General features: G+C 41.4%; 3 protein-coding genes across 4 annotated transcripts in view; 2 read left to right on the forward strand and 1 right to left on the reverse strand.

Annotated features, from left to right (window-relative positions):
• Window positions 1-1,358, forward strand: part of LOC146554189 (kinesin-associated protein 3-like) — an 18,818-nt gene extending 17,460 nt beyond the window's left edge. For both annotated transcript variants that reach the window (XM_085253784.1, XM_085253783.1), the window contains exons 19-20: window positions 1-17; window positions 199-1,358. The exon at window positions 1-17 is cut by the window's left edge and continues 68 nt beyond it. In XM_085253784.1, coding sequence (XP_085109910.1) covers window positions 1-17; window positions 199-301 — 120 coding nt within the window. In that variant the 3' untranslated portion in view covers window positions 302-1,358. The remainder of the gene's footprint in view (window positions 18-198) is intronic.
• Window positions 1,359-10,829: 9,471 nt separating this feature from the next.
• LOC146554190 (protein Niban 1-like) lies at window positions 10,830-34,992 on the reverse strand. The gene is made up of 14 exons (XM_085255297.1): window positions 34,840-34,992; window positions 32,483-32,613; window positions 32,208-32,345; window positions 31,988-32,105; window positions 30,658-30,819; window positions 26,673-26,788; window positions 26,177-26,281; window positions 25,251-25,413; window positions 24,913-25,094; window positions 23,369-23,515; window positions 23,154-23,264; window positions 22,509-22,616; window positions 22,297-22,408; window positions 10,830-12,327 (listed from the first exon to the last, which is right to left on the reverse strand). Exons 1-14 carry the CDS (start codon window positions 34,970-34,972, stop codon window positions 11,090-11,092), a joined length of 2,964 nt encoding a protein of 987 aa, XP_085111423.1. The 5' UTR covers window positions 34,973-34,992; the 3' UTR covers window positions 10,830-11,089.
• Window positions 34,993-36,815: 1,823 nt separating this feature from the next.
• Window positions 36,816-47,280, forward strand: olfml2bb (olfactomedin-like 2Bb). The gene is made up of 9 exons (XM_085255288.1): window positions 36,816-37,463; window positions 38,427-38,699; window positions 38,816-38,923; window positions 40,294-40,455; window positions 40,605-40,824; window positions 40,960-41,376; window positions 41,729-41,905; window positions 43,328-43,524; window positions 45,726-47,280. Exons 1-9 carry the CDS (start codon window positions 37,209-37,211, stop codon window positions 46,119-46,121), a joined length of 2,205 nt encoding a protein of 734 aa, XP_085111414.1. The 5' UTR covers window positions 36,816-37,208; the 3' UTR covers window positions 46,122-47,280.
• The last annotated feature ends 24,597 nt before the right edge of the window (window positions 47,281-71,877 follow it).

Genomic DNA, 71,877 nt, shown 5'->3' on the forward strand with positions numbered 1-71,877 from the left:
GACTCGCACCATGCAGGGTGAGTTAACAGGAGACAGAAACATTCTAGCCATTCTACAGCTTACTGAATTTTAAATTCAGGCAATCAAAGCCTCCACCTCTTTTGCCACACTATAAAATCCCAGTCCAGTGTTTCACATTTTTATTTTTCATACTGTTAAATTGGCTTTTTTTTTTTTTTTTGTAACTTTGTCTACCAGAGACATTGGCGATGTTTTCGACCAGACCAGCTCATCACCTGCACGACCAGCCACGGCCTATGGCTTCAGACCCGATGAGCAGCCCTTTTATCAGTACTCATAGACACTTTGAGTCTGCTTTGTTCACATCGTCTTTGTTTCATTCCTCTCCACCAAGTGCATATTCACACATTATCTACAACTCCACTCTCATTGTTTAATTTATTAAAGTGACAGCCCCTTGCAGTGTAGCATTTCATATGCCTCATCTTGACATGTTAAGAATAGTTGTAGTTATTCAGACAGTGCTTTCAAATGCTGAAATTAATAATACAGACCACACTAACACTGCAGATTGCATACAATTTTCACTTAGCTATTTCATCTATTTACAATCATCTCAAGCAGAACTAGTTACGTCTTTCTTTAAAATTTGCTTCTGTATGTTGGTAGGTTTTGCTTTTCTTTTTTTTTCTTATGTGATAATTAATATTTATACAAAAATATTCAGCGTCTTTATTGAACTGTTTGAGATCCTTCATTTTGGCTCCTTCAAAACCATGTCAACATGTGACATTTATTTAATGAGTTTACAGCATGTTTCTTTTATCTATGTCACTGTAAAATGGGAACATTGTTGTTACAGCCTAGGGTGCTTTCACACTGGCCACCTAGTCTGGATCTCCACAAAAAGACTTCCTCCTTGTGTATTAGTCGGGGATAGATTTCAGTTCATGTTAAATGTTGCATAAGTAAATTTGTGACTGTTAAAAGGTCCAAGTTGATGTAGGAGCTGAATGCTGACCAACAGATAAAAGCCTGGTGCCTACATTACCTGCAGGGCAGTGTAGTTGCTGACAGTTTGTTCAAATCATTCTGTGATCCGCTGGTATACCTTAAGTCTGCAGCAGAGAGGAGAGCAGGCTATAGTCTGCTGAGCCGCATTGACATTTTTTTTTAAACTGTGAAATTCTTCAGCTCCTTAAGTGAAATTCTATGTTAGCATTATTAGAAATTAGGAAACTGCAAAGGCTTTAAACACCTGTCCCCCTGCCCCCTTGTTTTTTTTTTTGTTGTTGTTGTTGTTGTTTTTTTATATTGATGTGCAATAGTGAAGTGCTGTCTGTTTCCATCTCTGTTACTACAAGCTGAAAAATAAAATTTCATCATGTCTTTCATGATCTCATTGGCTAATGATTTAAATTGTAAGAAACAGCAATGACTTCAAATACAATTCCCAAGAAGGAAAATTGGTAAACGATGCTTGTTTCTTATTTTTTGTAGCACTCCCAGGTGGTACTGTGCCATTAGTTCATTTTCTTAGTCTTTGCCATTGTCCTCTAGTTTTCTGCATGCATTTCAAAGTGTATGTACATCACATACAAATTAATATTTAAAAAATGCAAACCCAGTCTCAAAGCGCCCTAAGATTTATTGTAGTTTGAAATTTGGCTTATAACAGATGTCAAAACCACAGCAGTATTATGGGGAGCTCTTCTTCTAACCACTACATTTATGTGATGTTTCTGACCTGCTACCCCACAGACTTGCTAAATCGAAATCTGTCCTGTCAGACCACACTTAATGCAGTGTTCATAAAATGAGGCCAGAAATCCTTTCCTTGAGGAAAGATAGCTGTGAACTGAAAAAATGTGTTTCAAAAAGAAACACAAAAAAACCCATCCATGATCATCAGTCACCTAGCACATCATTTCTCATGGCTGTTTAAATAGAAACAAGAGTGTACGTTGGGTATTCCTCATAATGCTTCTGGGTGTTTTTTAACAGCAATGAGATCTCAAAAGAGTTGTCTCTGTGAACATGCACTTAAAAAATAAAACAAAAACAAACTCTAAAAAAAGAAGCTAAATATAACATGCCTACTTTGATAACATGGTTTAACATGTATATTTTAAATACATGGTGGCATATTAATATTAAATGGCACTGATTAAACCACATATGGAAAAGATGGTCTGTTTGAAGAAAACTTTTACATACAGTATTGGTTTTAGTCCTATTTGCACATATGTACTTGTTTTTGTTTACTTTACCATAAGTTTGTTTTTGTTTTTTCTCTTTCTCTCACCCTCTCTCTCGCACTTTTTTTCCCACTTCACTCAGCATGCGAGCCTTGTGCTTTACGCTGGGAAGCGGGGGGAGGGGCGGTAGCAGTAGCACTGGAACAGAGCAGGAGGGAGAGAGAGAGAAAGAGAGCCAGGGACAACAAGGTCACATTAGAAAGGTATAGTAATCATCCACAACTATTTTCAGTTGCAGATGATAAAGGATTCGGAAAGTTTATTCATGCAGGTCCATATGACAGAGAATATGCATCTTCTTTTTGTTTTCATATTATAATTTATATTTAATTGTGTTGTGGTTTGCAGTGTTTTGTGTTGTTTCACTTTAAATTTGTAAAAGGAAAAAGCTGAAAATTTAAGTAGTTAAAAGTTGAAATGTGAATAGTTGAGTTTTGTATTATGATTTATTTATTACATTTTATGTGGAGTGAATAAATAAAAGTATATTGACGATGGCCCCTACAGACAAAGCACATACAAACTTCAAATCACGTACGAACCCTGAAGCACGTACAAACTCCAAAACACGTAAAAACACGTACAAACTCCAAACACATAAAAACTCAGAAGCACATAAAAACTCAAAACACGTACAAAAGACAACAGAAGTACTCCAGGATGCTAGGGGCAGTGTTGAACTTTTGTTACCTAGTGGCTACACAACCCAGCAAGTACCAACAACCGGATTTGGTGTGTGGTAATAACAGGTAAACGAACATTTTTTTAATTTTTTTATTAAAATGGTAAATGGCCTGTATTTATATAGCGCTTTACTAGTCCCTAAGGACCCCAAAGCGCTTTACATATCCAGTCATCCACCCATTCACACACTGGTGATGGTAAGCTACATTGTAGCCACAGCCACCCTGGGGCGCACTGACAGAGGCGAGGCTGCCAGACACTGGCGCCACCGGGCCCTCTGACCACCACCAGTAGGCAACGGGTGAAGTGTCTTGCCCAAGGACACAACGACCGAGACTGTCCAAGCCGGGGCTCGAACCGGCAACCTTCCGATTACAAGGCGAACTCCCAACTCTTGAGCCACGATCACCCATATATATTTGACTATATATATGAATGCTTGTGTATAAATACACAAACAATACACATATGCTTTCAATTGTGTAATTTAAGTGATCTAAGTAGCTCTGGTTTGGAAGTTCAGAGCTACCTAGATCACTTATGCTAGAAATGTGTTTTGGAGTTTGTACGTGTTTTGTCTCTAGGGGCCACCGCATATATTTATATATAAACATATATAAATAAAACCACTTTTTTTTTTTTACATTAGTAATTTCTTTTGTGCATAATTTTATATTATTGTTAATAATAAATTAATTAAAGCAACAAAACAACCTGAAGAGCCGGTTCGGAGCCGAAAGAGCCGGCTCTTTTTAGTGAGCCGAACTGAAAGAGCCGATTCTCTAAAAAGAGCCGGAAATCCCATCACTAGTTGTTAGAATTTATTTAATATTACTTTCTAGACCAGGAGCCTTTTCTACGCAGCTGATGGCTGGTAACTGTGCAGGGGCGGATCTAGCAAAGTTTAGCCAGGGGGGCCAATAGGGGATGAACAGGGAAAAGGGGGCACAAAGACATACTTTTCATTCTTATTCTCATTTAAAATATCTAGCTTTTAATAAATAATTATCTGAATCTGATGTAAAATGTATAGAAGTCCATTACTGTATATAGTAACTATTAAGTCTAATATACCCTAGTAAGCTAGTATTTTTTCCTTTGGGAAGGTACCATCTGTGCAGTCTGCAATTCTTTTGAAGAAAGATGTTGAATCTATTTAATTATTCTTGAAAAATAATTGATTTCTGTGCATTTTTTTCACCCTGCATCAAATTAAAGTTGATTACGTCGATTAAGCATCATGAGGTGGGGGGTGGGTCCGTATTTTATTTTTTTTTGCTGGGAGTTTGCAACCCTATTAGTTAGGTTGCTTACTCTTTAAAATACCAGAATAGGGAGGATGGAGTAGGTTTAAGTTTATTAGATTGATTAGTATTGAACTATGAAATGTTTTGGGTGCAGTGTACTTTTTTGCATACAGGTATAACAGAATAGCTTTAGTGTTGTTGTTTATTTAAACTTGAGTATGAACTTATACAAAATTCAGCAAGATATTAAAAAAACAGTTTTATTGATTAAAAAACACTATATCGGATTCATATCGGTATCGGCCAATATCCAAATTTATGATATCAGTATCGGACATAAAAAAAAGTGGTATCTAGTATCTTGCCCAAGGATATTTGGCACACAAACTTGAGGAGCCAGGGATCGAACCACCAACCTTCCAGTCAGCAGCTGACCTGCTGTACTACTGCTCCTTAGCTACAGCTAACCCAATACTTCTGAAAGTACTTTTATTGCACCATGTTCATTCACTCATGAGCTGCTCTAACATGAATCAAATGGCTGAATTGCTGCCTTATTATGCAGTCAAGTTCTTTAAAATCTAGCTAAAGACCTACTAATTTTGTTCAGGTGTGTCACAGCAAGGACACATTTAAAAGTTTCAGGACATTGGCCCTCAAGGACTGGAGTTTGACATCCACGATCTACACTAAACCTGTCATATTTAGTTTAAATCTATTTTCACAGTTACAGGAAAATCAATTCTGCATCTATCTATAATTATCAGACATTAACTTGTTTTTGTAAAACACTTTTAAACAAGAATAACAAAGAAATGTTGTAAATGACAATGCAATGAAATAATAAATCGAGGTCAGGTAGCTTTTTTTTTTAAAATGTTTTAATGGAATGATTTTTATGAAATAGGTCTAGAGAGGAACATTTTTATCCTTTATAAATTAAAAATAGATCACACACCTCCTAGGAGAGGTAGTATCTTCTCTTGCTGATATATGGTATAGCAAACACACGTATATCTGTCTGAGTGTAAGGGCCTTTTGTTCAGATACGCTAGACTCCTGGCACCAGCTTTGGGGAGTCTTCACGGGGTCACATCTTGACCCCCCGCCCACACACACACACAGACACACACACACACACATACTTACACGACACACACACACACAAGGTATTCTTTGTCCACATGTATACCTATATGAAATGTCATATGTTAATGTACCTATGCATATTCATGTAACCACAATAAAAGGAGTGCTATGGGGAACCTGGCTGAGAGTCTGATGGAGGTCAAATGGGTGGAACGACACTTGGCTCCAGGCAGGTCTCCCTCATGAGTAACACAAAGAACTTTGCCTACTTGTGTCTTGCTTTTTGCTGTGTAGTAAATTGTCTTGAACGTTCCAGCAAATAGGTGTATGCTACAAACCTATCAGCTGGCTTCTCCCTTAGAGACAAGGTGAGAGGTTCAGCCATCCGGGAGGGGCTGAACCAGGAGGGGAGAGTAGAGCCAATGCTCCTCCACATCAAAAGGAGCCAGTTGAGGTGGTTCAGGCATCTGACAATGATGCCTCCATGGGCATCTCCTGGGTGAGGTGTTCTGGGCATGTAACCACCAGGAGGAGGCCCCGGGAAGACCCAGGACACGATGGAGAGATTATATCTTGGTGTTCCCCTGGACAAGCTAGAGGAGGTGGCTGGGGAGAGGGAGGTCTGGGCTTCTCTGCTTAGGCTGCTGCCCCCCCAACCCGGCTCCAGATAAGCGGAAGAAGATGGATGGATGGACTTAATTAGCAAGATAAATTATAACAAGTTGTACAAGCAATCTTCCAGTAACAGTCATGTTCAGCATCCCAATATGTAAGCGTGAAAATACAAAAACTCTTTCCCTGTTTTGTCAACAGGAATGTCTGTTTGGGGCAGTGTGACTTTCCAGTGGCTAGACTTTAGAATATTCCTGTAGGTTTACAAAGTACCGAATGGTTTAGGCCCACAATATATTTCTGATATGTTATAAGCCTATTACTGTTAGTGTCAAACTACCTTGAGGCGACTGTTGTTGGTACTATATATTTATGAAATATAGTGCTCCTTTTTACACTTATATTTCAGAAAAATAAAATGAATACATACATACATTTAATTAGTTATTTATAAAATATAATTTAAAACTTAATTACCTTGCACAACGTTTCTGATTAAGTTAATTTTATTTTGTGTTAAACAAAAGTGTTTCATAAAAACAAATGTTGGTTGTCACATCGGTTGTAACTACAACATTAGAGGACACTGTGGGATATGGTTCATATCACACACTGGAACTGACAATCTGTTCATTGTCAGTTTTGTTCATGCAGTGGTTAGTTTGTGGAAAAAGCACAAGACTTTGAGGGCAGGAGGTATTTGGTAATTTTCACAGATGAGAGCAGGGCCAGTCTAGGTTCTTTAGGAGTTTTAGGAGTGCTCAGCTCCCACTCAGTTCCCGAGCACTTAGGTCTTCAGGTCAGAGGTTGCTTTTGGTCTCGTGTAATAGGTTCAAAACACGGGGATGGGGCTTTTCAGGCAGTGGCACCAAGATTGTGGAATTCTTGTCCATTGTCTTTACGCTGCACAGACTCCACTGACTCTTTTAAAAAGCAGCTGAAGATTTCAATACAGACAAGCTTTTAATTAATTTGTTTTATTTTTTCTATTTATTGTTTTTATTATTATTTTATTCTTATTTCTGATTTTATTTATCTATAAAAAGGGCTATATAAATAAATTTTACTTACTTACTTACATATAATCTAGTGCATACAATGTCTTGCAATTAATATAAAAGGAATATGCCACTAGTAGTCAACTCTGTTCACATTTGCAAACCTCATTTTAGCTGGTTACATACTATGTTACTACTTCTTAAATAGTTGGCTGACCTATTGCTGTCTAAGAATGGTTCAGAATGAATAATCACAGTTTTTATTACAATACACCAGTTTTGGGGTGAAGACCTTTGTTATCAAGGCTTTCGGTTTTTCAGCTGTATTTTTGCATCTTTGAGAATTACAAAGCAGCTGCTTTGTTTAATGGCTACAGTTAGTAATGTTTTCCTGTGGCATTGTGTGGCGCTTCATGGCTGAATGAGTCTTTTGCTGAGCACTAGGGTATTTGTAATCCTCCACCATCTCCAAACAAACAAAACAATTATGTATCATCTGATCGTATTACTAAAATACTGCAGGAAGAATGGTAAATGGACTGGTTCTTATATAGCGCTTTTCTACTCTTCTGAGCACTCAAAGCGCTTTACACAACTTGTGCATTCACCCATTCACACCCATTCGCACAAGCACATTTTTCTAAGTGCTTTCTAAGTAACTAACTCACACACACACTCATACTCCGATGGATGCATCGGAGAGAAATTTGGGGTTAGTATCTTGCCCAAGGATATTTGGCATGCAGACTAGGGGAAGCCAGGAATCGAACCACCAACCGATCAGTAGATGACCTGCTCTACCGCCTGAGCTACAGAAAAATTCATAAGAGATGCTGAATTAGATTAAGCTGCAAAAACCAATCTACCAGCATAAAATATAAGCTTTTTATTCAGAGTAGTCCAAGGATGTCACTTAACAATAGTGGTTATCAAAGTTTTCTTAAATGCTGGCCTTTATACATCTATTTCCTGCACAAGAATATGTGAAATACAACTTAAATTAAATGATTAATTAATTATTTAAACAGACTTTAAGTTATAATTCAAATTTAGATCAACAGGACATTTATTGTTTGCATTTTTATGATAAAAACAATAAAAATATGTATGCCTTTTGCATTCAATGTGATTAAAAGATGAAATGTACAATGCATCTGTTCAAATGTTCGTCAGGAAGAAAATAATTGATTGACTTATTCATTATGTCTCAGATTTAGGGTCTTCCACACATGACTTGGCCAATGTCTTGATTGCTCTATAAAGTATAAACAGTCTACTGGCAGTAGGCTGAGAAGGCAAAGTCATCTTAAAGTTAAAATAGTGTGTTTAAAATTTACTAGTTAAAGCAAATATGACTTTAAATCGTCAAAGGAGCTTGCAAAGAAAAGCGTCTGGACTTCTTTAAGTTGCTTGAAGACGTTTCACCTCTCATCCGAGAAGCTTCTTCAGTTCTAAGGTCAAATGGTGGAGAGTCCCAGATATAAACCTAGTGGGAGTAACCCCCCACAGAGGGACAAAAGGACCCCCTGATGATCCTCTAATCGCCTGAGCCAAGGTGTGAAACTGGGTGTGGGTCCCAATCAGCCAGAGTTTTGGGTGTGTTCATTGTGAAACCTGGGATGGGAGTCAAAGAGGAGGTACTGGTCCGTGTGTGTGGGCTTCCGGTAAACTTCGATGTTGAGTTTGCCGTTCTCTTCAATGTGCACAGCGCAGTCCAGGAACGGCAAACAGTTGTCCTTTGTGTCTTCCCTGGTGAACTTGATGTTTTTATCCACAGCGTTAATGTGCGCAGTGAAGTATTCCACTTCTTGTGTCTTGATTTTGACCCAGGTGTCGTCCAACATATCTGTACCAGTGGCTGGGTACTCTTCCTTTGAAAGAGCCAAGAGCCTTCCTTTCCACTTCCTCCATGTAAAGGTTGGCTACAATAGGTGACACGGGGGAGCCCATGGCACTCCCATCACCCTTTAGAACACAAACTTGGAGTAATTAGGACCCTAATTACTGGGGTGACCGTGGCTCAGGGGGTTGGGAAGCGTATCTGTAACCGGAAGGTCGCCGGTTCGATCCCCGGGCTCTCTGTCCTGATCGTTGTGTCCTTGGGCAAGACACTTCACCTACCGCCTACTGGTGTTGGCCAGAGGGGCCGATGGCGCGATATGGCAGCCTCGCTTCTGTCAGTCTGCCCCAGGGAAGCTGTAGCTACCTCCACCAGTGTGTGTGAATGCGAGAGTGAATGAATAGTGGCATTGTAAAGCGCTTTGGGTGCCTTGAAAAGCGCTATATAAATCCAATCCATTATTATTATTATTACACCACCGGGCAGAACATGTTCCCTCTAAGCCTGAAGGAAAAAAGAAGGAACACACACATGTAAAGGAAGCACTCAAAACGTGCGGCTATCCTAAATGGGCGTTCTTAAAGTCAGCAAAGAGGCACAGAAAAGAAGACCAGACACCAGCGAGGGAGGATAAGAAGGACAGACGCAACAACATTGTCATCCCCTATGTAGCCGGTGTATCAGAGAAACTCAGGAGAGTTTTCTCCAAGCATGACATCCCAGTGTATTTCAGACCCAGCAACACGCTCAGACAAAAACTGGTTCACCCGAAAGACAAAACGCCAAAACACAAACTTAACAATGTGGTGTATGCTGTACAGTGCAGCGAGGAATGCCCAGACCTCTACATTGGAGAGACCAAACAGCCACTTCACAAGCGCATGGCACAACACAGAAGAGCCACCTCCACAGGACAAGACTCAGCAGTCCATCTGCATCTTAAGGATAAAGGTCACTCTTTCGAGGATGCCAATGTTCACATTTTGGACAGAGAGGACAGAGGGTTTGAAAGAGGAGTGAAAGAAGCCATCTATGTCCACTGTGAGCGACCATCTTTGAACAGAGGCGGGGGTTTACGACACCAACTGTCTGCCATCTATAATCCAGTTTTAAGATCCCTTCCCAGACGCCTTAACGCCCACTCACATCCTGGGCCATCTGACCTCAGGAATTCGCATGATAAGGTGGGGCCAGGTTTCACAATGAACACACCCGAAACTCTGGCTGATTGGGACCCACAACCAGTTTCACACCTTGGCTCAGGCGATTAGAGGATCATCAGGGGGTCCTTTTGTCCCTCTGTGGGGGTTTACTCCCACTAGGTTTATATCTGGGACTCTCCACCATTTGGCCTTAGAACTGAAGAAGCTTCTCGGATGAGAGGTGAAACGTCTTCAAGCAACTTAAAGAAGTCCAGACGCTTTTCTTTGCAAGCTCCTTTGACTACGATGACCTGGATGACTGAGAACCTTCACAGACATGACTTTAAATCAAAACTTCAATCTTCATCTTAATCAATCTTGTTTTTTACAGTTCCTGGAGTGGCATGCAGGTAAGCCAACACTTAAAGGAGGCACAACTGTCATATTTGGAATATCAAACTATTCATGAACCAACTTTGCATTTAATTTGAAATTTCGTGTTTCAAATGTGTGTCACCTTGTGTGTTGACACACGAAATTCAAGGTGCTTGAAGACCAGTGTGAAGTTTAGGTAGTCTGTTTTGTGGTTTGCATGTCATCTTGCTAGCATTGGTGGGAGTTGGTCCACTGTGTTTTCTCGAATCTAAGGCCATCGCAGCTGTCCACCAGGAGATTATAGAGCTCTCCATGCTTCAGTCTACTGACAAGCTTTATAGAGATGCAGATTTCCTTTCCAGCAGGGCTTTCCACCTTCTCATAGTGCCAAAACTATTACCAAATGGTTTGCCGGTCATTTTATCATTGTGCTTGATTGACCATCCAACTGAATTGACCATCCAACTGAATATTCATCCTGGTACACCCCAGGAGTGGTTACATGCCTGCCACAACAGCTTTAGAAAGGTCTCAGAAAGATCTCCGTGCATTAGTTGGAGCTTATTGGTTAAAGAGGACCAAATCAAATGAATTATTAAAGCGACTTTTTAAAAAAAAAAATCACAAGTTTAACATCTTTATTTGGATGATTCAATGCAATTGTTATAGAAAATATAGAATCAAAAAAAGCAACAAAAGAGTTACAATAGAATGACAAACTATTCCATTTTTCAGTTTACTGTTGTATGAAAACACAGCACATTAATTAAATCAGCACAAATTTCTGTCTGGAATAATTAGAAAATGTAAGGCTTATTGAAGTGACTTTTATCTGGTTGGGAATCATTGGTCTGGAACTGCTCTTGCTGTTTTAATGCTTGTTTCAGAGATTGTTGCTACTGTCAGCAACAGGGGAGACTGTTGTTTCTATCTCAATAATCTCAACCACAAGTTCTCTGATGCAAGCCACGCTGTCCGAAGGTAGCTCATTAGCACTCTCTACTGGTGTATCCTCTTCTTTTTTTTCTTCTGTAGAATCTCCTTTCTCTGTGACTGCTTCATCTTCATCCTTTTTATTTTCAATCCTGAGTTCACTGCTTGGCACTTCTTCCTCCATCATCTCTTTATTCTTTTTCTGCTCTGTGTTTAAGGCAGTGGTGGTCTCCACTGGTGATCCAGATGAGCTGTCATCAGCAGGCTCACCTCCTGTTTCTTCCTCTGTTACCTCTTCTTTCTCTCTCTGTTCTTCCCGTGCTTGAATTGTCTCACGCCCCTCAATTTCTGCTTCATCTTTGTGTTTCTCCTCTTTTACTCTCTCCACCTCCCAATTGTCTTTAAGTTCTCCTGTCAAATAGACTGCTCTGTCAGTGGTCTGCTGTCCCATCATTGGCATAACAGAAGGTTCTGAGGAACTGCAAGCAATTGCCTCACTTAGTGATCCGAGGCTGATTTGTACTGGACTATCTGCATCAGGTGGGTGTGATGGTAAGGCAGGCTGGATGGAAGAATCCTCTTCTGATGGCTGATTTGAGACTGAAAGGTCAGGCATAGCAGGTTCACTTTGAACTTGGATCTCTGTTGTCTGAGGTGAGACCAGAGGGGACGACTCCAGAGAGTCTGGGATGGTCGGTCCTTGTTCAGCAGATAACTTGGGTGCATTGACTTCATATGTAACATTTGCATCTGTGTCTGATCTGTTTGCTATTGTTGGCTCTGTTGCTGTAGAAGATGCATCAGTTGTGATCTGAACTTCTATGGTTTCCTTCAGGAACAGGTCCTCTTTGCTGCCAGTTTCATCCAACTGTTGTGTCACGATAATAACTGGAGAAAGAAGCACTGTGCTCTGGTCAGAGACATGTGTCTGGTCACATTCACTATCAGTGTTACCTTCTGTCTTCCTCTGGGGGCAAACATCAACTGTCTGACTTTTTTCTTCCACTGCAGAAATTGTTTCTTGATCATCAGTGGGCATGGCTGAGGAGGACCGTCGGGCATGAACAGATGGGCTGTCTGGTGCAGAGTTTGGAGGCGTCTGTCCCAGCAAACTGTACTGACTAATTGCAAGATCTGAAGTGTCCAACAGGAGATTGTTGCTTTTCTTACTAGCTGCATCCTGGACAGCTGATAATGAGGAAGAGACAAAATCATAATTTATGTTTGGACCAAACAGGAATGTTCCAGTTCATATTCAGTATTTGTCACAGGTTTCATTATAGGACAGAGCACTTCATTCTGTCAGCTGCCTAATGGATGTACAGGTTTTCAGAACCCATTTTTTTTTTACACGGGAATTTTCTACACGGAGTAGAAAATTCATTATTGTCAGGCTGTCCTAAAAACACCTTGAAAAGCCTTCAGTCAATCCAAAATGCTGCCGCAGGAGTACTGACAAGGGACTACAAATGTAGCGTGGTATAAGCCACCAAGTAACCACTGTGGGCCTCTCTTATGACTAGTACGAACTTTCAGACCAAAAACAACTCTCACAGGATCGAATCCAGAATAAACAGGACAAGAGGGTCAATATCAGTAAAAGATGTTCAACAATTTATTAACATGACAAGACACCAAAGTTTTGAGAAAAAGAAAAAAAACCTAAAACATCGCTACAACAAAAAAATAGTAGCGGTGCAACCTTGCCAGCAACGAAGCTATCACCTGAGGGTTTGTTCCTCCTTGGCGGTCCCGGGTGCTCGTCACTCTAAAAGAGACAAATCCACCTCAAACATAAAAAGGCCCAACCGAACACTTATAGCATGCACTAAGTGCTAGTTCAGGCAATAGACGGTGGTAATACAAAAGCACTCTTAATAAACCTTAATCACGGCAAATCCACACACAGAGCACCACTAAAAAATCCTCATTCCCCCGAGGTATGAGCCCCACTCAGGGATTGCACGTTGCCCGCTTAGTATTGCACCAACCCAATAAAAATAAACAAAACCCGAAATAAAACAACAAAAATAATTAAAAACGGTGACCTGCTAAAACCAACAAAACACAACCATACAGAGAAGGAGGAAAAAAACAGTGACAAGGTCGCATGTGCAGCCTGCCCTCGAGTAGGCAACTGTATTTGCTGCACACCTGATTTGTCTTGGCCTTTTCTTCCACAGAAATCACTACTTGAACCTCATCTATAGAGGTTTAAAACCACAGTTTGCGTCGTAGGCGATTAAACTTCTCGGCTCTTCACCTACTCACGCATCCATTACTCACAGCCGCTTGTCAGTGGGAATCGTCAGCACCTGTTACTACGCCCTCTTTTATGCCCTCCATTGAGTCCCCTGGGTCCTAAAGCCTTCCCCATTACAATTGCCCTCATTTTAAAAGGTCACCGTCCCGGCGACCACTTACTGCCAGGGCCTAAATACATTTTGGGGCAAACCATTATGGACAGGGGAACTTTGTGAATCACCGGTGAGAAAAACAACCGTCGAATTTACTGACGGAGGATAAAGGGGTTTGAATGTTTTCCTGCTGTACTTCTTTTAGGCCGCTCCTGAACTCTTCCCGGGTCCTGCTCTGGAACATTCTCCCTATTATCAATCCCACTTTCCCTTGGCTGTTCTGGAACTAGGGTTACAGGGTTCAGGTTGCTCAGGCCTAGACTCCTAGTTTCACCAACAGGCTCTGAAACCGATACCAAGGGTAGCTGATCTCTGGGTGGGTTTGGAGCCATGGCGAGTATAACTCCACCCACCTCACTGTCATCATCTGGTATATCCGATATTGATTGCTGGGGTGACTCAAGTACCAGCCCTGGGTCAGCGAGGGGATGTTGGTCTGGAGCAGGTGCCATAGTACCCAAAGGTATTACTCTCAACTCTGCCCGATTTAAGTTTTTGTCAGGGCCTGAATGATCTCTAGGGCGTATTTTATAAACCCTGCCTTCTTTGTCCATACTCTGCACAACAACATACACCGTAGAATCCCAGGCATCATGGATCTTATGGCGGCCTAAAGGGTGACTTTTCCGATAAACCAAAGTACCTGGGGGGAGAAGGGAAATAACTGTGGGCTGAAAATGTTTATTTCTCCTCTCTGCAGCTTGTTGGAGTTGTTCTCTCGCATGCACATAAACCGAGCTTAAACGTTGTTTATGCTCCTCCACCCACTCCTGCGCAGATCTAGACATTGATTCCGACTGGGAAGCCCCCAGTAGGAAATCAACAGGCAACTGGGGCTTCTGGCCAAACATAAGCTCATACGGTGAAAAACCAGTAGACTGATGTTCTGTGGTATTGTAAGCATACAATACCTGTGGCAAGTATTGCGGCCACTTTCTTTTCTTATCAGTAGGGAGTGTGCGCAACAGATCATGGAGTGTTCTGTTAAATCTCTCGCATTGTCCATTGCCTTCAGGGTGATATGGCGTGGTCCTGCTTTTGTCTATGCCATACAGGTGACACAGACGTTTCAACAAATCTCCCTCAAAGCTCTTTCCTTGATCACTATGGATACGCTTAGGGACCCCATAGATATAAAACCATTTTTCAGTTAACACCCGTGCCACTGTACTTGCCCGTTGATCTACTGTAGGGTATGCTTGAGAGAACTTCGAAAACACGTCAGTGACCACAAGTACATTCTCACGCCCATCACTAGACTTGTCCAAAACACTGAAATCAATGGCAATGACTTCCAGGGGTTTAGCGGCCACCAAACCCCCCCTAAATGTGCGAACCTTTGGTTGTACAGCCTTTGCCAAGACACAACGATCGCACTCCTGACAATATTTCTCAATGTCTCGTGCCATAAAAGGCCAAAAACACCTTTCTCTCACCAGGCTGGTAGTGCGTCCAATGCCTTGATGACCATGATCATCATGTAAACTTCTTAGAACCTCTATTTGCAAGCACTGGGGTAGCAACAGTTGAAGCAAAACTTTGCCATTACCAGGTGTCTGAACTTGACGATACAAGACACCTTCCTTCAACTTGATTCTGGGCCACTGTTGCAACAACTTTTTCACTCCCTTACTTACATTTCCCATTTCCTGTTTAGTAGGCAGCCTCCCACTTTCCCAATACTGTAAGAAAGGGCCAATTACCGGGTCGGCAGCTTGAAGGGATATTAAGTCAGCTTTAGGTCGGGATGGAAATGCACCTATGGCCCTACACGTAGCAGCAACAGCATCTCCCAGCTGCCCCACATCTGTCTGGTCTTGCACATCTGTCTGTGGGATCTTCACCCCTGGAAGCAGGCCAGATGAACTCTGTGGGTGTAGCTGCCGTGACAACGCATCAGCATTGCGGTTGCTGGGACCTGGCCTGTATTTAATCTCAAAATTAAACACAGCTAGCTCTGAGGCCCATCGCTGCTCTACAGCTCCCAATTTAGCAGTCTGCAAATAACTGAGAGGATTGTTATCTGTGAACACGACAAACTTATTTCCCAACAAATACTCCCGAAACTTTTGAGTGACAGCCCATTTTAGAGCCAAAAATTCCAACTTTCTAGAGTTATAATTGGACATATTCCTTTCACTAGGTCGCAGGCCCCGGCTAGCAAAAGCAACTGGCCGTCTCTTCCCTTCTTGCTCCTGGGATAGTACTGCCCCTAACCCTGCCTGACTGGCATCTATCTCAAGGACGAAAGGTTTAGCAAAGTCGGCATAGGCCAATACTGGGGCACTAACCAGCAACCTTTTTAATGTTTGGAATGCATTCTCACATTCCTCACTCCAAAGGTGACCCATTGGCCCATTGGCCCACTGGTACCACTTCTACGTTTCTTCTTGGTACCTCCCAGCTCGCCCACCAGCCGGTGAAGCGGGGCAGCATACTTGACAAACCGCCGGTAATATGAGGCAAATCCCAAAAATGACTGTAGCTCTATACAAGTAGTCGGTCGCGCCCACCCAGCCACTGCACTAATCTTAGAGGGGTCGGTCGCCACCCCAGAAGCCGATATCACATGCCCGAGGTATTGAACCTCTGGCTGGAAAAAGTGACACTTCTCCAGCTTCAACTTTAGATTGTGCTCTTTCAGCCGCGTTAAGACCAAGTCAAGACGCTCCAAATGCTGTTCAAAAGAGGATGAAAACACCACGATATCATCCAGGTACAATAAGAGGGACTGGAAACTTTGGTCCCCAAAAATCCGCTCCATTAGCCGCTGAAAGGTGCTAGGGGCATTACAAAGCCCAAATGGCATTCGATTGAATTCGAACAACCCAAAAGGGGTACAGAAAGCAGTCTTGGCTTTGTCCTTCTCGGCCACTGGTACTTGATTATACCCACTTGCAAGGTCCAATGTAGAGAACCACTGTGCTCCCGTCAGGGCATCTAATGACTCCTCAATACGGGGTAAGGGATAAGCATCTTTCCGTGTCTTGGCATTAAGCAAACGGTAATCAACACACAGCCTAATCTCCCCATTTTTCTTGAAAACCACCACAATTGGGGAAGAATAAGGGCTACTGCTTAAACGCACTACTCCCCGATCCAACAAATCTTTAATATGAGCTTTCACTTGTTCATACTGAGAAGGTGGGAGCCTACGATACCGCTGTCGCACTGGGGCATCGTCCATTAAAGGGATCTCATGTTCCACCAATGTGGTACATCCTAAATCTCCCTCCCCATGACTAAAAACTGAACAATGCTTCTGCAAAAGTGACACTCCTTGTTGGACCTGTTCATTGGACAAAGTAGGCCATGAGAGTTCAGAAACATCAAAGTGCGAATGCGCCTGTACGGTCACTTCGTGCATCGTTATCGGCAGCGTGGAGTCCTCAGACTCTGCGATAACGACAGGGTTCCCAGATGATGGGGGGTCAACCAGATGCAACTCGCCTAGTTGTGTACAAGGCGGTAACCAAACATCCTCAGTTCCCACATTAACCACCGGAATGTCAACCACACCTTGTTCAACAGAAATGAGGGCCGGAGAAACCAAGATGCCCCCCGGCAGGGGATTACCCGTCGCTATAGGCTCCAGGAGCACTGATGGGAAATTAATATTAGCAGCAGAGGGGCAACTAGTGCGTATCCATTTCAACGACCCAGCAGGGACACAAACAGCTCGACCATAGACTTTTGCTTTACCTAAATACCCGGATGTATTCAAAGCCTCAATGCGCTGACACTTATGAAGTGTCTCTTTCCACGTCTTACTGGCATTTTCAAGGGCAGGGGATTCAAACAGACGAGGGCCGAACTGTTCCGAGAGTAGGTGGTAACAACGGCTAATGATATTCATCCCCAAGAGACCAGGCACACTCTGTGGCTGCTGAACGCTACCATCTCGAGGGTCCTCCACCACTAACACGCCCATTTTTGTCAGGATGCCGCCAAAAACAGTCACATCAAGCTCCATGTAGCCTATATAGGGGATTTTCGACCCATTAGCTGCCCTGAGGCGTAACCATTGGCATTTCTTTAAGTGCCCCACCCCCTGCGGCCTAAAGTGCTTCTCAAAGAAACTCTCTCGAATAGTGGTGACCATGGACCCAGTATCCAAAAGACAGGGAACTATAACACCCCCCATTTCTATTTCCACCACTGGACAATTTCCAATTAAGCGAGAGGGATCTCCCATAACAACTTCAGCTGAGCCTACAAACCCTGTTCCCGATGCCTGGCTCTCTGCACCAGAGGGACCTAGTTTCCCGACAGCTGAGACTCAGGGCCTTGTTCCACAACCTGACTGTGTGCATGTGCGTCAGCATGAGACCCACCACTGTTCTTCGTGGCTAGATGTTTGACCCTACAGAACCTGGCAATGTGACCAGCCCTACCACACCGATGGCAAATTGGCTTTCCATCTGCCTGGAAACGAAAGGGCCCAGTGGTGGGAGAGATCGAGGGGATGTTAGTCTGAGACGGCTGTGAGAAATGGACCGACATCTGCTTCATAAGCGTATCCAATTGAACCTGTTGTTTACGAAGGCACTCTTTTATCTGTAGAATGTCATCATTAGACCCGAGGGTGACTGCATGCATCTCTGCATTAACTCCCTCTACTACCTGGCAATTCGTATCACAGGAATAGGCTCGGGGCCTAGTTTTCCCTCCCTGCCTCCCTACATCAGCCCACTTAAGGGCAATACTGCGTAGGGCAAGAAAGGACAGGTCTGGTGTTTGGAGGACCCGCTGTTTCAGCTCTCTACGCAGCATATCATCATGGACATGTTCAATAAACTGATCTCTTAACAATATGTCAGAATTTGGAATACCACCTGGTGTCTTACAGCTTACAATGTCCATTAGAGATTTAAGAGCATGAGAGTAATCTCGCAGAGATTCCCCTTCTCGCTGGGTGCGCTGGAAGAACTGTAGCTGGGCAGCTACATATGACTGAGTGCAGCTATAGTTCTCGACCAAAATATCAAAGATCTTGTCAGGAGTGTCTCTGCTGATACTCGAATGAAAACAGACGTCCGATTTGGCACTGCCATCAAGATGGTCCATCACAAACATCACTTGTGCTGCTCTTGACATAGGATGAATCTCCAAGCACCTATGTACTTCTTCCACCCACTGGTCAACCGTTAACAAGTCCACTGACAGTTTACCGGTGAACCTTGGGCATTTACGCTCCCGAGGTGCATAAACGTAACACACATTGGAAGCTTCATTTATTGAATTCATATTTGAGGGCACAGTAGATGGACCTGGCACTGGGCCTGGCACTTGGCCAGTCACAGGAGAACGTTCCTGTAATTGGTCCCTCAACTGTTCATTTGCTGCTTTTAGCTGTTGCAGCTGCTCCAAAAGGGCCTGTACGTCATCCATAAGGTCGGCGACGGAGGTCTATTATCCCCACAGCAGTCCAAGCGTTGGCTTCCCCTCCGTAGAAAATGTCACTGTTTTTTTTTCTTTCCCTCCTCTCCTTTAATATTCTTCCTAAAATAAGCAGGGCCACCGTCAAAATAAAAACCAAACACCGTAACTGATATGACCTAGATTCTGTCGACAACGCCAATTAATGTAGCGTGGTATAAGCCACCAAGTAACCACTGTGGGCCTCTCTTATGACTAGTACGAACTTTCAGACCAAAAAAAACTCTCACAGGATCGAATCCAGAATAAACAGGACAAGAGGGTCAATATCAGTAAAAGATGTTCAACAATTTATTAACATGACAAGACACCAAAGTTTTGAGAAAAAGAAAAAAAAACCTAAAACATCGCTACAACAAAAAAATAGTAGCGGTGCAACCTTGCCAGCAACGAAGCTATCACCTGAGGGTTTGTTCCTCCTTGGCGGTCCCAGGTGCTCGTCACTCTAAAAGAGACAAATCCACCTCAAACATAAAAAGGCCCAACCGAACACTTATAGCATGCACTAAGTGCTAGTTCAGGCAATAGACGGTGGTAATACAAAAGCACTCTTAATAAACCTTAATCACGGCAAATCCACACACAGAGCACCACTAAAAAATCCTCATTCCCCCGAGGTATGAGCCCCACTCAGGGATTGCACATTGCCCGCTTAGTATTGCACCAACCCAATAAAAATAAACAAAACCCGAAATAAAACAACAAAAATAATTAAAAACGGTGACCTGCTAAAACCAACAAAACACAACCATACAGAGAAGGAGGAAAAAAACAGTGACAAGGTCGCATGTGCAGCCTGCCCTCGAGTAGGCAACTGTATTTGCTGCACACCTGATTTGTCTTGGCCTTTTCTTCCACAGAAATCACTACTTGAACCTCATCTATAGAGGTTTAAAACCACAGTTTGCGTCGTAGGCGATTAAACTTCTCGGCTCTTCACCTACTCACGCATCCATTACTCACAGCCGCTTGTCAGTGGGAATCGTCAGCACCTGTTACTACGCCCTCTTTTATGCCCTCCATTGAGTCCCCTGGGTCCTAAAGCCTTCCCCATTACACAAAGAAAGAGCATATTTTTCTCATCCTGGATTCTGTTCAATGCCTCCCTGTTAAATCCAGAATTGAATTTAAAAACCTTTTTATCACGTAAAAGGTCTTGAAGAACTGGCCCCATCTTATCTTAAAAACCTCATAGTTATCGTATCACACCAACAGAGCACTTTGTTCTCAGACTGCTGGCTTAATTGTGATTCCTAGGGTGTTTAAAAGTAGAATGGGAGGGAGAGCCTTCTTTTGGGCCCCTCTTCTATGGAACCAGCTTCCAGTTTGGATTGGAGAGACAGACACCCTCTTGTAAAGATCAGGCTTAGGTCTAAGCTGCGGGAGGGGGCTTCCCTTGATGCACTGGGGAGAGTGTTTATTCTTCACTAACCTTTTTCTCACTATGTCTTTATACAGGTTTCTGCATTCAAATATTAGTCATAATTAATCTCTGGCTCTCTTCCTGTCTTCCTCCCCACACCCCCACCCGGTCGCAGCAAATGGCTGCTCCTCAATGAGTTTGATTCTGCTGTTTTTCCTTCCCACTGTCACCAAAGCGCTTGTTCATAGGGGGGGTAATATGATTTTTGTTGGGATTCTCTGTATTATTAAGTCTTTACTTTACTTTACTTTACTATACAATATAAAGCACCTTGAGGCAACTGTTGTTGTGATTCAGTGCTATAGAAATAAAACTGAACTAAATTGAATGGAATTAGATATGAAGCACGTTTTTCCAAACCACTCAAATTGTAAGATATATATAAACAATAATAAATACAGAGAAAAACCCAACAATCATATGACCCCCTATGAGCAAGCACTTGGGCGACAGTGGGAAGGTAAACTCCCTTTAAACAGGAAGAAACCTCCGGCAGAACCAGGCTCAGGGAGGGGCGGGGCCATCTGCTGTGATTGGTTGGGGTGAGAGAAGGAAGACAGGATAAAAGACATGCTGTGAAGAGAGCCAGAGATTAATAACAAGTATGACTCAATACAGAGAGGTCTATTAACACATAGTGAGTGAAAAAGAAATATTCAGTGCATCATGGGAATCCCCCAGCAGCCTACATCTATTGCAGCATAACTAAGGGAGGATTCAGGGTCACCTGATTACTGTCTAACTATACGCTTTAGAAAAAGGAAAGTGTGGCAGGCGTGGTTGTGGCACAGCTGGAGGAGAAGCCAACGCACTGGAGCTGCATCGGGTCATCACACCACCCTGCTTAAATACTACTGGGTCCTGAGTGTGGTTCTTGTTGTTGTCGGTATGTTAAGCTGGCTGTGGTGTGAATAGCAACGTGTGAGAGTTAATAAAGGATGCTTAAGAGCATAAAAATGTCACCAGGTCTGCTGTGTCTGCCGTGGTTTGTTACAGAAGGTTTTAAGCCTAATCATACAAGTACGATGTACTACTTTTTTACTATTTTTAAATCCTCTTGGAACCATAAGTAAGTTTGCAGTGCAAGAGCGAAGTACTCTAAAAGGGTGATATGGTCATTAAGATAAGATGGGGCCTTGTATGTGAGGAGCAGGATTTCAAATTTAATTCTGGATTTAACAGGGAGCCAATGAAGCGAAGCCAATATCTGAGAAATCTGCTCTCTCTTTCTAGTCCCTGTCAGGACTCTTGCTGCAGCATTTTGGATCGACTGAAGGCTTTTTAGGGAGTTTTTAGGACATCCTCATAATAATGAATTACAGTAGTCCAACCTAGAAGTAATAAATGCATGAACTAGTTTTTCAGCGTCACTCTGAGACTTGTGGAGATATTGAGCAAATGGAAGAAAGCAGTCCTACATATTTGTTTAATATGTGCATTGAAGGACATATCCTGGTCAACAATGACTCCAAGGTTCCTCACAGCGTTACTGGAGGCCAAGGTAATGCCATCCAGAGCAAGAATCTGATTAGATACCATATTTCTAAGGTTTTCTGGGCTGTGTACAATAACCTCAGTTTCAATTTAGAAGCAGAAAATGAGTGTTCTCTGTGCCTGATGAATGGGCTTGGATGCACTGTCATCCAAGAATAGGTTGAAGATGCTTCATGACAGGGTAAAAGTGACCAAATCCTTACAATTTATAGATTCACAATGATGCTTCTCTCTGAGGTAAAACCATGTAAATAAAATGAGTCCAGGATTTTCGTTTAATTTGTAACCTGTCTCCTTGTAGCCTAGGAGAGAATACCAGAAAAAAGAAGAAACAAAATCTATACCAATGCACAAACAAAGATCAATATCAAGATCAATATTTACCTGTCTCTATCTGCTTGCTGAGAATGGTTTTCAGAACATCATCGTAAATGTTATGAACCAGGATAAAACTGCTGTAGTCAGCGAAAATGTACTGCTCAAACTGTTGCAGCTCCTAGACACAGAAAACCAGACAGTCCATGCTTTGTAGAATATAAAATATCAATAACACACGATAGAGTCAGACAGAGTGAAGTAGCAGCAGGTTGACCTACAGTTTTCCACTTGCTGTCCATCTTCCTGGTGAGAGTAGGCAGAGTGATCTCCAGCAGGGCTTCCTCGTACAGCCTCCTCTGGACTACCCTGCTGTCATAGTCCAGCTGCTACTCACACACACAAGCAAGATTTTTTGTAATACTCACTTTTGAGCAAAGATTGTATTGTATTTGTGGGGCACACTAGAAAACAGGAACAAGTTACTTATCACTGTGACAGGTTAGTTTACTTTGCTGTCTGAATCCGCAATTGAACTTGTAGTGTGTCAATTTGCAACTGACCCACATAAAAACACAAGTTGTCAGTGACACAAATACTTTTTCTTTGTAGATTTCAAATAGTCTCTCAGGGCTTTCCAGGTTTAACAAGCTGCGCACTACACCTGTTACAAAGACATGTTTTTAGGGTTTGGGACCAGAGTCCAGGGTTCCCACTAGAATGCACACATCATTTTGTTTCAGTGTGTAACATTTTAATGGTGTATCTAAGCATATTTATTCCTTATTTTATGAAAATCACATATCTTTCATTTATTTGGATTTCTAAAATACACGGTCTATACAGTTCCTTCAGAAATCTTCTGATCACACATGATAGATTTTTTATTAAATAAAAATTTAATTCAAAATAATTAACTTATTTACCTTCAGCACTCTTTCTGTAGCCCTGTTCAGCTTAACAGGAACCTGAGTGGGCTGCAGTCTGGCTGATGACTGGAGGAACTGTTCCAAGGTGTAGACAGCACTGTCCAGCAACTGTAACACACACACAGCAAACACTAAAAAACGGCTCACGTCAATCTTTTCTACTTTTAGGCTCCTTGAGAGGCCATGTCTATACTGAAGATTGTGCTTCATACCAGCTCCATCTCCAGACTTGCATAGTGAACCAGTCTATGAATGCTGCTCAATCCAAATCGCTCTTTTAAGGCTTCGAGTTTCTCTGTCAGGTTCTCCACCAGCTTGTAGCACTGATCTAGACGCATTGATCGTAGACTGGACAAGGCCTAAAAGAAATAGAGCAAATGCTTTCTGTCAGCACTTTTGAAAATTTGGGCAAGCAAAAACTTCAGACATCTTCAACTTCAAACATCTTGTGTTTCTTGATTTCAAATGAGACCCTCTTCAAGATGGCACAAAAGCGGCACAATGGGTGCCTTCCAAAAGTCTAACCTTAATGAAAATGTCCCAGCTGTGTTGAAACTACAATATGAGGAAGATGGAGTACAAAATGCCACACTGTGTTCTGTTTTATGGAGATTAAGTAAATGAGAACAGCCTGTGAAAAATATCCCTTCATTACAAAGGCTGGCACTTTAAAGAAGAAGGAACATTTATGGCCAGATTTACTAACATCCATCCATCCATCCATCTTCATCCGCTTTATCTGAGGCCGGGTCGCGGGGGCAGCAGCCTAAGCAAAGAGGCCCAGACCTCCCTCTCCCCAGCCGCCTCCTCCAGCTTATCCGGGGGAATACCAAGGCGTTCCCAGGTCAGCCGAGAGATATAATCTCTCCAGCGTGTCCTGGGTCTGCCCCGGGGCCTCCTCCCGGTGGGACATGCCTGGAACACCTCACCCAGGAGGCGCCCAGGGGGCATCCTTGTCAGATGCCCGAACCACCTCAGCTGGCTCCTTTCGATGTGGAGCAGCAGCTGCTCTACTCTGAGCCCCTCCCGGATGGCCGAACTTCTCACCCTATCTCTAAGGGAGAGGCCAGCCACCCTTCGGAGGAAGCTCATTTCTGCCGCTTGTATCCGGGATCTCGTTCTTTCGGTCACTACCCACAGCTCGTGGCCATAGGTTTACTAACATTTACTAACATCTTGCATGAAATCAAATGCAAAAAAACCCAAAACAAACAAACCATAAAATCATGTCTTATGCCCATTGTGGTTGTGATAGTTGCTACTAGGAGAGTTTACTTTTAGAAGGGGTGATGTTATCAGAATGAATTCGTAATCTGCACTTTGCATGGATGGCTCAAAGTTGCTATTGCTCTTGTTACTGCTAAAACCTCAAACTCTTCACTCAGTCTTCACATTGAGTGTTTAGAGGCTCCTGGTGATATTCAGCTCTGAGCTTAACAAACTGTTGGTAAAAATTGTAAATATATCAAGAGGTTTGGAATGAAATGGAAAATGCAGCTACTGTACAAATAACATTTACATGATCTGCTCCACTTATGTCGACTGTGTTCATAATTGTCAGATAGTCCATTGTAGTAAATTATGGGAGTGTTTTCACCTCCGTTTTCATAAAGGATGGTGCACTGTATCCTATGTTAAAGGAAACGATAAAGGCAGCATTCAAACTTCTTTCTTCAGTATTTGGAGAATTGGAACAGCTCTTATTTTGGCTGCCACACAAATACTTTAGGGTAACTAAAAACAAGTCCTCTCTCACCTTCTTTGTCTCCTGTGTCCCTTCGTTTTTGTGTAAAAAGGCCGAATCCATCTGTGTTTTCAGCGTGCGCTGCATCCCAAGAATACCTCCGCTTATGTTCTCGGTAAGTGCTTCAAGGATGGAGGACATGTAGGGTGCTACAGACTCACTGCACACTTTCTCTGCCTCTTCACATACACATGCTGAAACAGATACAGATTCACAAAATGTGCACAAAAGCTGAACCATGGCTAGACGCTCAGTTTGTAGCTTAATATGGATTTAGCTGAGTTTAGCCATTAAAAACAGTCACTCATTTTCTAGGCATTTTCAGATGAGATTAGTCAAACAATGTGTACCTCTGACTTTTTGCTCCAGGAACAAGTGAGAGGACATTATCTGGTCCAGATTGGATCTGATGAGTGCCTGATTGTCTGATGCTGTCTCACGGCACTCCTTCTTCAGAGCCTCCAGACCTGCAGTCAGCTTTTCCAGCACCAACGTGTGGGTTGCTTGCACTGTCTATACATACAAACAAATTAATACACTGTGCAACAGAGAGATTAAAAACTGATGCTAAAACTGCCACACACAATTTGTTGGAACACGGGGTAAAAGATAATAGTGTTGTAGTTCAAAGATACTTGCTGTCAGATAATTCCCTTAATTCTGATAAGTTAGGTAGCATTCTGAGAAGATCAGATTGGTATGGTATCAGATTATATCATTTCTAAAGAAAGAAAAAGTCTTGAAGTTCACTTTAAAAAATGCTATTTTTTGACCACGTGGGGGCAGCATAACAAGGAACTTTTGCTTAAGATCCCCAGTTGATTACAATAGGGACTTTTGTAATACAAGGTTTATATTTAAATATGCCAATGACACATTACATTATCTTTAGACAGCTATCTAAATATTTGTTTACATTTTTGAACATTGTTCTAATTTGCATAAATGGCCATGGAGAAAAAGTGTAGTAAAAGAAATACCCCTATGTATTGCTAAATATAAATATATTGTTAAACACATCTTACAAAGCAGCTCATTACCTCATATGTTCGCAAGCTGCTCAGAACTGCTTGATTAGATGATAATTCCTGTGAATGTTGCTTAATGCTTTGATCATCTTTTACCGTACCATTCAGTAGTGTTAGTTAGAATATTGCTAAATGCTACACATACATGCTAAACGAGTGACATAGTACTAAAACAATCCTGAACAGGAACATTTCATAAATAGATAGACTCAGAATTTGCAGAGACTTGGTGTCATATTTTTACTTACTGCGAGCCATTGCCGTATCTTTTCAGTCTTCTTGCCTTTTATCCTGGACTGAAGCTGACTGTGTAACCATGGCAACACTTCCTCCATCACCTGGGAGGCAAGCACCTACATACACAAGCACACTGTTTATGGCTTTGTCTTTACAACACTTTGCATTTAATCATAAATTATTGCTAATCTCTGTCTTTTTTCCACAGTTTGTCTTTTCTGCTGTCTCCCTTCCCTACACTCTAACTGGTTGCAGCACAAGGAGGTTTTCCCTCCTTGTGCCTGGTTCAGGGAGTTTTTCCTTCTAACTGTCACCAAATGCTTGCTCGTAGTGGGACATCTGATTATTGGAGTTTTCTAATTCTTGCATGTTATTGTAGGGTCTTTAGAAAAAAAAGTGCCATGAGATAACTATTAATGTGATTTAGCACTATAAAAATAAATTGAACTAAAGTGAAATGAAGAACACAGACAGGCTTAAAGTTTTAATGTGTGTGTGTGTACAAACTTGTTCCTCAGTGCCCAGCAGCATTTCCCAGGATTCATAGCATCCTTTGTCTTGTCGGTAGAGTCGGAGGGCTCGTGCATATGCTTGATTCTCATATGATGAATTACACCACGGGTCTGCAGGAAGTAGGGATTTTGTTATTATTCTGAAAGAATCTGGTGGCATGCTCATCCTGTCCCTTTATTTTTGAAAGTTGAAATCAGTATCCCATTCTTATTAGAACACCCGTGGCTTAAAATGATCTACAAGTGTGGTAAGTATTAAAATACTTAATTCTTAGTATTTTGTCATTAGTCATTTTAGTTTGGTAGAAATTGTGCTGATCCTGTATCCTCGGTGGATCCCTGACATCAATATTCCATTCTCATTACAACACATCTGACCATTTTCACATCTCTAATTTTTTTGTTCTTTTTTTCTTTTTTTTCTTTTGCTAATTCACTAAAAAACATGTCTTGTAGTGTAGTTTCCCTTGAGCTGTTTCAGATTTTTTTTTCTGCAGAAGTTTAAGGAACAGAAAGTCATGAATCATATCCTGCTAAAAATTAAAAATAAATAAATTTAAAAAAAAAAACAGCATGCGGCCATTTCCTATTTGACTTTTGGTCAGCCTCAAAGCGATTCTGGTAAACCATCAGATATTTCAGGAGAGGAAGAGACATTTTACACATGGGATGCTGCTGACATCGACTGAAGATATAGTTTTGATTAGATAGCATAGATTTTACTTAAAAACATATAGACAACATCTTATCTCAAAGTATAGTCTTCACATACTTTATACAATATCCATTCTCTGTTGATTGATCTGCTAATTATATTGACAGTATTCACTAAATGTGTCTCTAGGGATTCGCTTAGATTAGCTCATAGCAGACTCTCTAGCAGCATGGTCTTTTCACCTGTTCCTCCTGCACTTTCCTGCTCATTGTGTCAGATGTTTACTTACTCCTTGGCCTACTTTAGTAACAATGATACTTGTAATTAAATGCCTATTTGCAGCTCTGGAGGCCAGGATCACTGAATTGGAGACCCCGTTTAGCCCCCTGTTTGAAAACCCTGACTGTCTGAGTCTGAGTGGTGTTCAAAAACTCTTCCACTCCAACTTGTTAATTAACCAAACACCCAGACAGAGTTTTAATTAATTTGAAAGCCTGGTTCTTAGCCTTAGCTGGAAATAGCAAAAAACAGTTTTACTTGTTGTTATCTGTCATCCACCTGGGCCTTACTAAGTTTCTGAACGATTTCTCAGACTTTTTATCTAAATTATGTGCTCAGCTCAGATAAAATAATTGTTGTGGGTGATTTTAACATCCATGTAGATACTAAAAATTACAGCGTCAATTGGCTTCTTTTAAAATATAAAACAACCCACCCACCACTTTAATGACATTCTAGATCTTGTTCTGACATATGGCATAGAAACTGAACATTTAACAGTTTGTTCCGAAAACCCTGTCTGGCTCTTTTCCACAGCTTGTCTTTGTCCTGTCTTCCCCTCTACACCCCCAGCCAGCCACCGCTCTCCGAGTCTGGTTCCGCTGGAGGTTTCTTTCTGTTCCAAGAGTTTTTTCTTCCCACTGTTGCTGAAGCACTTGCTCATTAGGGATCGTATGATTCTTGTTGGGTTTTTCTGTTGTGATTTGGAACTATATAGATTGAATTGAATTGAATTGAATTGAATATGATGCATGTTTTTTTTATACTCCTCAACCCACTGAGTGATTTTTTGCACCTATTGTTGTGATTTGTTTAAATTGAAATCAAATTAAATCTAATTGAATTGAAGACAGAGGTGAGCATAAAAGCAAAGCCATCAATCCTACGCTCCAGCCTTCACCTATGGTCACGAGCTCTGGATAGTGACTGAAAGAATGAGGTTAAATATACAAGTGGCAGAAATGAGTTTTCTTCAATGAGTGGAAGACTCGACCAGGGACTTGAAGTAGAGCCACTGCTCGTCCACATCAGAAAGAGCCATTTGAGGTGGTTCGAGCATGTGACTAGAATGCCTCCCGGACACCTCCTAGGTGAGGTATTCCGGAAATGTCCTACCGCAAGGAGGTAGACCCAAGGACTCGCTCAGTTGGTTTGGATGGATGGATGGATGGATGGATGGATGGATAGAAATAGTTCTGTGTTTCAAATGATAGGTAGTCCCATCACTACCTATCACCCCTGAATTTGCTCTGACTAACATACCAAGTCTGCATCTGTGTCATTGCTAAATTCACAAAACAGTGTGCATTTTTTCTCACTGCAGCTACTGACAGGTTTCCTAATTTTAGAAAAGACTATGTAAAACCTAGTTTGTATGCACAAACACTAAAAATAATAGCTATCCAAACAATCTTCAATAATGATTGCAAAATTTCTTTCTAAAGTCCAATATTTAGACATCTGTAAATACCCTCCACATGATACTTTTAAACTCTCTTAATTTAATTTGCAAACCTGGCCAAAAATATTCTCCATTCCTTTAAAAGCCTTATCCTAGCTACCATGATGTGAAGGGCAGGGTAAAAACTGGACAGACTATTGTTTAATATTGTCACCATACCAATTTAAATTAAGTCTTCTAATTCTGCCAAGATGAGTGGTCAAATATCCAACCACAATTTGCCAGAAGCCTGTCAACAACTACCTGTTCAAGTTGTGTTTTATTTATAAGGATATGAGTGCATATATGTGTGTTTCAGCCTGTATGATCCTGTGTGGATTAGAGAAAATACAAATTCGTAACTCAAATGAAAAAAAAAAAATTAAAACCCCCTAAATTAACAAGATATTCATGCCTATTCATGGCATTCATGAGTTTATGTAAACATCTGACCACAACTGGCAGATTGCAATAATCTAAAATTAACATTATGTGTTATATATCATACAAGTGTACAGTGGGGGCAGAAGTACTTCAGGTAGGCTAGCTTTTTTTTTTGAAGGGACACCAGAACATCATCAAATGTTTAAAAAAGTCAAAGACTTAAAATTCCAAGGAAGTGTTTAAATGAAGAGATATGGTTATTGGAAGAAGAGGTTGATATATCACTTTGAGATGAATAAAATCAACATCACTGTAAGTGCTGTGGCTTTACACATCTAAAGTGAAATAGACAGTGGCGGCCATCTGTGTGCTATTTCCTGCTGAGGATATCTTTGTGCAGATATGATGTGCTGTGTTTTTGCAACCTTATTGCTTAAAGTTGAAGGGGTTTGTTTTTTGGTTTGTATCCTAGCTAACCACACAGGAAGTCAGCAGCATTAATATTTATATCTGTCACCCGGGCAACTGTCACAACATGAATGACAAACTAAAGACGAGCCAACCAGAAGCAGGACTCTGCTACAACAATTTGAAATATTTTACACTCACATCTGATATTAGACAACTGTAAAAAGTATTTGGATTTAATCAACAGCATGTAGCGCTGCACACCATGACAAAATATTGAAAATCCTTTTGAGCTCTTAGCTCAAAAATATTAGCAAGGACTACCAGCTTAGGAGAGAGTTAGAAAAATTCAGAGCTACTGAGCAAGAAATGGACCCAAACTTGTTGTTGACCTTGTAGTAGTTAGAATGATGCATACTTTGTAAAACTGTTTTCATTTGATATGAAAACACATAATTCTGAACTAGGACATCCTCAGAAATTAGAAGTCATGCACATAGACAAATTGCACTTGGTCATACCAACATATAAAGACCTTTTAAAGACCTTTGGGGAGAAAAAGTGAGGTAACTGATGGGTCTGGTCATTTTTTTTTAAAAAAATTGGATATTTCAAATAATTTGAAAGCGAGCGATTCATCTTTTAAAATTATCTACACGTGTGATGGCTTTGACTGCTTAGGGAATTTCTTAGCTTGCAGTGATTGTGCAAGCAGGCATTTGACATTGTTTTGTCTTTATTTTGTGTTATTACCCTGCACATCTGAAGCAAGGCTAAGTGGGCCACGGCAAAAGCATACATATGAGTGTTTACCAAGGTTGCGATGTCTAATACAGGTCTTCAGGCCAGACAGGAAGTGATCTCGCTCCTCCTCTTGTTGAAACAGGAAGCAGGTGTGGCCTGTGTAAGCCAAGTGGAGATGCACAGCAAATGCATCTGGATTAACGACTGCAGAAGAAGAGTCCTCCTTTCCTCCTGGAAACACAAATAAAACAAAATTACTGATGTGGGTTTGACTGTATTCTCTATTAATTTGTGTCCAACAAAGAAGCTTTTGTTTATGTTACACTCATAAGCCTCTGACTGTTTAGTAAATTATCTATCATGTAATTAAGTGACTAAAATCGAATCTATCAGATACTGGACATCTTCAAAGATACTGGTGACCTTTTTTACTTAATAATGATGAATCATGGTATTTGATTTGACAGATTGTTATGAAATCAAATTCCAACCCAGCCTGAACATGTGAATTTGAGGTTCATTAGAGATTCTGTTGAGCTTGATCATCTTTAGCAACTTTCCACATTTTCTTCTATTCTGATCAAATTGTCCTGTTATGTGAGAGGAGTAGTACACACTCTTCTATAAAATCTTGTGTTTGACACTTAAACGGGTCAACACAATCTGATTTTTCAGACACCTCATTATTGTAAATTTCATTTACAATATTATAACCCTTTTTTTATTTAAATGTTCTTAAAAAAACACAAAAAAACCAAGGACATTTACAAGTGGTTTCGAACAGTTGATAGATAGCGTGTATCACTGTATAATCTTACTTTCCTCGATGTTTCCTGTTTCCATTTTCAAAATATCTCTCTCCCTCTAGAAGAATTTAGTACAATCTAGGCTCTAATACAAATGACGGACTGCACTGGTGGATCCTTTATGAAAGGAAAGAAGAAAATGCTATACCATAAGTCAATGTGGCACAGTGTTAGACATTCACAAACACAAGCAGTCAGCATCACTGATTGGTAATCATCCTAATGGCTGCGGTGTTTTCCGCCTTTTATCACAGCTTGCTAAACTTCAAATATGTTTTGAACGGTCAGGAATTTGTTAAATCCAGCGGAAAACCTTGAAGGTTACACTTCTTTATTAAAACCTGCTTGTTATCAAGTTGTTGCCTTGTGTGAGGTGTTCTACATATATAAATAATTATCTGTACTAAAATGATTAAGTTTGTAGTGTTACTCAGTTTGCTGTACTCATACCCTCATCATGGAGCATTTCCCTACTGACAGTCGTTTCATTTTCATTAACTGACTTCAGAGATGCTGAGTTAAAGCAGATCATATCTTCATTGGGAAGACAAACTATGAGTAGTATCAGTCATGCTGTTGCACATCTAAAATACCATTCAGTATTCCGGCACAGGTTTTCTCAAGGTGAGCTCTTGATTCGTCATCTTTGGTGAAAACAATTGCCCCCGTCAGCTGGAGGACCATCTTAGCCACACATCCACGGTTGAAAGTCTAAAAATTGGAATCACAGATAGCAATGTTCATCACAGGATGCAAATCATTTAGACTGCAAATTTCACGTGCTGTGTGTGAGCGTATTAATCTGTGTGTTACCTCCATGCTATCATGTATCTCTGCTTTGTAGTCTCTTCGCAGAATTATGTATCTCTCTCTGCATTTCTTTAGCTGCTCATCCCAGTTGGAGAACTTAATGCTCCCTTCATACAGCACCTCCTCAGGAGCATACTGAGGCTGTACAGTGCACAAACACACAAGCACACACTGGTTAAACTTTAACATAATTAGAAATTTAGACCAATTTTCCAGCTGCATCAACATGCATAAATATATATGTAGTCGAATTGAGTTTGAAAAGATTTAACTCTTACCCTCCGTGTAAGCAATAACCCCCTCCCCTCTCTCTTAGGCTCCACCTCCTGGTGTAAGTGTCCAAGGTAGGCTACAGAGTACTGCTGACGGTAAAAGTCACTGAAGCTCTGGAATGTACCATCAACCAGTCCTGGATGCATACAGAAACACAGCTTGTTGTTGGGATTATTATAATGTTTGATGTTACTCAAACTTGTTTAGAACAATTTTTTTCATAATGACACATATTTACATGTGTATTCTTTTATAACAGTAATCAGCATAGTTTTCCTCTCTGTGTGCATTGTTACACAGATATTAAAAACTCCATGATATTAAAAACTAATTTCAAAACGAGTGTTTGAACTTATACATACCCTTCACTGAAGGAAACCATTGCAAGTGCAGAGTAACTGGGAATGGTAAATTTAGTTTTAAGGATGGAAATGTACATATTAAAGCTGCACTTGTCAATATTTTTATACTGACAAATGTTTAAATTGCTAGGCCAATGTCTTTCATAGCCTGCTTCAGATATGGGCTACATAACTTAGCTAGCTTGTTCAGCATGTTAAAGTCTGTCTGACATTCAGGCATGGACCAAATGTAAGTGTTATTTTAAATTTCATTAAGAGTTAGCGAGACACCACACTGTTATATACATATTGTTGAAAATAATCCTGATGTTATTGAGCTGAGCATAAAATGCACAAGATACATGTGGAATTATAATGTTGTGCATGCTCGTTTATTAATATAACTACGTGAGTTAAAGGGTCACAGGTGAGAATGTCATTGTAGTTAGATAGCACTTAAAGGCATAGAACACAGCACTGCATGAATGGCTGTAAATGGTTACAAGGTGATTCACCATTCAAATCCAGCCCAGCAAGTCTCTCATTGTGACTTTTATGGGAAAGCAGTGTGACCACTAAGACATCAGGCTGACATAACTCCAATATCTCTGTCAGCTCACTGTTTTGATAGTCATCCCTAACCTTTTTTTAATGTTTTGAGCAAAAAACTTACAACCGTAAGGTAAGGTATAGAAATTGCCCTAGCACTGGACTCCAGGGAGATTTTTTTTAAATTTAACGCAGTTAACAAAACACTTAAAGCTGCACAATAATATTCAATATTTAGTATTTACTGTTATATACTCATAGATTATCGATCTATCTACCTATATATATATATATATATATATAATACCAATGGCCGTATTGGTCCATGGTCCACTTGGTATAGTAAATCCGTTGGGCATCTTTCTTGGCCTTCAGACAATAATTCTGATGGCAAAAGAACCAAACGGGACAGGCGGCGGGAAAAAAAAAAACTAATAAATGGTAAGTAAAAAGTAATCTTGGAGAGGTAAAACAAGACAGGCATATTTGAAGAAATAATGTACATGTCTGAAAAGGGTGAGAGGATATATCAACTACCTCACACATATACAAAGGCCAAATATAAACAATACCACAGTGTGCAGGTGTGAAGTAATTTGTCATGTGGCCGAATTTAACAAAAGTCCTGCTTGTGTACGCTGGTGTGTAAGTGGGTTTTGACTGTGGTTCCGGGTTTTTAATCCGGTGTCTTCAGTGTAGATTGATCATAATCATTTGTTTACAGTATGAGACCACTATCCAGCCTGACTTTCATCTTACATACTGACACACATAGATAGACAGAGATCTGACAACCCATAATAATATAATAGTTGGAAATAGCTGTAATTACATTTGAGTTTGCAAGGGAGATTAGTGACAGGATGTGACTGTGCTGATAACATGTATAGGAATGTACACATGGAGAAATAAGCAAAAACATTTACAGAGCACATCAGTTTTGTTACTTTTTTCTATTAAAGTTAAAATATTCATTAAAATAGATATAATTTAATTAGACTTTAAAGCATAATGTCCTTTGCTTGGTTACTGTCACACTCTTAGCTTGGTGGTCAAGGCTGGTACCCAGCCCAAAATAACCGCAATTTCCCCAGTCAACCCATTATTCCGGGGACCCTTGTAACACACCGCACCTCTAACCAGGTTTCCTGTCAGCCTTTTGCTAAAAGTTAGCAACTAGAAGACTAATAAAAATATATTTATGCTGTCTAAAAGCAATCGAACAAAAGTAGCAGTTTGGTTTATTTTTAAATTTACTACTACATTGATACAGCTGCAATAACCACATCTATTGCTTTTATTACTGCTACTACTTTGACTACTACAAAGCCAAAGTAGCTGCTATCATTGTGCCCGTACATTTATAGGTTCTGTTTCACTTTTACTCTCTCCCTTCTATTTCTTAGGATTAGAAAACTGACATTCAAGTTTTTCTGAGCTGCTCTGAAAAAGAAAAGTGATTTCTTAGTTACCTTTGATGTAGCTGATTTTGGCCTCATCCAGCAAGCCAGAGGAAGATGCTCCCATGATGTCTACTTTCTTTCTTTTGAAGGTTGTTAAGAACAGGTGACTGGGGTTATTTAAGGATCTGCGCACAACACACATAGGAAACACATGTCAACTGAATGAGCTGCTCTGATGTGTCAAGAGGCTTTTGCTCAACTCATTTCCTCTGTGCTCTGTGAGTCAGTGTGTGGTGAGGTGGGGCGGGGCCAGCAAAATGTGAGGTGGAATCTGTCACTGCGGCCCCTACCAACTTTAACATTGTACCCAAGTGTCACAGCCATCCTTGCAAGGCCATCTGCTGGTATGCACAAGAGTGACATGTTTAACATAATACCCTTACCTAACAACATAAGTATTTTTTTATGTGATGCATTTATTGAACAAGTTAGAAAAGATAACAAGCATTTAGTCCCTCATCTTTGGGTTATCTGTGGCAGTTCACGGAGAGATCGTTATTAATCAGTCTATGTTCCTGCCCCCACCTCTGAGCTAGAACTGTGGGTAGTGACCAAAAGAACAAGACGGCAAATGGAAAAATGAACTTATTTAAGTAATAATTATTTGAACCTTTCTCAACTCTGCTGAATCTGTAAAACTTTGAAGTCAACCTTATATACTAAGATGAAAAAAGTACCTTTGTAGCAACCAATGAAAGTCTAGACCCTAACCTTCTACATTTCAAAATATACAGTTTCCAGATAATAGCAAATTTAACTAAATCTCTTAAAGATTATATTTTGTATTATGTTTATTTAAAGTTCAATTTGGCTTTATTCTTGGACAGTGAAGGAGTAGCTTTTAAAAAATAAACTTCTTCATCTTTTACTGGCTTTGTTGCAGAGTGTCTGAAACAAGCTGTTTTAAGCCCCTCCTCTTTTAAATCAAATAGGTGGGGCTTCTATGCTCAGCCAGGGTGGGGCTTCTATGCTCAGCCAGAGCTAGGCTATTCACACTCTGACAAGGAGTAAACACAGGACCAGTTTAATCAATTCCAATACCGTCAACCTATGAAGGCAGCTTATGTAGGCGACAACATGATTTTTTAGATAAATCATCATCAATTTGCAAATTCTAAACACATTTTAATGAGCACTGTGATTTCCACAATATTTAGCTAACACAACAAAACATAACTTTCAGCTTTTGGTGTACTTTATAACTGGGTTTTTGTACAGAACACTTAGAGTTTGTTTGCAGTCTTATGAGTTTGTGGCTCATAGGGGTTACTTTTTCAAACACTGACCTAGAATTTTGTCCATACTTAATATGAACATCACTGAACAGCATGTACATGGAAGACAATCACAAAAAGCACAATTCCCTACTACAGCGAAAGTGCCTTTTCGTGAGTCCAACTCACAACCCTGAAATGGATAAGCGGAAGTGAACGGATGGGTGTATATTTGATGACATTCTAATGGCCATGTGTTTATGAAAGACACAAAGAGTTAGGAATGATACAATAGTTTAACTTGTTTGTATAATTTTTCATATACGATATGACGTATTTTTATATAAATATTAAAATATAATTTGAAAAAAGTCTCTATATTTCTAATAGTTTTTGTTACAATAAGCAGGATCCGTTTTCAGATATTCTGGTTAAACTAAATACCTTGTAGTATATTTCGAGACATTAATAGTAAGAAAATTGTTTGACATCGGTTTTAATGGGAACCTTATTAAACGTGAACATACCGTGAGGTTTACTGGTAAAGCAAAAACAGTTGTGACATGATAAACCGCTCGGGACCTTTGCAGTGCCCAGTTAGGCTACTTTGATTGGCTGGCAAGCTGCAGTAAGCTGTGTGTAATGTTAAGTGTTCAACCTGGAGCCTTTCTGCTCTCTCTCTCTCCCCTCTCCCTCCCCGCCCATCTGTCCCACTCCCACTTCAGGCTCAGGCTCGAGCGCAGTTAGTCCAGTTCTGATTGGGGCCGGTGTTGAGGTCCGTCGGTGCCATTCAGCTCACCGGGGACACGTCACACTGACCCGAGTTAAAGCAACCTTTTTTAAAAAATTATTATTATTATTTTAGCTTTTAATTCGTTTCTTTTACAACAATTATTTTAATACGAGTCTTCATAAAAAAAATAACAAGTACACGAGATCTTTCTTTCTTTTTTAAGTTTGAGTACTTTTTTTTTCAAGCTAAACCGTTTTATGGACTCGTTTTTACCCGGACAATAAGCCTACTTTCTAGTGAAGTAATTTACTGCACCGTTTGATGCGTGGGTGTTTATTCATTCGTACTTGCTCCGCAATTTTTGGCTACAACTACCTGATAAAGACTAGTTTGTATACAGAGTCCTTCTTATCCTTAGCTGCTGTGCAGAAATGTGGCGCGGACTTTCACTGCTGATTTTCTGCTGTGCTGTAAGAAGCCTGGCGGTGGACGGAAGCATTCGGGAGAAGATGCTGCTAGCTGAAACCGACGAGCTGAGGCCGATTAAAGATGCCAACTCCACAAGCAAAGCAGAGGGTAGTCACCAGTTCCCGGAGAAAGCCACTCAGGGGAGAGTTCCACAGTTCCAACCCACTGTCGAGCCTCTGGAGGACGAGCTGGAAAACCAAGAGAATATAATAAGCCAGGTTTGTGAACTATAATGTGCGCCTTTTTATGATTAATTGTATTCTATGTTAAACTACACTGACAAAGAAGTTTATGTATATTCACATACTGCGAATGAGTTGGGAGAACAGAAATTCCTAGTTTTAATAATTAAGGCAGTTATCAAATTTAAAACGTTTTAAAAGTTAAAAGCACAAGATGATGTGCTGTTTGACCTATTTTTACATTTGACTGAACTGAAGTAAAGTTCTGCAAAGCCATGCTCTTTTATGCAAATTATAAAAACTAAAACTTCAATCCATGACCTGTGACCTGCTTAATTCTTCTTCCAGGAGACTTCAACTGAGTAACAGCAGTTAGTACCTCAGCAAAACTTTCCATCTACCTCACCAAGGGAAAACCACATGAGATCCCACAGCACTTGTGCTGTTAGGACTTACTTTGCTTTAAACAGTGAACCCTGAACCTCTCGTTTTCCATCTTGAGTTGGATTTCAGGGGTTGTTTCTGACACAGCGATTCCAAAAGTTTAACTATACGGGAAATTTCCTTTTACCTCATACTGTCATGGTAAATCAAGCCCAGAGCTGTGTGTGTGTGTGTGTGTGTGTGTGTGTGTGTGTGTGTGTGTGTGTGTGTGTGTGTGTGTGTGAGTGTACACTATGGTAAAAGTTTGCATCCCCCTGGTGGTTGGTTATGTAATATCCTCAAACTGTAAGTGGTCCAAACCAAAGAGGGCCTGTTTGTAAATGCCTATAGCTGTCTTCATTCCACACAGCTCACCACTGTTGCAGCTGCATATCGTCAGACATTTCAACTCTTTTTCTGATTTTAGTTCCTGCATTTCTGCTAAATAAATTATAATATAAGTATAGTATAATATACTATTAATTTTACATTCACTATTTATTCAGGTTTCCTGCTATCTGGCCTATATTGTGGAAAAAATATACTGAGAAAGACAACTTTCTGCCTCTGTTTCAGTTGCTGGGAGATTACGACAAAGTAAAAACAGTGTCTTCAGGGTCCGACTGTGTGTGTCGCTGTGTTGTTCGACCAATTAAGCGATCCGACTGCAGCCATGTCCATGAAAGTGACCTAAAATCACCATCTCGGGATTTTTACACTGTAGAGACAATTACCAAAGGAACAGACTGCAAGAAGTGTGTGTGCATGGCTCCACCTTCCGCTGTCAATCCCTGCGAGGGAGAGTACAGGTTTAAAAAACTACAGGAAGCGAGCAAAGATGACATCAAGGTAGAAACATATACATGTGTTCTGGTTACTGATGATACACTGTTAAGTTAGTTTTGAGCAGGAAGATGTTTAACTAATAATAATTAAAAAAAAAACAATTTCTTGATTTTGTTTAGCTGGCAACTATCATTGACTTGTTGGAAGTCTCTCTGTATGGAATGGACTTGTTAAAGCTCCATTCTGTTACCACCAAGCTACTGACCAGGGTGGACAACATAGAGAAGGTGAGTACATGTTGTCCAAAAATCACCTATTAAAAATCAAAACTGATAGTTTGTATACAGTACATACTCTTACGTAGAGCATGTATATATTTTTAATGCAGAAGCTTTGCAAAGGTAGACAGACCTGCTAACACAAACAAATAGTAAAACTAAACACTTTTGCTTCTTCATATCCTCTGTCAGCTTGCTCTTTGACTGTGCTTGGATGTTAAACTGTGCCATATCATATACTTTAGGGCAATACTAGTATACCAGTTATGTGCTCTAAACTCTTGACATTGTTGCAACTTCCCTTTACTTAAAATTCCCAAGGAAAACACGTTGGCTACTATTGCGTTTACATTTGACTGTGTCACTACTATTGTACTATAATGCTGCAAGTAGCTCACTGGAAAAGAAGGATGGCAAATGCCCGTCACTCACTTACACTTGTAAAGTTTGTTGTCTGTGAGCCGCAAAAATCAACAAAATGTATTCATTTTTTTTTTAAATATCAGAAATATGATTGTTGGACATTTCCTTGAAATATGATACCCCTACATGGATGGCTGTACTGCAATACTGGAATAGCTTATTTTTACAATTAATTGAAAAAATATATATAGTTGGTATTGTCTTTAAGCCATAGAAGTTTTACTATTAAAGAAATATTTCTGTGATTTTGTTTAGGGTCAGAGGCAGGGTACACAGGACTGAACCAGAGAGACAGATAACATTCATACTCACACTCTCTCCACTTTTAAGATTAGGCTTAAAACTTTCCTTTTTGATATGCATATAGTTAGGGCTGGATTAGGTGACCCTGAATCCTCCTTTAGTTATGCTGCAATAGGTGTAGGCTGCTGGTGGATTCCCATGATGCATTAAGTATTTCTTCTTCAGTCACCTTTCTCACTCACTATGTTTTAATAGACCTCTCCGCACTGAATCATACCTGTTATTAATCACTGGCCCTCTTCCACAGCATGCTTTTTATCCTGTCTTCCTTCTCTCACCCCAACCAGTGGCAGCAGATGGCCCCGCCCCTCCATGAGCCTGGTTCTGCCGGAGGTTTCTTCCTGTTAAAAGGGAGTTTTTCCTTCCCACTGTCGCTAAAGTGCTTGCTCATATGGGGTCCTATGATTGTTGGGTTTTTCTCTGTATTTATTATTGTAGGGTCTACCTTACAATAATAGATTGTAAGATAGTCGTCTTGATTGTAAGATAGTCGTCTTGACTGTTGTGATTTGGCGCTGTATAAATAAAATTGAATTGAATATCCAGACTTCTAAAAATATATATTTGTATATTCACAGAGTCCAGACTAAGTGCAAAGTGATGTCACCTGAAATAGTTGGTTGACCCTGCATGTGTCTTTTTCTGAACTCAAGGCATTCACACAAAATTTGACTGAAAGAATGAGAGAGAAAGAACGTGTAAAGGAAAGAGCGAGGGAAAAGGATAAAGAAAAAAAGATCCAGCCGAAAAAAAAGAAACTGAATGATGAGCGCTCAAGAGTTAAAAGTGGAGCAGCTCCCTACGCCCACAAGCAGGTAAAAACCTTGTGAAAATCTGCATCTTAACAGATCACAAGTCAAGACAAACTCTTGTCTGATTTTATGCTGTGCACTCTTCTAGAAGATTGCTATCATGCATAGATAGTCCCTCTTCATTATAAACGAGACTGAATTTTCTCTTACAGAAGAATTATGACAGCCAGCTGAAGACAAACCACCAGCAAGATGGTGTGGAGGAACAGAACCCAATCAGGAATCAGACAGAAACACGAAAGCCGATCAAAGAGAAGACAGAGCCAAAGCAGCAAATGAAAGACAAAAACACTGTTGTCATCAGGGGTGTGACCTTTTACAAGGCAGAGGAAGAGAGCTACAAGGAGGATAAGAAAGGCAAAGCACAGAACAGTAAGTCTATTGCATTGATCTGTAAAATCAATGCTTTCAAGTTATGTGCTAAAGGCTTTTTTAATTTAATCAAAGGTAAAATTTATTTTAAAAATTACAGAGAAAGGCCCTTTCTTCTTTTATCTTGTCTTGTAGCTTCTGTAACCACAAAATCATCAGTGGATTTGCAGGTGTCTGAGCAGCTGCCACCTAACAGGCCTTCAAAAACTACCATAAAGCCAGACCTCAAAGACATACCTTTGACCAGATCTTCACCATCCCATCCACCAACAGCTCCCCCATCTACCAGCCAACAAACCATAACTGCAACCCAACCAGTTCGCTCCTCCACAACAACTCCAAACCCAACGGCAACTACCCAAAAATCCTTAACTACCAGAACTGCTATTCACCCCACTGCGCCTGTCAGCCAGTATACCACTTCACCCTCAGACACCAATATCACTCCACCTATTGGTGCAGCTCCCACCTCAGCGCCTCATTCAAGAACCAAAAGCCGCCTCAGCTGGACAGAGAGCCCCGCTGACCAACCAGTGGTTACCAAAAAGCCAGGTAGAGTAAGACTAATGAACCTATTCATTTCCATATGAAGCTAATAATGTTGATTATTTCATAAAAATGAAATGGTAACCTCCAGGGCTCCAGTGGCCACTTGAGGGAGATCTCACAAAATCCTGTGTTAAAATGCCTTCAGTTTCAGCTTCCCAGCCTGATAAAAAAAATGTGGTCTTGGTCTCTATCAATAGTTTCCCTTTTCAACATAACTGTTTAGTCTTATAGATATTAGACAGACAAAATAATTACTAGAAAGGTGTAATTATAGCATTTTGGCTGATCGGCGTATTGTAATACCTCATCTGGTAGTAGGTGTATCCTCACTGACACCTAATGTGTATTTTTACAGGAGTGTGTAAGGACACAGTAGCCAGCATCTCTGAACCGGTCCAGAAAAATACTTATGGCCTTAGTGATGGAGCCTGGATGAGAGATGCTCGTGGTCATGGGAATGTCATCTACCTCACTAGTGGTCACTATGGCAACAACCTACTGGAGTTCCGAGACATGGACACCTTCAAATTAGGTACAGAGGTTTGTGTTTGTGAAAAAAATTATCTTCTAATCTCAAACAGTGTCAGGTACCCTAATTAATCTCATAAAAGTTCTATCAATGTTTTAGCAATCAGAACAGATTCCACTGACAAATGCATTTCATATTTGAACGACAGAACAAACAGTGACATGAAGATCCGTAAAAGTAAAAAACCAGAAAAACAGGAAACAATATTTCACACACAATGGATGTGTTAGAAAAATATTCATGGATTAGAATCAGGTCCTTCAAGCTGAACACGAGTATGGTAAAATGCTATACACTTGTGAAATTCATTTTAGCACCTGTGTTTCAATATTACCAGGTCTAGGAGTTAAAGTTTAGATACTTAACAATCAAATGATCTTTATATTTAATCCTCTAAATCTTGGTTGCCAATTTCATTTTAAATGAGGTTTCATAAAGTACGTAAAAATAGTTTAAATTAATGGTTATTTGTGTAGTGCCAGTAGATAACAACAGTTGTTCCAAGTGCTTCATATTGTAAGGAAAGGCCCATGTAATAGACACTATTAGAGAGAACCCTGATGAGCATACGGCTCATTATGAGCTAGTATTTGGTGACGGTGGGAAGGAAGAACACCATTTTAACAAGAAGGGGCCTCCAGCAGAACCAGGCTCAGGAAAGGGCATTCATCTACCATAGCTGTCCCTTTGCAGTGATGTAAAACTGCCTTCGCCTTTGCATCTGGATGAAAAGTTAGCCTGAACATCATTTTGATGCACGAGCATGTAATATTTGTCTTCTCCTGGATATTGCAGGGATTTTCTGCCTTAGAAAATAAGGCTTCTCAATTTGGGGAAATTTTACAATGACAATTACTTAGCTCAATATCCTAATGACGATTACTTAATCACAAGGCTTTGACAAAAATCATATTTGTTGTTCTTCATTGGATGCTTGAAACCAAGATGTTTCTAAAAAGCTGAAATAGTTTTAAAAAATTTCTTGACAAAGACAAAGATCATCCACAGCCTGGAAACAAGTTTGTTTTTTAAAGGGTGTGGAGGCGGGTCTTTTAATTATAAGACAGTACAAATGAGAGGATAATTGTGAAACCAAATATGAAATATAAAATACAGTCTGATTTATTGCATAACATTATAAACAAAAATAATCTAGTCTCAACATTAGTGTTATTAGAAAACAAAATAAATTTTTAACCATTTGAAATACTGTTATTAATTAAGGTAAAAATCGTTGCAATGTTTATTAACCCAATTTCCCTCGGGATGAATAAAGTATGATCAATCAATCAATCAATCAATCAATCAATCAATCAATCAATCAATCAGTTGCAGTAAAATATTTTCTCTACATGATGGACATATCTTAGTTTGATGATCATTAAGGTTGTGCATATCTATTTTCTGTGTGTCCTTCCTGTTCAGGTCAGACAAGTAATTCATACAAGCTACCTTACAGTTTCACTGGAACAGGCCATGTTGTGTTTAATGGAGCTTTCTACTATAATCGAGCCTTCAGCAGGGACGTTATCAGATATGACCTGAGGCACAGATATGTGGCTGCGTGGACCACACTGCACGATGCTTTACTGGAGGAGCAAATTCACAAGACACAGACTGAAGTAAGACTCATTACTTTCATTTTTAAATAACGGCCCAAGAAGTACTCCATAATGATTTAAACAAGAACATTTAGAAGTCTTTCAAGCATCATTAAAATTATGTGTGGGAACATTATAAATTACTAAACTGATCACTTTTGTGGTTTGTTTCTGTCAAGAGATGTATTCTAAGACACTTCTTCAGCTGAGAATCAGAGAGGAGAAACACACAGTTTTACTTGCAGCAAGGGCAGTCACAGAGCACCCGCACGGGAGTGAGGGCTCAGGCACTCGCGCTCTGCCACTGCCCTGGTCTTTATTTATATACATCAGTGGGTGTATGTTCCATACATTGGAATGTGGATGTGTATATGTTGGAATGTGGATGTTTATATGTGTGTGTGCGATTTTAGTGTGAAAATGACCATTAACAACAAGTCTCTGTTTTGTATAGTGTATCTGTTTCCAAAACAACAATGTCCACTAAGGTTAATTAGGATATTTTATTGATACACCAAATTAAAACAAGAAAGGGCAAAAATGAGACATCCAAAATTATTAGCCCCATGGCCATTAATAGTCATATACTGTACCCTTTCTGAGCCACAACTGACAACAATTTCTTAGAGTAGGTCATTACTAGGTTTGCACAGGTCTTCTGAGGGATTTTGGCCCATTCCTCCATTGCAAATTGTTCTAGCTCATCCAAATTGAATGGTTTCCAAGCATGGACATTCACTTGGAGCACTTGCCACAGATTCTCAATAGGATTGAGGTCTGTGCTCTGTGCGGGCCACTCCAGGATCTTGGTTTTGGTACCCTTGAGGAACTGTTGGACTAATGTTGATGTATGCTTTGGGTCATTGCCTTGTTGGAAGACCCAGCGACAACCTAAGCCTAGACTATGAGCGGATTTCTGCATTTTCTCTTTCAAAATGTCAACATAATTTATTTTTTCATGATGCCATGCAACCAAACAAGGCTCCCTGTGCCTGAAAACAGCCTCACAGCAGGATGTTCCCAACTGTGTTCCTGGGGTTGAAGGCCTGTGCCTTTCTTTGCCAAACATAAGCAACAACTATGTGCTGAAACAGTTCCAGTTTAGTCTCATCAGATCAAAGCACTTCCAAAACTGATCTTTACCTTACAAATGTTCATTGGCAAACCTCAGTCGGACTGTGATGTGCAGCTCTTTGAGTAAAAGTGTTCTTCTGGGATGATGCCCCTGAAGTTCACCATGATAAATAGCCGTCACAACTGTGTTCTTTGAAACATCAACTCCAGAAGAAGCCAGGTCAGTAACAATCGTCTTGGCAGGTGTTCCTTGCTGACATCTGTGTCTATTTTCGTCTCCAGGGTTCTTGAAATCTTGAACTTACGGCCACGGCCAGGTTTGTTTCTTACAGAATTTGTCTCCTTGGACTTGGCAATGATGCAACATACAGCAGTTCTAGACACTGTGAATTGCTTGGAAATGGCATGTAGCTTTCCCCCTTATCATGAGCCTCTACTATCTTTTTTTCTGAGCTCCAGAATTATTTCCTTTATCTTTGGCATGGCCAGTAACAGTAGTTCTTCTCATGCCCTGTTCCTTGAACCCTTTTTATGCCAATTGAATGTTGTTAGGAAGCCAGTTGACTGCACAGATGTGGTTTCAAAGCTGACTGGTTAATTACTCTAGGTGTTTTGAAAGCAAACATTCACATGGGGCTAATATTTTTGACCTCCCCATTTTTTATTATATTTGATATGAAGCAAACCTAAAAAGGTATTTTATATTACAAAATGTACCGAAAGCTACTAAATCGCACTGGTGAATGTTTGAATGTATCAAGTTTCATCAATGCTGCAAACGTTGGGCAAAAGTTTAGCAAAATGTTCCAAAATTCCTGGGGGGCTAATAATTTTGGCCTCAACTGTAGTTAGAAAGAAAAGTCAGCCAGTCAGGCTCTCTTTAAACTCTTTAAAATCTCTTTAAAGATTCTCCAAATCTGTTTTTGATCTCCACCAGCAAGGACTACCTTAATCTACCTTAATCTGCTGTCTGGAGAGCTAAGAACAGTATGTAAACAGCTGCCTGCTGCAGATGAATAACTGCAGTGGGAATGAATAGATCAGTAAAATTCTAGGTTCTAAAACCAAAACAACAACCTGAAAGATTGCAGTCTAAAATTATTTTAAGATGCAAAAGTCATACAAACTTGAGCTTGTGTATTTTGCAGGTTGAGTTTGCGGTAGATGAGTCCGGCCTGTGGCTGCTTTACCCTGCTTTGGACACAGAGGGCTTCCACCAGGAAGTTATCCTGCTAATCCACCTCCACCCTCGAGACCTTCAGCCAATACAGACCTTTCGCACAGGTCTCAGAAGAGGTCGTTACGGTAACAGCTTCTTGGTATGTGGTGTGCTTTATGCAGTGGATAGTATGGAGCGTCGCTATGCAAACGTGACCTACGCATTTGACACTCACACGCTTACGCACACAGTGCCAAGCCTGGCGTTCACAAACATGCATGCACATAACTCCCAGCTGGCTTATTGTCCACTGGACAAGAAACTGTACTCATGGGATAATGGTCATCAGATGATGTATGATGTCATTTTTGCTTATTTAGAATAATGGGCAGATGGTTAGATGAATATTTGGCAATTTAGTTTGTCCAGTGAGTCAAAACAAAGCCGAGGATGGAAGAAATATGAAAACTGAACAGATATTCCGTCTGTGTTTTGTTTCGAAAAGACTGTGGATAAATTAAACACTGTGTGGTCACTGGGTTGCTGCTCTGATGTGCACGCACTTAAGTCAGTAACTGTCGGACACAGCACTTGCAGACAAGAAAAGCAGAATTGTATTGTATCTTGGGTGACATGAAGAAGAAGATACTTTTTCCTGGCAGCAGTGTTTCAAACAATCCATACTAGTTCAATTGTTTTCTTGTTTCACTGTCATGAACTGTAACATTTAACATACTAATTAGGGCTTGTAGATTCTGAGATGTAGCTCTTTGGTTGCAATTTCTCTGAGCACTGTATGATCTGACCTTAGGGGGAATTGCTGGGATGTTAACTTCTGGGACAATTGGCAAATGTCTTGAATATTTTCCACATCAATAATCTTTCTCACCGTAGAGTGACTTCATTTTGTTTGGAAATGGTCTTATAACCTTTTCTGGGCAAAATGATTTATCAGAAGCAACAATTGTTTTGGTTATAGTGGATGTGGAAACAGTAAGGGACTGTAAGTTGGGCAGAGGTTTATATTTACTCATAATGACCATGAATGTTATGGTAATTTGGGGCTTTTCAAGATGTCTTTGAACTGCTCTTTTTACAGAGTGGAATGATTGTACAACATACATCTTTAATGACTTAAAAGAGAAAAAAAACAAGAAATAGGTCAACAAGTTTAAATTTATTTTGAACTTTCTTTAATCTACACAGAGTCAAAATTACACAAATCAGCCTCAAATACAGCAAATACAGCTTTTCAAATTCTTTGCTTAATGAAAGCAGATTTGCATATGATATGCCCCATGTAACCAGTATAACCAGTGATTTTTTTTTCAGATTTTGTATTGAAGTAATTGCCTGTTATTTTCTTTGTGATAAAATTTTTATTGTTTGTCCTTTTAATGTATTTCCCATTGTTGATAGAAGTGGTAAAATAATTTTTAACTTGTCTGGGTATTTTTTTTTTTACAACCAAAATAGGACAAGGGCAAGAATTTTGACTGCTTAACTAGGAGTTTGTACATTTATAATAAAACGATTCAAACGTTTTTCAGTGTCATTGACTCACTTTTCTCCTTCTCTGTGTGCCTCTGTATCCTGTTGTGGGCATTATTTGTGAGGTATGATTAAATTTTCCTGGAAGCAGCAGAGCCACTGGAAGGAACACAGGATGGAAAATAAACCCTGGGCCAGATGCTGTTGAACTTCAAACTGGAAATGCTCGGGACACACATCAGACCTGCTACATGTTAGAGAAACACACATGGGTACAAACAGGGTGATGCACTGCTCACTGCCGCTGTTCTTCCAATCTGGTTCATTTCAGCCAGCTCTTTATCTCTGCTCTACAGTCTTACCAGCTGAAAAAGTATGTGTGTGCACAGCAAAGTTGTAACAAGAAAGAAATGAAATTTAGAAAAAAAAATTGTTTGAAAAACGTTAAAGATAAGTGAATGACATTAAGTCCAAGCTGATTTCAAATGCATAAATTCTGAGCAGGAATATTCCACTAAAACTCAGTGGAACATCAGTGGAGATGACATCAAAAGTTATATAACCATCATGTTGATGTGGTGGTGGAGTGTGTGTGGTAAGTGACCACTGAGCAGGATGCAGAAGAAAGACGCCCATACACATACACTACAGACTTGCCAAACTGAGTGAATGCGTTAGTGTGTGTGTGTTCTGTACCACTTTGAATGACTTGTTCTAAACGCCTGAAAGCAAGGAGACCACACAAATAGACACACACTCACAGTAGAAGTCATATGCTAAGGATGCTCTCTTCTGACAGAGTAGTCTTTAAACATGCAATGCATAATGTCTAGTTTAAAGATAACAGTGGTATCTAGATACACATTCTAAAATACCACTGAGCTAAAACTTTAAACAAAGAAACAAAAGAACGATAGAGAAGGGCTCTCATGGAGAGCAAAATCTTTGGGTTGCAATTACACTCACTTAAAGGTTATTTATATTTATACCAAAGAAAACAAAAAAGAGACTACCAAAATAGGACTTGGTTAAGAAAGAAAAAAAGAAGGAAAAGCAAAAGAAAAAAAGTTGGAAGCGAATGAGAGGTTAAAAGTTTAGAGATTATTTTAAGGGTGAAAGAATGGATAAGATGATAAAATTGAAGAAAGCAGTCCTACGTATTTTTTTAATATGTGCATATTCTGATCAAAGATTCTTCGTAGTGTTACTGGAGGCCAAGTTAATGCTACTCAAAGTTAACATCTGGTTAGATACTGTATTTCTAAGACTGTTAGTGTGGAGTACAAAAACTACAACTTTATCTGAATTTAAAAGCAGAAAATTTGAGGTAATTTATGTCTTTAAGACATTGCTGCATTTCGTGCGTGTTATCAGGCTTCATGGACAGATAAATTTGGGTATCAGATGCATAGCAGTGAAACTGTATCCTATTCCTTCTAATGATACTGCCTAAAGGAAGCATGTATAACAGAAACAAAACTGGTCCTAGTTAGGAAACCATTGTAATTCCACAATTAACCTTAGTGTGTTAAGAGTACTCTCCATTTACATGAACAAATTAGAGTCTATTAGACAGATATGATTCAAACCACTGCAGTGAGGTGCCTTTAATACTGACAGCATGCTCTAATCACGTTGACATATTATGGTCGACAGTATCGAACGCTGCACTGAGGTCTAGCAGGACAAGCACAGAGATGAGTCCACTGTCAGAGGCCATAAGAAGATCAATTGTAACCTTCACTAAAGCTGTTTCTGTGCTGTGATGAGCTCTGAAACCTGACAGAAGCTCTTCAAATAAACCATTCCTCTGCAGATGATCTGCTAGCTGTCTGAAAACTACTCTTTCAAGAATTTTTGATGTGAAAGGAAGGTTGGAGATTGGCCTATAATTAGCTAAGACCACTGTGTAAAGGTAATGGCTTTTTAAGTAATGGTTTTTATTACTGCCAGTTTGAAGGCCTATGTTACCTATTTGATTAATAGAGATAGGTTGACCCTATTTAAGATTGGAACATTAATTAATTCTTTGAGCAGTCTTGTAGGAATGGGGTGTAACACGTTGATGGTTTGGAGGAAGTAATTACTGAAGTTAACTCAGGAAGATCAATTGTAGAAAAAAAAGTGTAAATAAATATCAATGGTATTAAAGCAGCTGTACACAGTGTTACGTCTGTGAGATGGTTATGGGTAATTTTTTCATGAACTCATTATTAGTTAAGGTTAAAGGTTGGTTCAACAGAGCTCAAACCTTTTGTCATCCTGGCTACAGTGCTGAAGAGAAACCTATGGTTGTTCTTTTTCTGTGTTCTTCCATCACTAATAAATAATATTACTCCATTACATAATCCATACGACACCTCCCCCCCCAGTTGTGGAGTTGTGGATGTGGATATGTGGCCATGCCCCACAGCTTATATGCTTGCGGCACAGGGAGGAGAGGGGCGGCGTCTAATAACCAACTGGCAAAATAAAACAAAATAAAAACAAAACAACAAACACAGAAACAGCAGACATTATGATACAGACTTATAATTTGCACCGATGTTTTTCCTCGGTGCGCCTGCTCGCTGCTGAAGTCAAAAAAAACTTTATTGTCATCTCCGCTACAGTCCAGTATATAGAGAGACACAGTGTTGGGGAGTAACGGAATACGTGTACCGCCGTTACGTATTTAAAATACAAAATATGAGTAACTGTATTCCGTTACATGTACCGTTTAAAAAGGTGGTATTTAGAATACAGTGTGGAGGTAAACACAGACGACACGAGAGCTCTCGATTAACACTGCTGGTTTATTACTCATCACCACACAACTGAATACTTTTCCCTCCAAAACACAGCAACAACACTTCCTGAGAACTGGGTGTGAGTGGAGCCCTCCAGTGGTCCGCCACACATAACCGGTGGAAACGTTCGCACATCCCGTTGGCCTGCGGGTGGTACGCAGTGGTCCGGTGGACCTTGACCCCCAGGCCGTCAGCCATGGCAGACCAAAGCTCGGAAACGAACTGGGGGCCCCTGTCTGAGGTGATGTCGGCGCGAAACGCGAAACCCACGTTGACAAAAATGCCCTGGCCACTGCTGCTGCTGTAGTGGATGCCAGAGGCACTGCCTCGGGCCAGCGGGTTGTGCGGTCCACTACAGTCAAAAGGTGCGTGAAACCTTGTGACTGCGGCAGAGGACCAACCAGATCCACATGTACATGATCAAAACGCCTCCCTGGAACGCGGAAGGATTCGAGCGGCGCCTGTGTGTGCCTATGGATCTTAGCACGTTGGCATGGGATGCACGCGGCAGCCCAGTCTTTCACCGATTTACGAAGGCCCGGCCAAACAAACATAGAGCTGACCAGCTTGACCGAGGCCCGGACACCTGGATGAGAGAGGGCGTGTACGGAGTCGAAAACGCGACGACGCCACGAAAGGGGAACTACAGGGCGTGGACGGCTGGTGGAAACGTCACAGAGCAGGCTAGGCCCGCCGTTCCACACAGGTCTGTTTGCGCAGACCGAAGGGCAAGGACGTCCGGGTCGGCCTGTTGGTCAGCGGCCATAGTCTCAAAGTCTATGCCAACATAAACGGGAGAAACCAGCACGCGGGATAGACAGTCAACGCAGTTGGACTTACCAGCCACCTGCTGAATGTCAATTGTGAACTCGGAAATGGCTGCCAACTGGCGCTGCTGGCGCCCGCTCCACGGATCAGAGACCTTGGACATCGCAAATGTCAAGGGTTTATGATCGACGTACACGGTGAAGCTCCAACCCTCGAGAAAAAAACGAAAATGCCGCGTCGCGAGGTGCAGGGCCAGCAACTCCCTGTCAAAAACGCTATATTTGCGCTCACTGTCCCTAAGCGTGCGACTAAAAAAAGCGAGCGGTTGCCAGACACCGGAGACCCGCTGTTCTAACACTGCGCCCACGCCACGTCCAACACGTCGGAGGTCAACGCAATCTCCGCTGACGGAAACGGGTGAGCCAGCAGGGCGGCGTGAGCCAGCAGGGCGGCGTTAGCCAGCACGGTCTTGGCCCCAGAAAATGCCTGGATGCGTTCAGGGAGCCAATCAATCGGGTCCTTAGCTCTTTTACCCTTCAAGGCAGCAAGAGAGGCTGCAGCAGGTGCGCAGCTCTGGGGAGAAAGCGGTTGTAGAAATTGACCATCCCCAAGAACTTCTGCAGCGCTTTAATGGACGCGGGACGCGGAAAAGCCGAGACAGCCCGAACCTTGTCTGGCAACAGAACCACACCATCAGCAGAAATGCGGTGGCCCAAGAAATCCAGAACCGGCAAGCCGAACTGGCACTTGGAGGGGTTGACGATCAGGCTGTGTGCCGCCAAGCGTTGGAAAACCTGATGTAGATGGGACGCGTGCTGACTCTCAGAACAGCTGGCCACCAATATATCGTCAAGGTACACAAAGACGAAAGGCAGCCCGCGCAAGACAGAGTCCATCAACCGCTGAAAAGTCTGGGCGGCGCCTTTCAGGCCGAATGGCATGCGTAAAAATTCAAACAGGCCGAAAGGGGTAATAACGGCAGTTTTGGGGACATCTTCGGCGCGCACGGGAACCTGGTGATACCCCCGCACCAAGTCAATTTTAGAAAAAATCGAGGTGCCGACGAGGTGGGCGGAAAAATCCTGGATGTGGGGAATGGGGTAACGGTTGTTCTCCGTGACATTATTCAAACGGCGAAAATCCCCACACGGCTGCCACTGACCGTCTGACTTGGGCACCATGTGTAGCGGAGAAGCCCAGGCACTATTCGAGCGCTGCACTATGCCGAGGCGCTCCATTGCAGCAAACTCTTCCCGAGCGACGGAGAGTTTCGCGGGGTCGAGGCAGCGCACGCGTGCAAACACCGGGGGACCGACCGTCGGTATATAATGTTCAACCCCATGCTTCATTGCCGTGTTCGAGAAATTAGGAACAGTCAGTGAAGGGAACTCCAAGAGCAAACGCTGAAAAACATTCCCTGAAGTCACTAAATTAGCCCGATTCAGGGGCTCGATGGCACGAGTGAAACAGGGTATTGAATAAAAAGACAGGGCATCGATTAAGCATCTGTTAGCGACATCGACCAGCAGTCCGTGGGCACAAAGAAAATCGGCGCCCAAAATAGGTACAGAGCTAGCGGCAACAACAAAGGTCCATTGGAAATCCTGACCATGAAAATAAACAGTCACGAACCTTTCCCCGAACGTTGCGATGGGAGAGTCATTAGCCGCAATAAGCTGCGGTCCGCAGCCCACTGCTAAACTGTCGGCTCCTGACGGGGCAAGGAGGCTCTTCTGGGAGCCGGAGTCGACCAGGAAACGTCTCCCAGAGCGCAAGTCTTCTATGAAGAGCAGTTTTTCTTCTATGAAGAGCAGTTTTTCTTTGTCGCCAGCGGTCGTGGCCGCTACAGCGCGCTGACGGGGCCCGTGTCCCAGGGTCGGAAAAGTGCAAGGCAGCTGGCAGCGGCACGTTCTAGCGCCAAAACGCTGATGGTAGAAACAGAGGTCCCGTCCGTGGCGTCGCTGTGCCGCGATCTTTGCCGTCAGCGAAGGATCGGATACGTCTGGGCAGGTCAGCGGGGAAGTGGAAGGCACCGCCGGCGAGGCTGGAACCAGGTCGAGATCGTGGAAAGTGCGGGTAGCCAGGAGAATACGATCTGCGTCCTCAGCCAGGGAGCGATAATCCTTCGTAGTCAAAGGAGCTTGCAAAGAAAAGCGTCTGGACTTCTTTAAGTTGCTCGCTCTGCGTCGGAGAGGGCATAGCGCCGAAGAAGCAGCTCCTTAAGGGCGGCGTACTTCCCTTGGGTGGGTGGGTCCCGGAGGAGAGTCAATGCACGACGGATGGCTAGAGGGTCGAAAGAAGCCACCACATGGTGATATTTCGTGTCGTCAGCCGAGATGCCACGAAGGGCGAACTGAGCCTCCACGTGCACGAACCACGACGTTGGATCGTGAAGCCAAAAGTCCGGCAGCTCGAGCGCTACAGCAAACGTAGCTGCAGCCGGAGGCAGAGGGCTGGCGGCTGCTGATGCATCCAGAGCGGAGTCAGTGCCACCATCGGACTGCAGCATGTTCGAGTCAGGGGTCACCAATGTGGAGATAAACACAGACGACATGAGAGCTCTCGATTAACACTGCTGGTTTATTACTCATCACCACACAACTGAATACTTTTCCCTCCAAAACACAGCAACAACACTTCCTGAGAACTGGGTGTGAGTGGAGCCCTCCAGTGGTCCGCGACAACAGTTACTTTGTTGAAATAAATGGAGTACACGGCGGTACTTTCCTGTTTCATATTGTGGCAGGTCAGGACTGTTTCGGTTTTGTTTGACAGTAGTTCCAGGCGGCAGCGTTGCGGTTGCCATGGTTACAGGGTGACGCTCTCACTCTGCGTGTTTCCTGGGTGAGAGAGCGCCTTTTTTGTTGTTGTTGTGCTAAGCTAATAAGCAGAATGCAGAATGTAGCATCATGGGCAGTGTAGTCCGTGCTGCAGGGAGAATGGACTGCCATACTCGTTATGTGTCTGTGAACGCGAGGTGGGAGAAAAAGGAGAGTCGAAAAGTACGAGTTGTCATCGAGCAAAAACGGGAGTTGGAAGCATGTAAACATAATAATAACCACTGCAGCCAAGAAGAGAGCCTGACGAGCCCAGTTGTTGTTGTTTTTTTGTTTTTTTTGACTTGTGTGTGTCCCGTTTGGATCTTTAGCCATCAGAATTGTTGTCTTAAGGCCAAGAAAGATGCCAAGCGGATTTATTTTACCAAGTGGATCATCATGGCCTTGCCATATTGGTCCATTTGATTGACCTTTATTATAATTATGAATTTATTTCATTTTCAGTTGCTACACACGGGACAGGACAGGGAGAAAGAATGAAAGAAAGAGAGGGAGAGAAAGAAAACCAAAGGGGAGAAGAGACGGTGAGAAGGGGGGAAGAAATAAAAAAATAAAAAAATAAAAACACCTGGGTCACCTGTATGGAGAAAAAAAACAGAAGAGAAAGCAAACAACAAAGAGCAACATAGTAAAAAAAAACGGCACCATCACAATAAACTAGCTAGCAGTAGATATCAGTAGATACTAAATAATAAACGATATTGTGCAGCACGCAAGATAGACAGCGCACAATGTGCTTTGAGGCAGCAGCCAAGAAAGCTGTAGTCCGCGTCTGTGAATACCCGTGTGTACACCTGTGTGCATACCTGTGTGGATCAGCATGCTTGCATTCCAAAGGTTTCTCCATGTAACGATCTGCTAGGGAGTGTGGGGGGGCCACAGCCCCGTCCTCCAGGGTATGAAGCAGGTATGGAGGAGATCAAAACTCCAGACATCCAGAGGCCCCCAGAACACAAGAGACCAAGGAAGACCAACAGAGGGGCAGCCGCGCCACTGTCCCAGAAAGAGCTGAGGAGAGTCCCAGATGAGGGCTCACTCAGCAGCCGCGGAGCAGAAGCCAGGGGGAGTTGCAGTGACGCGCCCGTGAGCTCCGCCGGCAGCCAGCTGTGCCTGAGTGACCGAGCCCCAGGCCGAGAGGCCGGGGGCACCCCACCTCCGAAGTGGCCTGAGCGAGCCCCAATAAGCGGCCGCCAAGGAGTGAGCCGGTGTGTACCCGGACGCCCACCCCCACACACAAAGAACCACCAACGCACCGATACCTGAGGGAGTCCGCCACTGGCAGGGGAAGTGGTGGTGGGGGGAGATAGGCCTCCAAACCTTGGAGGGCCTGAGATGTCCCCAGAGAGGTGACGAGGCCAGTTGTAAGTAAGCTATTAAAACTCGACTGTACACTGTGTTCGTGTTTTCCTCCGAAACAATAAGTTCCGTTGGAGCAGTCTTTCAACGCCTCTCTCTGTCTCTCGCAAGCAGAGTTGACCCACACAACAAAGTAAAGCTATTTTTCGGCTACGAGCCCGACACGAACCCGTATTAGTCAGAGGGCCCTTTACTACGGTTCGGAGCCGCGGACCTTCAGTAACAGTAATAAATCACACAGCAATAGTACATTCATGTAGTTGTAAAATGCATGATAATATGTTAAGTAATCCAAAGTATTCAGAATATGTTACTCTCATTGAGTAACGTAACGGAATACGTTACAGAATACATTTTAGGGCATGTATTCTGTAATGGAATACATTTTAAAAGTAACCTTCCCAACACTGGCTAGACGAGACGACGAAGCTCCAGTTACATCAGTGCAAGTAAACAAACAATAAATATAAGAACAGTAAGAAAATAAATATACACTTTAGGACTAGAGGTAAAGGGATCAATAACAATTTAAAATTTATATTTTATATTTTGATGATTTAAAGTCTCACACACAACCCGTGGAAAGGGGAGGGAGACCTGCTGCTTCCAAATAGAGCACATTTCATTCATAATGTTGTAAATTCAAGGCCATTATGTATTCGTGATTTGAATCCTGGGTTCAACGCCATCAGGTCCTCAGTTTAGAAAAAAGAGAAAAGAGGAGGAGGAGAAACGGGCAAAAGATACAGGTAAGCAGATGTGTCATTGGATAATGGCAGGTCATCCTGAAACAATCAGAATCAGAATACTTTATTAATCCCTAAGGAAATTATGTGGGTTACAGTTGCTCCAAGAAGAAATGGTAAAAATATTAACAATAACAGACTAAACTCCAAATACATTATGTTACAGATTTTAATATTAATTAGAATAGAATAGAATAGAATTCAACTTTATTGTCATTGCACATGCACAGGTACAGGGCAACGAAATGCAGTTTGCATCCATCCAGAAGTGCTTTAGTGATATAGATATATTACAATATATATTAGCAATAATATAGATATGTAAGTATATTACAGAAATGGGTCTATTATGGTATGTTATAATGTACACGGTATGAGGTATGTTGTGAATATTCTATAACTATAAGTATGTACAGGCTGTAGTGAGTACAAGCTATGTACAGGATATAAATATGAAAAACTATACAGAATATGAAATAAATAACTTTACAGAAATCTGAGATATACAGCTATACAGAAATGGGAACTATGCAAGTTGTAAACAGTTGTAGGATTAAAAATTATCGAATGTACAGAATGATTATTTACACAGAGCTATACAGTAGTGCAGTTAAGATAAGTGAGATATAATTCCTACAGAGGCTATATAAAGTGCTAGTGGTTGTGAGTGGTGGTTCAGTCCATGTTATTATTGTGTGTTTGAGGGTACAGTTGTCCATTGTCAATTGTTGATTTGTCCTGTTCTCATTGTATGACGAATTATGATGGCTGTTTGGTAGCTGTTTACTCTCTCTCTCTCTTCACATCTGTATGTTTCTCTTGTGAAATTCAGTATGGTTCTGACAAAAGTTCTATGTTAATGTACAATCCTGTGTGTGTGTGTGGTGGTGGTGGGTGTGTGTGTGTGTGTGTGTGGGGGGGGGGGGGGGGGCGCCAGAGGGAGTCTTCGCCCAGGGGCTAGGACCGCCACTGCTTCAGACCCAGCCACACACTCAGACAAAAACTGGTTCATCCCAAAGACAAAACTCCTAAACACAAACTTAACAACGTAGTGTATGCTGTACAGTGCAGCAAGGAATGCTCAGACCTCTACACTGAAGAGACCAAACAGTCACTTAATAAACACATAGTAGAACACAGAAGAGCCACCTCAACGGGACAAGACTCGGCTCTCCATCTGCAATCCTGAGGCCAAAGGTCACTCTTTTGAGGATGCCAGTGTTCACATTTTGGACAGAGAGGACAGATGGTTTGAAAGAGGAGTGAAAGAAGCCATCTATGTCCACTGTGAGCGACCATCTTTGAACAGAGGCGGTGGCTTACGACATCAACTGCCATCTGTAATTCAGTTTTGAGATCCCTTCGCAGATGCTTTAACGCCCACTCACATAGTGGGTCATTTGACCTCAGTAAATCACATGATAACGTGGGTCTAGGCTTCACAATGGGTTCACCCGAAACCGTGGCTGATTGTGACTCACACCCATTTTCATACCTTAGCTCGTGTGATTAGATACAGGATCAACAGGGGGTCCATGACCCTCTTGGGGAAACTCCCATAGGGCTTAAAATTTGGGACTCTCCACCAATTGCTCTTAGAACTGAAGAAGCTTCTCGGATGAGAGGTGAAACGCCTACAAGGAAACTTGAACAACATTTCAGCTTCTTGTTAAACACACTCAAAATCTTTTAGTTCTCTCTTATACAAGACTGAAGACTTGGGGGAACAGCCTTTCAGTCTGTGGGCTCTGGAACGTTTACCACTCCAGCTCCATTTAACTGAGTCTGTGGACTCTTTAAAAAAAACTGTTGTACATTTTTCTGGCCTTAATCAGGCCTTCAGCTGATATTCTGTTGTTATTTATATATTTCTTTATTTTATTTTTCTGGTTTAATATAGTTAATAGATTAACATTGTGATTTGTGAATTTTATTGTGACCTTTATGTCTGTGAAAAGTGCTATATAAATGAACTTTATTTACATTACTTTATATTGAATGGTAAAAAATGCTATTGAGAAAAGTGCAAGAAAAAATCTGGAGATAGAAATGAACACAGTGGGTCCTCTTTAATTGTTTTCAGTCATTTGTATTCTTGGAATTTGTTGGTGGAGTTAAATAGAATCTATTACAGAAAATGAAACTTGCTCACATGTCCTTTGTCTGCTACATATGACTTAGGGAACATCTTGGATTTTTGATACAGTCATTTTCTCATGTTGAAAGAAAATATTTTTGTGTATTTAGGAAACCTACTTCAACCATATGTAGATTATGTAAGTTTGAATATTTCTGCAGCAGATGGCTCCTTTAGGTTTCCAGCCAGACCATCAGTGCTCTAAAAGAGGAAATACTAGAAAGCAGGGGAGACGCAAATGATGAGAACAGAAAAAGACGACGTGGGGAGAAGAGAGAGGTGGAAAATAATAGGGATTTGAGGGCAGCAGACAAGTAAAGATGAGAGATGAATGAGGGAAGTAAGAAAAGCAGACAGCAGGGAGAGCTAATGTGTCCCCCAGGCATTACGTTACAACATCTGGTTTGTTACTCTAAGCTTCTCAGACAGACTGAGAAATACAGCCAAAGTACTTGCAGGAATAACCTTGTTGTGGTTGTGGTGTGGTAATGGAGACAAGACAAAAATAACAAGCAGCTTAGGTAGCTTATGAAAGTAAAGATCTTTGAAGAACAGACTGAAAATAAGAAATTGTTGGAAGCAAGAGGATGTTAAATCACACATCAATCACTCGGAAAGGAAAATAACTTTGTTTGCCGTGTCTGTCTACAGCCAAAGGCAGAGAAGTATAAATGAGGCAGAAAGACAGAAATAGCTTGAAAAGTAGTTCTTGAACTAATCTGCAAAGATTTCACTTTACAAAGACTCTTACTTCTGTGCCAAAACAATTGTTTGCATAATGATAGCCTAAGTCACCTTTCCTCTAAGCCCAGTCAGAGCAGCAAATGCCTGCTGAGTGCTTTCTAAATAGACATCCTGCTCCATGAGTCCAGACATACAGACCACAGAGTCACACAGTTGAAGTTTGAATGTGACTCACATCCTCCATCATGTCACTTCTTTGCTTTTCCTGGAGGTCCTGCAGGTCTTGGATCACGTTACACGAAGTAGGTTAATGTAAGTAATCTTGTGATGTGATAGCGATAAATGGCAAAAGGTGACATCCACATATATTCTCTGCTTATTTGTGTGTCTCATCACGATACATCTGCTTTATTAGTCTGTGGTCATTTTCTCAAAAAAATTCTTCATTCTTCACTTCTTCATGCTCAGCTTAAGTTGTTGTTTTTCTACAGGAAATCCTCTGGGTTTGGAGTTATAGAATGACTGTTTATCATTAGCAACTTTGGACTACTGCAGAATACTGCAGCAGTTTCCTGTGCCTTAAGGCAGGTGACAAGTGACTGTGAGGGAAAAGTTGTAGCGGTGAGAGAAGTGACCAACGCCTCAACAAACTCCTACCACATCTGAGGTTTTGGTTCAGCTACTGACATTACTGCACTCCAGTTGGATTGCTTATAGTCCCACAGGCTAATCAAGCCTGTTAGCATTCCTTCTTTAGCTTGGTGGCTCCCTTCACCTCTGGTGTCCATCATCTGGTGGACAGACACCAACCACCTTTCAGCAACATCTTTGTACTTCGACATCAGCACTAGAGATGCTCAGTATGGTCCACTCAGACTCAGTGTCCCAAGCCTCCCTCTTGAAAGATGTTGAAGAGCAGCACCCTCTTGAGCACCCTCAGCAACCCTGGACCCAAGGGCTGATGGACATGATTGGGAGGAACAGCCAGCCTGATCTAAGCCTGAGTAGTGCTTTGTTATTGAAGTTCTGTGCAAACCATAGTTTGTCTATAATGAACAGAATGTTCAAGCATAGGCGTGTCCATAATTGCACGGGACCATTGGCACACCATGTCACAAGTTAATTTTGTAATTGTATCATCAGATCTGCGATTGTATGTTCTGGACACCTGGATGAAGAGAGAAGCTGAGGTGTCAGATGATCACTACCTGTTGGTGAGTTGGATCAGGTGGCAGGGAAGGATGCTGGAAAGGCCTGGCACACCTAAACATACAGTGAGGGTGCTCTGGGAGTGCTGTTAAGAGGTCCCAGACTGTGAGATCTTTAGCTCCCAACTCCAACAGAAATACAACAACATTCCAAGAGAGCCTAGAAACATGGAGTTCAAATGAACCATGGGCCACAACAATGGAGGTGTGGAACATGGTTCAAGGTGGTTGGTACCTGTTGTGGTGGTAATCCTCAAAGCAGATGGTTGGACAGCAATTGGTTGACAAAGCAATCCTATCCACCTTGATTATTAAGTGGGACTTCTGAGGGAACTGATGTGTTAAAAGCAGGGCCAAGTGCTTAACAGTCATAGATCAAATAAAATCTCACACGCACGCGCACACACATTTAACAATTGGCAGTTAATAAGCATGCCATCTCCAAAGAATGAAAGGACGCTGTATCATAATTATGGTATTGCATTGCTGTTTGCAAAGGAGTACAGAGTGAGAAGCAAAGCCTAGATGACTTTATGCTGAGGGAGATGCTGACCCCCAATTAAACTGCAGGTATGCAGCACAACAACAATAGGGGGAGTATTTGATTTTTTTCCTTCTTGTGAAATGCTGGAGTGACTCTTTAGTGGCTCACAAAATCTGAGTGTGTGTGGAGTTCATCCATCCAGTCTACTTTGTTTTGTGGACTTGGAGAAGGTATTCAATTGTATCCCTCAGGTTATCCTCTGGGTGGTGCTTTGGCAGTACGGGGTGTCTGACCCCCTTTCTTATGAGACATTTCAGTCCCTGTACAACTGTTGCAAGAGCTTAGTCTACATTGCCAGCAATAAGCTGGACTCGCTCCCAGTGTGTTTTGGACTCTACCAGAGCTTCCCTTACCACCAATTTCTAGGTGTGGTCAATTAGTGGCATGGCTCCACCTTGGTGGCCTCAGAATCTCATCCTTCCTTTTGTAGATGATGTGATTCTGATGGCTTCATCAGGTGGTGGCCTCCAGCTTGCATTGGGGAGTTTCGCAGCCTAGTGCAAAGTGGCAGGAATGAGAATTAGTCCTCACACAGAAAAAGGTGGGGTGCTGACTCTGGGATAGGGACAAGTTGCTTCTCTAAGTAGAGTTTAAGTAACTTGGTATCTTGTTCACAAATGAGTTGAGAGGGAAGTGGGAGACAGATAGACTGCAGGGAGACTCAGGCTGCACTGGTCTGTCGTGGAGGAGAAAGCCAGCTCCACCTCTTGGTTTTCATTTTGGGGTTCCCAATATGGTGATGGCAAAAATACGTATTTTGAGGCTTCACAACAAGACTTGACTAAATTAATGAGTGATGTCAGTGTGGTTGTATTTTATTTAATTTTACATATAAGGTCCATGGTTGAAAAAAAGCTGTTTAGGTGAATTACCAAAGCTGGTCATTTTTATGGAAGACTTTATGGACCATCATTGTGTTTATAAAGTCTTATAAACAGAGTTGTTATGGTTTTAGAACAAAGACATTTGATGAAGTGCAGAAAATGTGGTTGCAACACGACTCTTGAGAAACAGCGAAAAACTATGATTACTGTTATGCTGAGTGTGGGATGTGCTTTGATAAGGCAATATTATGCATAATTAACTGTGGGAAAACTGTAACTTCTTCTTTGTAAGGTAAACTGCCACTCAGCCTGGCTGCACTGAGCCTAAAATTTTGTCAGTTAAATCAAAATAGAGCTGTAAATTTTAGGAAGGACTATAGTTGACCCCAGAAACACTGCAGACAGTATTCTAAAAATGGTTACCACTCTTCTTTGGTGTGAAATAGCAGCATAAAATGGGATTTCCACCAGGACCAGACAGGCTGTTTGGCCATGAAAGGAAATATTCTGAATTTTTAAATTTTTTTTTTCTTAACAGAAGTATTTCATCTGTCATCTGTATTAACAGACATACTGCTAGAGCACAGGCTGTCTAGGTACTCCACTAACGATAACTTGAGACAGAACCACTTAAATTAATGAAATCCTGGGCATATGTGAGATCTGTTTAAAGCACTTTAAAAGGATTTCTTAAACCCTGCACTTTATGTTTTGCTCTCGCAGACCATAAAGTTAAAGAAACCATCTCAGCAGACAGATGAATGACACTTTTGTGATCAGCTTTAGTAATAAAAACAAACCTGGAGATTTCAAAGAAACAGCAGTGCTTGGTATTGTTCAGTGAGCAAATATTTTATCTTTCATTATTTCCACTGAAATAATGAAAGATGAACTGTTTAGAACTAAAAATTTACTATAGGTGTCATTTATAATGTAAGTCATTATAAATGGCATCTAAAATTTAGGAAGACATTATACACTGTCTTAAGTGGGCGCAAAATGTCAACTTTGAAGAAATTATTGTAACTTGATGTAAGCATTCTGACCACAGCAGGTTCTCCCAAGTATTCTCTGTACATGTGCCTTGTTGGGACCTTGCGAGTGGTGCAGGATTTCTGTCTATTACAGATGAACACCAACGGTAAGTTGGTTTTCTTAGTAACTATGGCCCCAACTGCCTTCAGAACATTAACAAGCTCCTCCCGTACAAATCAATTTAGAATTATTATTTTGGCTTGCTAGAAGGTTCAGTGTACCACCTTTGTGAAGATTTTTTTTTAAAATCTCTATTATGTATTGCAAACTGTCTTGCGATCTTCCTTGCAAACCACCTCCCCTCCTCCTTTGATGCAGGTTCTGCATTAGTCACAGTCATAAGTCATATCTTCATTCTGTGCTGGAGCTTTACATCCATGAGTAAGAGAGCTATACTGCCATCATCTAGTGCTACCATTAGCTCAAATATACAAAATTTGGCACGGTGGTTAGCACTGTTGTCGCACAGCAAGAAGGTCCTGAGTTCAATTCCACCATCAGGCCGGGGTCTTTCTGTGTGGAGTTTGCATGTTCTCCCCGTGTTTGCATGGGTTCTCTCCGGGTACTCCAGCTTCCTCCCACCGTCCAAAGACATGCAGCTTGTGGGGATAGGTTAATTGGATAATCCAAATTGCCACTAGGTGTGAATGTGAGTCTGTCCCTATGTGTTAGCCCTGCGACAGACTGGCGACCTGTCCAGGGTGTACCCCGCCTTTTGCCCTATGACAGCTGGAATAGGCTCCAGCGCCCCCGGTGACCCTGAAAAGGATAAGCAGAAGCGAATGGATGGATGGATGGATGGAAAATTAATTAGTTCATTTGAAATCATTTTTCTCTGGAAGAGGTGCCTGTTGTTGTGATTTGGTGCTATATACATTAAATTGAATTAAATTGAATTGGAAGCAATGCTAACATTGCTCTGCCACACCTTCGGGCTTATTCTTTTTTCTTCAGTGTAAGTTAACGTTAAAACATAAGAGGATGTAATCATAATTTACATAAAAAGAATAAAAGGTTTTATTGTGATGATATTGATGATATGAATGTATTAGACCAAACTACATGTTCTGTTTGATTTTGAGTTACAAAGTGGCCAAAATAAAGTCAAAGTGTCTTTATTTGTCCCCCCTAGGAGAAATTTGCTTTGGACTATACAGGTCTATTGCACTCCTCCACTTAATCATAGAAAAACATAAATACATACACTCAACAAAAATATAAACGCAACACCTTTGTTACTGCTCCCATTCCCCATGGGATGGACGTAGAGACCTAAAATTCATTCCAGATACACAATATAACCATCCCTCCCAAACAGTGGTCACAAATCAGTCCAAATGTGTGGTAGTGGGCACATCTGCTATATTGAGATAATCCATCCCACCTCACAGGTGTGCCACATCAGGATGCTGATCTGACATCATGAGTAGTGCACAGGTGTACCTCAGACTGCCCACAACAAAAGGCCACCCTGGAATGTTGCTCATAGGGGGTCATATGATTGTTGGGTTTTTCTCTGTATCTATGAAGCGCCTTGAGGCGACTTTTGTTGTGATTTGGCGCTATATAAATAAAATTGAATTGAATTGAATTGAATGTGCAGTTTTGTCTCACAGCAAAATGCCACAGATGCCACAAGCAATGAGGGAGCGTGCAATTGGCATGCTGACAGCAGGAATGTCAACCAGATCTGTCGCCCGTGCATTGAATGTTCATTTCTCAACCATAAGCCGTCTCCACAGGCGTTTCAGAGAATATGGCAGCACATCCAACCGGCCTCACAACCGCAGACCTCGTGTAACCACACCAGCCCAGGACCTCCACATCCAGCAGGTTCACCTCCAAGATCGTCTGAGACCAGCCACCCAGACAGCTGCTGGAACAATTGGTTTGCACAACCAAACAATTTCTGCACAAACTGTCAGAAACCGTCTCAGGGACGCTCAACTGCATGCCCGTCGTCCTCATCGGGGTCTTGACCTGACTCCAGCTCGTCGCCGTAACAGACTTGTGTGGGCAAATGCTCACATTCGATGGCACGTTGGAGAGGTGTGCGCTTCACGGATGAATCATGGTTCACATTGTTCAGGGCAGATGGCAGCTGAGAATGTCCCAGTTCTTGCATGGCCAGCATACTCACCGGACATGTCACCCATTGAGCATGTTCGGGATGTGCTTGACCGGCGTATACGACAGCGTGTACCAGTTCCCACGAATATCCAACAACCTCGCACAGCCATTGAAGTGGAGTGGACCAACATTCCACAGGCCACAATTGACAATCTGATAGACTCCATGCGACGATGTGTTGCACTGCATGAGGCAAATGGTGGTCACACCAGATACTGACCGGTTCTGGGTCCCCAGACCCCCAATAGCGCAAAAAACTGCACATTCCAGGGTGGCCTTTTGTTGTGGGCAGTCTGAGGTACACCTGTGCACTACTCATGATGTCAGATCAGCATCCTGATGTGGCACACCTGTGAGGTGGGATGGATTATCTCAATATAGCAGATGTGCCCACTACCACACATTTGGACTGATTTGTGACCACTGTTTGGGAGGGATGGTTATATTGTGTATCTGGAATGAATTTTAGGTCTCTACGTCCATCCCATGGGAAATGGGAGCAGTAACAAAGGTGTTGCATTTATATTTTTGTTGAGTGTATATATACACATATATATACATACACATACATTCATATGTATGTATATGTATATATATATATTACAATGGTGTGCCTGGTTTCAACGTAACTTTATTCTTTCATGAGGTATTTACAAGTTTCTGACCACTTATAAAATGTGTTCAATGTGCTTGCCCATTGTGTTGGATTGTCAATGCAACCCTCTTCTCCCACTCTTCACACACTGATAGCAACACCGCAGGAGAAATGCCAGCACAGGCATCCAGTATCCGTAGTTTCAGGTGCTGCACATCTCGTATCTTCACACCATAGACAATTGCCTTCAGATGAGTCTAAGGGGGTCAGATCGGGAGACCTTGGGGGCCATTCAACTGGCCCACGATGACAATCCAATTTCCAGGAAACTGTTCATCTAGAAATGCTTGGACCTGGCACCCATAATGTGGTGGTGCACCATCTTGCTGGAAAAACTTTAAACTGGCATGCAATCACTGTGACAGTACTGACAACTATTAGTTGTAATTTAAAAAAAAAACAACTTAATTATCATTTTAGAGGGTGATGGAGCTGGACGCTGCTGTGAATCATCACAAGTATATTTTTGTTGATGAGGCCAGTTTCAATCTGGCAAAAACTAGACGCAGAGGACGTAACCTTATTGGACAAAGGGCTACCATCCACGTCCCTGGACAACGTGGGGGAAACATCTCAATGTGTGCAGCGATATGCTATATGGTGTGGTAGGCTGTAGACCAGTTCTAGGGTCATACAACACTGAACACCTGATAGTTTTTTTAAATGAACTGGAGCAGGCCTGTCAGGGAGAAGACATCGTCTATGTTGTTGTGTGGGACAATGTCAGCTTCCACCATGTACAGCTGGTTCAGGAATGGTTTCAAACACATCCTCGCTTCATGACACTATCTTCCACCATATTCCCCTTTCCTCAACCCAATTGAGGAATTCTTCTCTACATGGAGGTGGAAGGTGTATGATCGCCATCCCCATGAGCATGTCTCCCTTCTTCAAGCCATGTGTGAAGCTTGCGGTGATATAACTGCTGAGCAATGTCAAGCCTGGATTCGTCATGGCAGGAGATTTTTCCCACGGTGCCTGAACAACGAAGACATCTACTGTGATGTTGATGACAATTTATGGCCCAATGTTAATGACCGGCTTGATTAATTGTGTAAAAGTGATAAAAAAAAATAAAATAAAACAGAATAATATATATTTTGCTTATGTAAATGACTTGTTTTTTCTCTCTATTTTTCGTGTGTGTGTGTGTGTGTGTGTGTGTGTGTGTGTATATAATTTTTTTATGTCTGAACATAAGTGTAATATTTGCTGTGTAAAGTTTTACAGTTCAGTTACACTCATTCATCAACAAGGACAATATGAAACGCTTACCTTGTATTATTTGCTCCTGAATGAAATGATTGGTAAAAGTACTAAGTTGAAAAAAGATCTTACTGTTTTGTTTGGGTGATTAAAGCAAATGTTCTCAAAATATATCACAATGATCATGTGTTCTGAAACAATGATTAAGTGGAATATGTGCAAATACAATGAAATCATGACATCAGATTTGAAAGAATGACTAGTGGTGTTACAAATGTGATCAAATGTGAGTTTTGTACTGAGAGATTTGAAAATGTACACTTCAGTTATGAAAATAGTGCCAAACCAATTAAAAAAAACTGTATATCATTAGAGAGAGAGAGAGCGCAAGCGAGCGAGCGAGAGAGAGAGATTAACAAAAACATTAGAAGATTGCTTAAAAAAAGTAAATACATAAATTAAAAATACATTTGTCAGTATTGTCAAGACTGAAAAGTATCTTCCTCCTACAGCTAAACTATAGAAAACAGATAAAGATTGTGGGTATTGCAAAGAGGCTCGGGTTACCATGACACTTTCACGATACTGGGCCCACACTGTTTTTGTCTAAGCTCCCTTCTTGATAGTGATGGTGGTAGCATGCATGATCGAGTGTATGACCTTTTTAAATTGTTTCATAAAGTAAAGTTAAAATGGAATAGTGGAATGCTTTAAAAATAGTCTACCCCTCTCCATGTGGCTAATAATCAGGCTCAGTCATATCTTAAAGATAGTACCATATTATCCCAATAGAGCTGTAGTAGTGTGTGGGGGGAGTTGGGTGAGGGAGGTTCAGGGAGCAGTGGTAGATAGAACTGAGTGGCACAGCTTTAGTATATTCAGCTGAACTGAACTGATAAATCATTTTCCTTCACAGAGAAGAAAATCTTTACTTTTTATGACCCCGATGATTATACGATTTCACATTTTTGAAAAAAACTCGCGCACAGCCATACTGTGCATGAAGCTGGAATGGATTCCCAAATACAATGCTAATGAGAGAATGGAAAACTCAGACACATCCCCCTTTCTTTCCTTCCAACTCTTTTCATTTTCACACATTTTCACCTCAACTTTAAATCCGTTTTCCACCTCTTTTACATAACCATCTCTTTTTAGTGTCATTATTATTGCTCCTCCTGCCCCTTTGTCTCTGCACCAAATTTCCAGAGTGTGTGTTCCAGTTTTCCAGGCATCTGTTGGACAGGACTGCTGAGTTACAGTTAAACAGTCTCACTTAGGACCACTTGCTGTAACAATGCACATGCTGTAGTTTGAGTTTTCTCAAGCACATTATCACTTTCACATGATAACCTTTATCCTTTATAGTCAATTGCTTTCAGTATTGCAAGCAGTGTTGAGCAAGATCACACTTTTTTTTGGCTTTTTTTTGTTGTTGTTGTTGTTGTTGTTGTTGTTAATGAGGTGCTTTCCAGCAGAACTTTCTCTCTTCTGAATAATAACCTAAACAGCAGAGACAAACTGAATTCATGGGCTAAAATTATTTGGAAACGTGGGCCATACTGGTTTTTTCATTAGTATGTATGGAGGTAAGGTTGAAATTATCAGAGTAAATGGACAGACTTGTTTAAAAAAAAAAATAGAATAAGACTTGGTGTTCTCACACAAACAGAAAGGCCTCATATACAATGAGGTTATGTTAGTGATGATTTCTTACTCCAATGAATTTTGCCATTGTCAGAGCAATGTTATTTTCAGTCTAGTAAAGAATCAGTGGAACAGCTGGAAGATGTCACACATTTAGAAAATGTAAATCACACACTACCAGAAGCAGGTGTTAACTGCTCAGCAACCAGCTTGAAATAGCTCAGAGCACTTATTCGAGCAGTTACTTCAAAGCAGTATTTACCTTTTAACCAGCTCAATTCTGAAGTAAAAAAAAAAAATCCTAGGATTTTTTTCAGTTCCATCACCATCTTTGCTGTTGCAGGATTCTCCCATTGAGCTTTGTAATTTCTGTCCTACTACTGCAGGTAAGCATAAAACACAAAGCAGCCAAAAGTTTATATAATCAATTAGCTCCATCTAGTGGACAGATAGAAAAACTTCACAATTTGAGGTTTCAGTGTTGGGGCAGCTGTAGCTCGGGTGCTTGACAAGGTCCTCTACTACACGGAAGGTCAGTGGACTGATCAACTCCATTTGTTGACGTGTCCTTTGAAAAGATACTGGGAATGAGTGGTGTGTGTGTGTGTGTGTGTGTGTGTGTGTGTGTGTGTGTGTGTGTTAGATTAAAGGCATAGATACAAAACACTGTATGAATGTGTGTGTGTAAGTGACTGGGTGAGTGGGATGTAGCAGAAGGTTGCGTGCTCAAATGCACTATATAATTACTAGTGCATTTACTAGTATCTTGTACACTTAGACTCTGAACTGGATGTGATGCCTTCTTACATCAAATGCACACAGACACAATAGGTTTGATGTCTGTGTGACTTCTTCTCTTACAGTGAGAGATTTAAAAGTTTCTGCAAGCTGATGTCATCTTAATTTATAACAGGTGTCCTGTCAGATAAAGCTGGCTGATGAACAGGGTCATATTGACTCTCTACTTTTGAGATATTTCTTAAAACTTTGCTTTTTTGATAGGGCCTGCTCATGTGAATCCTCCCTTGGTTATGCTGTGTGAAAGAGGTGGGACCGATAGAGACTGAAGTTCCCCTGGCTGTTTCCTCTTATTCCATCTGAGAGGAGGTAAAACGCTTTTCCCTTATTTGCTAATAGTAAATCATTTTTATTCTTAAAAAATGATTTACTGAAGCCAAAGTAGAAGTCTGATTAGTATGGTATGTTAAATGACAAATGTAGTTTGAGTAGTGGAAATAACTGTTCTAATGTCTGATTTTTGTGAGGACATGATCTGGCTCTGACCTTGGCAGACTAGTGTGTGTCTCACCCATTATGATTTTGAATAAAAGAAAGAAATAAAAGCAAGTAATCCTCTTGATTTGAATTAAAAAGGCATCATTTTAAAACTGAATGTTCATGTGAGAATATGTTGAAGATATCTAACTGAAGTAGAATTACATAAACTGAATGAAACGAAGGAGTGTACCCATATATGACTGAATGTTCAAATATCTATGTTAACAATAACACAGAAAATGTCATGAAGTGATTTTAAAGTTTAAACTTTAGTTCATGCATGTGGGATGACTGAGTCAGAGAGAGGATGATAAGGTGTGTGGATATCAGGTGATTAGATGTTAACTGAGTAATTTGATGCCCCTGTGGTGGGTGAGGCAGGATGTGATCTCAGAAGATTTAGTGTCCAGAAAGAAAAGGGGGAGAAAAGGTGGAAATGTATACAAGTGAGGTGAAGAAGACATACAAGGTTCTTTTTTGTCTTCTGATGATCAGAAGATTGGATCTAAAGAGGTCACAGTTGAAAATTCCAGCAGAGATGCCAGAGGAACCAATCACTGACCAAACCGTACACCTGCAAGTTGGTTTTGTATATTTTGGGGGTTTTCCTCTGCTAAATTTGAAGCCGTGTTAAGATGATTAATTCAGAAGGTCTTTCATTCACAGCATACTTCCACTGAATGCCCGGGGGATCCTGTTTTTCCTTTGATCTGCTTTATCCTGTGGGGGCGATCGTGGCTCAAGAGTTGGGAGTTCGCCTTGTAATCGGAAGGTTGCCGGTTCGAGCCCCGGCTTGGACAGTCTCGGTCGTTGTGTCCTTGGGCAAGACACTTCACCTACCGCCTACTGGTGGTGGTCAGAGGGCCCGGTGGCGCCAGTGTCTGGCAGCCTCGCCTCTGTCAGTGCGCCCCAGGGTGGCTGTGGCTACATTGTAGCTGCCATCACCAGTGTGTGAATGGGTGGATGACAGGTTGTGTAAAGCGCTTTGGGGTCCTTAGGGACTAGAAAAGCGCTATATAAATACAGGCCAATTACCATTTTACCATCCTCTCCAGCCTCTCTCCTCCACAGGATCAGAACAAAATCAGCATTAGCTCAGAGTTGGTAAATTAGAGAAGTATAATTTAGGTAATGTGATTATTATACTTTGATTTTTATTAATTTTGGATTCTGTAACCTGCAAGTCTAAATTGTGGACATTAAATGTTTAACCTTTTGTGAAATGGTTAAAGGTAAAAATCTGGGTATTAAGTCCCTTGTTTTCCGAGTGTAAAAAGTTCTTACAGGTTACTCCAGCCATTTAAATATAACAGTACCTTGAGGCCTACTGTCATGGTCCCTAAAATTAACGATCTAGGGTCTGTAACAGGTGTGACTGGTAGGATATGAGCTGCAAGTCTAGTCAGGTCCCCCCCACAACAGTGAAAGGAGGGAAGACACCTGGACTTCGAGGTAGTCAGAGCTGGGCGAGTCCCCTCATCCACTGTTATGGCTGCAAGTACAGCCACACAGTGGTAATAGTGTTACAATAGAGGCTTACATTTACATTTTTCTTTCTTTAAATATAGGATTTAATTTACAGGATAACAAAGAATTGGTTTTGGTTTAGAATTCATTCATTTATACAATCACATAATACACTATTCTAAAATAAGTGCGCAGATTTTAGGTTACACTGTTGTGCATCTATGATTTAATCTTTCTTTGTTTTCTGAGTTACCTCAGTGGCAGCTGCTCCCAGTCCCTTGGTTGATGAGCCAAGAGGTGGAAAAGGGTGAAGCAAGCCTATATGGAGACCTGCAAATTGGGTCATACCACAACTCTGGATCATGGGGGGGGATTTGTTATGTTAGCTTCAGTTGGGCCCAAGATTTTGATTGTTGTATAATTTAACCAAGTTTGTTTTGGGGTTAAATGAAAAGCCTTTTTTTGGACTTTAACCTGTGGCTGATGCTCCTTCATTGCTTGGTTCCTCACATCCACATTGGCTCCATGTGAACTCTGACCCACAGGCTCAGAGGATAAAACTTTTTTAAAAAGAGTGCCGACACAGACTTCCTGTATTGGGGCTCTGGGGCCCGTTCTTCGTACGTCGCTTACTACATCCAAGATCAAATGACACATCCAAGACCAAACCATCGCGCTAACCGTGAGCTCGCTAATCCGGTTCCCCGAACACACCTGCTGTTGACGATCAGTACAGCTGGATGAAGTAATGTGAGATCACTGGGTGTCGTAAAAGGGGCTACGCATCGATAGTAGAAACATTGATCGGCAACCCTCTGATTGGTCGGCGAAAATGTCGAAGGAGAGCGCTCGGTATTTTTCGGCAGCAGAGCAAGAACTCTTGAGTGAGGGATTTCAGGAGTTTCAGAGTTTAATCAGAACGCAAGGGAACACTGCAAAGGCTGCAAAAGGAAGGAGAGAGGGCTGGCAGAAAGTTGCTGACAAATTAAACTCGTAAGTAATTTAATAATAACAATAATAATGGAGTGGATTGATATAGCGCTTTCCAAGGCACCCAAAGCGCTTTACAATGCCACTATTCATTCACTCTCACATTCACACACTGGTGGAGGCAGCTACAGGTGTAGCCACAGCTGCCCTGGGGCAGACTGACAGAAGCCAGGCTGCCATATCGCGCCATCGGCCCCTCTGGCCAACACCAGTAGGCGGTAGGGTAAATTTATTATATTACACTATATTATCCAATATTATATTACATTATATTATATTATGTTATATTATATCCCCCTTACACATTAGAGCCACAACAGGACCCACTAGAACATGGGAACAAGTAAAA

Source organism: Mchenga conophoros, linkage group LG18, assembly GCF_057382185.1.
Source record: "Mchenga conophoros isolate Kocher_MC1m ecotype Shallow Benthic linkage group LG18, M_conophoros_male_GT1.1, whole genome shotgun sequence".
In the NCBI taxonomy this organism is placed as follows: Eukaryota; Metazoa; Chordata; class Actinopteri; order Cichliformes; family Cichlidae; genus Mchenga; species Mchenga conophoros.

Excerpts from the sequence above, each read along its gene's own strand:
- LOC146554190 (XM_085255297.1), bottom strand. The coding sequence starts at position 34,972 with ATGTGTGTTGTGCGCAGATCCTTAAATAACCCCAGTCACCTGTTCTTA. Across the intron at positions 32,614-34,839 it reads CAAAATCAGCTACATCAAAG|GACTGGTTGATGGTACATTC; the intron begins GTAACTAAGAAA and ends GTATGCATCCAG. Across the intron at positions 32,106-32,207 it reads AGATACATGATAGCATGGAG|ACTTTCAACCGTGGATGTGT; the intron begins GTAACACACAGA and ends TCCAATTTTTAG.
- olfml2bb (XM_085255288.1), top strand. The coding sequence starts at position 37,209 with ATGTGGCGCGGACTTTCACTGCTGATTTTCTGCTGTGCTGTAAGAAGC. Across the intron at positions 40,456-40,604 it reads CTCCCTACGCCCACAAGCAG|AAGAATTATGACAGCCAGCT; the intron begins GTAAAAACCTTG and ends TTTCTCTTACAG. Across the intron at positions 40,825-40,959 it reads GAAAGGCAAAGCACAGAACA|CTTCTGTAACCACAAAATCA; the intron begins GTAAGTCTATTG and ends CTTGTCTTGTAG.